General features: G+C 35.0%; 1 protein-coding gene across 1 annotated transcript; it reads left to right on the forward strand.

The window, feature by feature from the left end:
- The first annotated feature begins 31,111 nt into the window (after positions 1-31,111).
- LOC121330899 (adhesion G protein-coupled receptor L4-like) lies at positions 31,112-60,596 on the forward strand. The gene is made up of 16 exons (XM_041277835.1): positions 31,112-31,636; positions 31,826-31,972; positions 40,249-40,398; positions 41,323-41,472; positions 44,202-44,272; positions 47,180-47,359; positions 48,427-48,610; positions 49,691-49,807; positions 49,975-50,180; positions 50,538-50,714; positions 51,157-51,360; positions 51,764-51,984; positions 52,079-52,145; positions 54,882-54,973; positions 56,631-56,799; positions 59,097-60,596. Exons 1-16 carry the CDS (start codon positions 31,591-31,593, stop codon positions 59,157-59,159), a joined length of 2,244 nt encoding a protein of 747 aa, XP_041133769.1. The 5' UTR covers positions 31,112-31,590; the 3' UTR covers positions 59,160-60,596.
- Positions 60,597-60,948: the final 352 nt, after the last annotated feature.

Below are 60,948 nucleotides of genomic sequence, written 5' to 3' on the forward strand. Positions count from 1 at the left end.
AGCCCTGTTGACTGTTTGCCACAGTAAAAGCATAGCAAAGTGTAATAAAGCCTAGTGAACGCATGGCAAAGCGTAAGTAAATAGACACATTTACTGCTGTAAACTTTTGTAAAGGAAAGTTTTAGAAATATTGAAAAAAGCTATTAACCGTAATCCTGGTGCCCTTGTATTACCTTATCATCTTTATTGAGTATAATTATCTTGAGACTTATTCCGAATTACAAACAGTAGCTTCCCATGTGACAGCATTCTTGTCATTGAGATAAAAGAGAAATAAACATTAACAAAACAAACAAAAAAACTACCCAGCAACTGTTATTCTGCACATGCATAGATGCCACATTGTTCAGCCAGTTAGTTTTAATACATGAATGTTTCTCTCTGAAAGGCCTAGACTAGTGTCAAATCCTATTCCATCTACTCAGAGCTCCTGAACAGGAAATCTCTTGGGTTTCTACCTAGGGATGTGTGAAAAAAAAAAAAATACCAACCTGTATCAAAAATCGGTTGAGGAGTGAGATTATAGGATGCGTTTGAACGATATCAAACTGAAGTTCATACAATTGTATTGTGTAAATGTCATATCCCTGTAGATCAGTACTACCTATAGACATGCGTTGACAATTCTAGTTTTTTTCTGAGTAATTAAAGTTTCTTGAAAACCAAGAGCAGTGATGATGATATAACTATATGTAAGTACATAATTGTATCAGAAAGCGGTCAGGGTTATATCATACAAAAAGGTTACACATTAAGTACATTGTAACTATGCATAATAACAATGCAATTATGTGCAAGTACACATTTATTTACTAAGTAAAATACACAGTAATTAGAGACACTTTTTTGTGTTGGTTTTGGTAATCTTTCAACTTCTTTGATAGGTACAATTTTTGTTTTTCAAGAGATAGCTCATTGTGTGGATGTTTTGACATTTTATTTTATGTTCAATTTTGCACAATTCAGAATGCTGCCAGTGGAACTTGTGAGTACGTACAATGTGTTGTGTTTGTTTTCTTAGTATTTTACAATGATTTTACAATGATTTTAGGCAGTCAAAGCTTAAAAATCATGCTGGATTCCAGAATAGACAGGTTCCAGATTGTAAAGGGCATCACACATTCATTAATAGGGATTTGGTTGAGAAACAAACATCATGCTGACTTATACAAAATGCCAGTTTGTAGAGAGACTGGATTAGTACTTATATGAATGTTATCCCGGTTTTCAAAAGGGTTATGAAGCATTATGAGTTTTACAGTATTATGTAGTCTTTATGAAAGAGTTATGAATGCTACATAGTGTTCAATTCAAATAAAGTGTTACCGACATTTATCAGTGGTGTGGCACACGTTAAAAATGGCTAAATAATGAATTTTTGATTTAAAACAGATAAAGCCAGGAAAAACAGAATAATTTGGGTTTGTTTCGGCTGCATTCCATTTAGATATTAACCTTTTTGGATAGATATAAATCAGAGAAATGTTTAACTTCCAGAGCTCTTAAAAAGTAACCACTCAATTACTGCATTTATTTTTAAACAAAATTTATAGCTGCAAGTCAGTTGTGGTACCTTATTTTTTCCAGTCTTATAGCTGCCATATGGAACAGGTTTCATTGTCAGTTGTATATTATTTCCAGTGCTTCAAAGTACTAGACCTAGCCCAGATCCATTTTTCATTCAACCTAAACAAGCTGTCAAATTAGCTAGTCCTTGCATCAGCTCCACAAGGCGTAATTGTACCACATATTCTGGAATTGCTTTTAAAGCTCAAATATGTAGGCTAGATACAATGTCTTCTTGGTATTGGACCCATGCCATTACGATCAAATGCATTCATTTGATACAGTATTTGTTTGAAGATCATATGCTAAAGAATCTTAGGAAAATCAAAACTAATCAAAAGTATAGACCTGCTTTATTAATTGCATTATGGTGTGACTATGTTAAATCAACTCAAGTCTGTTTAAAATGACATATACTGTATTGGCTCTGGAAAAAAAAAAAAAAAAAAAACTGAAATTACATTCTGAGCCATGTTTTATTCATGCTGAAAGAAATGATTAGTCAATGCAATATAGAAAATGAGCAATGTGTATTGTGTGTATTCAAACCAACTTTACCGAACTGGGCCCAAGGAGAAAAGGGGTGATATTTTCTTGGTGGCTCATTGCTGTACAGGGGATAATACACTTGTAACTCTTATACAACTGATTTCATAATGTGTGTGTGTGGGTAGAAATGTTCTGCAAGTATATTTTTCATAGTAAATCCTCCAAGGAACACTGGCCCACATACTAGAATTATATGCAGTAGGACCTCTTTTACATAAGGCATGTAGCCCTCTGCCCTGAAGGCAACCTGTAAGTCCTCATTATAACACTGAACCTAGAATGTAAACTACTGCTGGTTACAACATAATCACATGTTTTTACTCCAGTACTCACCAGACCTGATACAGTACATGGTACAGGACAGTGTTACCTAATTAAACCTCAGCAGTATATAAAAACACAATTTATACATTTTATATTTATATTTACCACTGCTAGTTACCAGGAGTAGTAACGTTCTGGGGATCTGTATGGCCGCATATAAAAAATACAATACAATAGAGATTTATGGAGTGACTTCCGTGAAAAATCTCAAAGCACTGTACATAAATTAAAACATGCCTTGTCAAACAAATAGATCTTTAATCTTGATTTAAATATTGACACAGATGCAGAGCCCCTTATACGTTTCAGCAGAGATCTCCATAAATAGGGAGCACGGTACCTGAATACCCTACTTCCCACTGTTTCGGGATGGTCAATAGCCCTGCAGAGGAAGAGTGTAGAGAACAGGCTGGAACATGTCTGGAAGGATGAAGGGTCTTATAGGTCAACATCAAAATCTTAAACTCAATCCTAACTGTACAATATGATTTTTGAGTTCACAGTGAAGATCTGTTCTTTCTAATTTAATTTAAGAATTAAATGTATTGGAATCATATGACCAGTTTAAATAATTTCATTCCAGATTGACTGATAAACAGTACTGTCTCAATTTTACCATGGTTCTACTATGCTTTTCACACAGTTTACTCTGGTTTGTCATTTTTTTTTTTTTTTTTTTTTTTAATGAATTATCATACTTTTCTCTCTCTCCAAGGTAAACTTACTATGGTAAACTTATAGAAGTATGGTGAGTGGCCATATTTACCGGCACAGGATTACGGTGTATACTTTGTAAAAGCAACACCTGAAAAAAAGGGAAGATAAATCAATAAGTTTACCAAAAATGTACTAAAAATAACAAAAAAGGTCAACTTAAGAAAATGTAAATTTTCAAGCAAGCCTTCAATGTAAATTTAAAAATATCCCTGATAAAGGGAAATGGAATCCCACCATGTGGGATCTTAAAAACCGGAAAGCCCTAGCTGTCACCAATATCCCTTTAATCCCATTGTATTAGTTATACTATAACGGCAGTATAGCAACAACAACTGTATGGTGCTATTTTATTTAACAACACATACTGCCAGCTTTGAATTAGTAAACAAGCACTTAAATAGTAAGTACAATGCAACTGTATACACCTACCAAGAGTATCTTAACAGTCCAAATGATTCCATATAAATGCTTGAGGTTTTCATTTATCTATTGTTTTATTTTGCATTTCATAATGGAGGGCCGTGTTCCCAAAATCCAGTACACTGTAGGTTTTAAATGGTTATGGTCATTTAGAGTGCTAAAGGGTTACGAGTCACAAACAAAATGTGTTATTATAACTCGGGGACAATTGAAGGAGAAGTGCCAGTGCATTTCAGGATGTCTGTAATAAAGGAAAAAAAAAAGGCAAAAAACACATTTTGAATATATTGTGACTAACCAGAGTTGGATAGTTGTAGTTGGATCCTCTGGGAGATGTACTTGTGAGAGAGACAGAGATTGACGTGGTTCAGGCGCCTGTTTTATTTACACTTCTGCATTTGAGCTGCCGCAAGGGTACCAGCAGTGGCCGCACCGGCACGGTATCCTTTCACACAATTCAGACTTTTATCGTAATAGACAAAACAAAAGCTCTCTTCTCTTACACAGCCAGGAGGCTTTGAATAAACTTCATGAACACATTGTGAACAAGTTACTGGACAAATAGCACGATCAGCATTAACACATGCAGGCTATTAGATATTTTAAACTTTTTTGATTGTTTGTTAATTATGCTAATACATTTTAGGACCTAATTTAAATACTGAAACACGAACCTTCACTGAAATCCTAATACGTTTTTTTTTTTTTTTTTTTTTTAAGTTACCAGTACTTTTATTCCGTAACATGTTTTACCTGCAAACCATTTTTCACTTTTGTGGACGAAGTACCTGAACTGATCAACAGCTCCACGCAGGTAGAAGATTGTTTTTTGTATTGAGGTATTATTTAGGCTTTTGGAGATAACCACACAGCAACATTGTCAACCACTGGGAAACTGAAGCTTGAAGGCTACCAAACCACAGACACAATTCTGAGCAAACTACATTACTTGTGGAACATTGAGGAAAATGTTTGTATTCACAAGCAACAGAAACTAGTGCTGCATAAAAAAAATAATAATAATAATAATAATAATAATAATAATAATAATAATAAAAAAAAAACATAAACACTTTAAATGCTAATGTAAGGTATTCATTTCTAATAGCAATAGAACCCTCAAAAGAGGACTTTACCATCTGGTAAGGCCCTTCTCTTTATGAAAAATGGCACGAGTTGGGCCTTACCAGACGGTTCTATTGCTTAACTAGTATCACTGTCCTGTGCGAAAATTCAGTACAAAGTGTCAACACTCACAAATTCTCACGAAGCTAGCTCAGGAGCTTCAAAGGATTGTCCAGAATACCAACTGGCATAAAAAGTTTGTTGAGCTGTGCCCTTAAGCTGGCTGACTCTAAACTTCCTTGCATTCACACACAACTAGTGCAGCAAGGCACCAACAGATGACCTATTAAACCTAGCCTCAGACTAGAAATCATATGAGTCAGTGCCTGTTCTTTACCTGTTACAGATGTCCCAGCTGTCTGATATATTTTAAGAATGGTTGAAATGCAGGATTGAATAGTATTCCTACGAGGGCTAACAGTACAGGTATTATTAGGATTAGGTATATTGAAAACATTTTATTTATTATAACCTTATTGAAAATGTAATTGTACCAGCAGTAGGCTGGTAAGTATATTTAGTGTTTGTACTCTTAGTTCTGCTTCTGATTAAATAATAGTGAAGCATAAAAATACAGGCAGTCTTGTTTTTTGTCAGCTGGATTAATAATGATTCAGTTGGTGCTAAGTATTGCAGCAGTTACATATTTCATTTTACATTATCATCTGGCTGCTCACATTTTACTACGTTTTACTTGCACATGAAGTGATGTGCAATCCTCATGCCTAAATACAAATATACATTTTAAACACTTGTGTTACAGCTGGGGTCTACCCGGTTCTGGGTGCCAGAGGGTGCCTTGCACCTGACTGAGGAGAACTACTTATTCCCTCAGCAGACAGGACCGAGGACATCATTCCATGGAGGGGCCTATCAGCAGCTCTGACATAAAATGCTCAGTGAATACTTACCTAAGGCAGGCATATCCCAAAAGTATTGGTTAGTGGTCATCTTCGAATTGAACGGGAACTGCCCTTTTCCCTTCCATAGCTGTGTTTTTGTGGGATGTTCAGTTTAGCAGTTTTTGTCAAGTGTGAAGTTATTGTTTCAGTGAGTGCTCCAACTAAAGTTGCCAGAGGTTGAGCAGGTCGTAATATGCAATAGATAAAATGCCATAAAAGAATGGTAAATGGAACTGGTTGAAGCTCCTACAATGCACAGCAGAACAGCTGTTTAAATGTACAGCACTGAGAGGACTCACCCATGGATCTGCTCATTGTTACTGTTTGTTTTGACTGAAGCCTGCAGTCATTTTACTTGAAGGGACAATCAAAGTACATGATATGAAACACAGAAACACAGCTTGGCAGGATCCCCTTGCTACTGATTATTTTCTCTAGAGCAAATCAAATTTTTTCTAAAAAGAAAGTTAAAACTACTTTTGAGCCCAAAGTGCTGACTGTTTTTTGATTAATTTATGTTTTAAGAAATTATACAATTTCCAATCATTCTTTAGGATTCCTTGGTGTCTGAGTCCAACAATAAAGCTATGGAGAATATGTTTCCTAAGCAATTTCCTATTATGATTATCAAATAACTGGTTTTACTATACGTCACCAAATTCCACAGAACACAACCCTATATAACTAAAAGGAAGTTATTTGTTAGAGACATTAATCACTGAAGAGCACAATAGAGAACCTGGCTTCCTGTAACCAGGGGATACTGTAATTGACCCTTTCTGAGAAGAGGGGAATATTGTTCCTTGGGTGGAGACCAGATGAGCTGATTATAAATAACCTTTACAAAGCAGTAAGATGAAACACTTTGAGAGGCAAGATCAGGTTGTGCAGTCCAAACAGCCTCACTTGATTGTCCAGGGTCTAGGAAGCAAGCTCTGCCCTGGTTTCCGACATGTTTAAATAGGTCACTTTGCAGAGCAAAATACAACGGCTGAAAGGCTAACATGAACATATTCCAAGGATTATGAAGGCCCAACAGGGACAATTTGTTTTGGGTGGTTCTGATACTCAGAGGAGTGTTAATAGCACGCCAGCCCTCTCATTGCAATTAGGATTGCATAATAATTTGTACAAAAGTTGTCATAATGATCTTCAGGAGGGCCAAAGGCATCCAGTCTTTGCTATGAAAAGCACTAACCATGCACATTTTAACATCTTCTGGTCTTCCGTACACTGGAAAATAATGAGAAGTTCCTTCTTGGCTTGTCATTGTGAGCTGAAGGTAGTAAAGTATAGGGGAGAATAATGGTTGGTGCATTATAATAAGTCCCTTATTAGAGCTGAAGCAAGTTCCTACAGTAATAGATACATATAACACTTTGCCGATTTTTTTTATAAAAAGTAACTTGAGAACACTCCAGTCGGTCCATTCCTATAAGGATATATATATAGATATATATATATATATATATATATATATATATATATATATAGATATATATATATATCAGTCTACTAGAAATCTCTTTACAGAAATCAGAAAGAAAAAAAAAAAAAGAGGTTTCACGTATACCGACCTCGCCAACACGGTGTGTGCCAAGTTATTAATATCCATCATGCTTCACCTGGCTCCATAACATCACATTGCTAAACACATTAGCAAGTGATGACTACCGGCAGTGCAAATCTGAGGGAAAATATGCAAAAAACTGCAGAAATTTTAAGTAGATATCTGCAGAGCATCTTCTGTTTTTAGTGTTTGTAATAATGGCTTCTGAAAATGCAACTCAAGTAAACATAATCATATCAAACAATGAGTGGGCTAAGTATTTAAAATTTATTATATCAAGCATTTTTGTCAGTAAATTTTTAGAAACTGTCAAACAAAAAACATCACATTGCATCACATCAAACTTTTTATTGGGCTACATTTTCAAAGCCTTAACTCCTACTTTTTGAAGGAGGCAAAACATCTGTTAATTTAACTAAACTAGAATCGAACAACCAAGTTATAAATTTCAGGTCACTTTAGCAGTCTGTTTATGATAACGATATAGAATCTCAGGGCCTGTGAATTCTGCGATTTCTGTTATCTGCAGATTTAGACTGTCTCTAGTCATGACTAATATTAACATGTCCCAGGATGTGCAGCACATATGTAGTGTAATCTGGATTGGCTATGCAAGCATGTTCTTGAAAACTGTGTGTGTGTGTGTGTGTGTGTATATATGTGTGTGTGTGTGTGTGTATTTTCTGAAACGTAATTTTATTTTAGCCAATGATGTAGGATTCATGGGTGCAGCAATGTCCAAAAAAAGGCCACTGCTAATATATATTGAATGGTATAATTTAAATATATAAAGTACAGTATATTTTCAGAGATATCGCATACATTTCATATAAAGTAGAAATACATTTTTATTTCTAAATTATTTAAAATTAAAGTTATGACTATATTGTATGATAGCTGATAAAGGGACAGATCTATCAAGGTTTTTACATTAAAATGCAATGTGTACTATTTGTGAAAGAAAACACATTATATAGCTGGTCACTAGCACATTATGGAGATTGAGTCATTTGTTTTCCAAGACTAGCTGTCTTTACTTAAACAATATGTATGTTACAGTGAAAGTGAATGTATGAAATTTAACTCTGTTGTACACCATCATTAGTGATTCTATAATATCACTACTAGTGATTGTCAGGGTCCTCTAATGTTAATTTCAGTCAAGTATAAGTTTCTGTAATTACACCTACCTTCATTATATCGTCACTCGTTATACTTCGGATTTGGATATATCGTGGTGCTGGAGTTGGCGTTCCATTTTCACTGTCTAACTGCGCATGCCTTAGCTGCAATATACATAGCACTTAGAATTGCTGTTTGTTTTATTTAGTACTGCACATAACAAACAATATACAAAACAATAAAAAATAAAGCATGAATATCATACTGTTATCATATACACACGTATTGCACAATAACACAAAGCAAATTAAATATCTACTTGCTGAAACGTTTTTATTTTAGCCAATGAGGTGTTCATGGGTGGCAGCAATGCACTAGCAAAGACCACAAGCCAGTGACATGAGCTCCCTGCAACAAACCTCCTATATTGGTGTGACAGGGTCTTCCTCGAGTCACGCGTGTGGGTAGCCACTGTTCAAGCATACAGAGAGACATAGGTTGGTGTTGAAATGCCGGCACAGGCGCCCAGGATTTATTAACAACAAACAGAAAACGAAAGTAAAATAAAGGCGGTCATGTGACGTTACCAGCGATGGTAACGCACAGAGGACAAATACAGTAAACCGTACAAAAAGTGCAAAATAAAACACAATACCCCAAACTATAACTCAAAAAGGTGCCGTGAAAACGGCAGGCCTTGCAGCAGCCCCGAGCTATCTCCCGCAGATGTTTTTAAACTGACGGACACTCGGTCGAGACCCTCCCACCTGCTGATTGAGGACCAGCACAGCCAATCACTTGCTGCCCTTCCCTCAATCAAGCATAGCAGGCAGCAAGTCTCAATCGAGCGACCGTCTGTAAACAATAATACAATCAAACTAATCAAGTTCCAAAACGTCACAAAATAAACCCATTCCCACATATAAACCACACCAACACTAATTTACTACTGTGCAGGGCAATCGCACTGCCACAGTTGGGAATTAATTCTTTCAATGCAGCGGGTTTGTGCATTTGAGAAAGGAGAGGAAGACTCATGAAATTAATTGGAGACTGAAGTTGATGAGAAGCAATTAACCTCCACTGTACAAATTAAAACGGTGTGCTGCTTTGAATAAGAAAAATGAGAAAAAGCGGGTTGAGTAGACAATTTATACTGGACCCTGACACCCCTGATAAAACGAGGGAGTGGTTGTACAGTATTTGTTAGCCTGTTTGTTTTTCTATGGGTCTCTCGCTACATCACAGCACTTGATAGCAGATTTATATTGGACCCCGACACCCGCGATATATCGAGTAGGTGGTGTATCTTTATAACCCTTTGCCCACAGGTTGTTTTGGATTTCGAAATGATCACCCAGACCTTTCCATTGTGTACAGGAATCACACAAACAGGTAAGTAAAATAATGATTTATTTATTACAGGAAATTTAGACAAGTTATTTTGAGACATTTTGCAAACTCCCTACCTTGCATGTTATCTCCATATAAAACCTATTCTAAAAAACTCCTAAAACTGTGCACCAAGTAAAACCTTCCATAAAGTATTTTAACAGGCTACTTGTGACTTCATGGAGCTATTAGTTTTAACATTGTTCCACTCCACACAATATATTATCATATCACAGTCCTGAACAATGTAAGTAGCAGTTTGGTGAAAAGATAGTTCCATAATAGTTAACTGGGCCTCAAAAGGCCTAGTACTTAACCCAAGTCGTCAAATACTGTCCCAGTAGAAATGCCAACCTGGAAAAGTAAAGTTGAATTTTACCAAGAACCTCCTAATCCGTTGGTTTGTCTGGTGTAAGCGTAGTATTTAGCAGTTGTGTGCAGGGAGCTGGCTGTCTGTCCCTTGGCAGGTGCCTGCTTGCTGTTCTGCGGCGTCGGTCATGGTGGGGGGTACCTTTATTTTAAAGTAACTGAAAGCCTGTAAACCTTTAAACAGGAAGTTTCACATACAAGCAGCTAGTGAGAGACATACGTAAAATCACATGCTCAAAACGAAGTCATAAATGTGGAAAAAATGATAATACATCAAAGGTAAGCGCGAAACTTCGATATTATAATGATATTCATACATTTGCGTACGAAAGTAGTTTGAAGCGAACAGTCGTAACTAAACTACCACAGCAAGGATGAAACTAAGTTAATGCATCGCAGGTAGGTCTACGAAGTCACAAAAACCTACAAAAAGTCAAGATATGAACGAAAAATCAATGATACATAGCGCCCATAGACTGTAGTATTCAATTATTTATTAAACAATATTAACAAACATATGGGGAACAATTTAATCTTAAAACAAATGATAAAGTAATAAACTATAGATGCACGAAAAAGTCCATAGAATAGAAAGAAAAAGCAAAAATTATAATATAGTTCCAAAAAATAGTATGCAGTTTAAACTATAAAGGCATGTAAAATCTTTATAGAATTTATAAACGTAAAAAGGCATCTGCGCATTCGCTACCAATGATTCTATACAATCCCTAGTGAGTGTATGAAATGTTTTAGTCTCTTTTAACACATTCACTAACAGCTTCCAGTGGTTCTATTCAATCCCTAGTGAATGTATAAAAATGTTTGAGTTTTCTCAATATTTCACACATCCTCTAGCAATTTTATACAATCACTGATTTCACACTTTCACTGTAGCATATATATGAAATTATATTTTGGAGTAAAAAAACTGTCACATTTTTTAAATCCCAGCATTGAATTTAAACGATTGTAATCAAAACTTTTGAACTGGCAGGTGAGGAAGAAAGCAGACAGGTTAACCAAGGCATTCTGGAAAAGGAACCCTAACACAGAGTGGCAGTGAATAAGGAGTCATACAATATGTGCATTATAATTAAGGCTTGATTTGTGCATTTAGTTATACACTAATACCTGTGGTTATATCCCTATGCATACGTGCACAAGTCAAAAAGGATCTGTTGGCTCATTATTTACCGCTATTCTCCTGAGTTAAGACTGATACATTATTAACGAGACTATCATTATAATTCATCCGGTTTTGATGGTGGTATTTTACTTAATTCGCCCGAGTGGTATTTGATTTTCAGTTCTTCCATCTGATACATTGGCTCTCAAGGCTGCATAGTTTTTGCATATGAACAACCAGGCTGGTTGCAGAATATTGTTACAATTATATATGCCCAAAGAACAGTTCACAGCAAGAACAATATTCATACTTTTAGCTGTTTGTTCTCAGGCATGTAATGCAGTGGTGCTTGTGAAACATTATAGAAAGCATAATTTGTGAGCAAGCTTTGATGCCACTAGGGTATATTATTATCCAGGACTCTCATTCAAGGAAAATTGAAGGAGTGGGAGTGCTTTTTTATCCTTGATGTAAAGACTTTGAGGCAGCTTTGCATTTAATCCTTTTGCTAAATTATTAAAATCCTCTGAGTTTATGAGCCAAAGTGTAAGATAGTGTGGTGAAGTGACTGATGTATTGCAGGAAGCAGACAGGAGTAGAAAGTTAAATGCAGATGGAATATTTACTTTCAGGCCCAAAATAAATAAACAAAACAAACAGTTCAACAAATAAACAAAAGGAAAAAAAAACTTTTTGAGATGTTACAGTAATAAAATAATGACTTGGATTGCATTATTGAGAAGTTTGGTGATAAAACGAGTGATCAGGAGAGGATTTATCAGTATGCATGTCTATAAAGAGGTATGTGCAAAATACAACGAACAAGGGGTGGGGCTTGGCTGGAGATACAGTACTGAGCGTCCTTTGGTGATTCAGTGCCTTTTAAACCTGTTTTACTCTGAAAAAAAAAAGCGCATGTAAAATAAACAGAGCACATGAAAATAAATTGTACCTGACGCGCCTGACAAACGCTGAATAAATGGACCGCTAAGGTCCGGTTAAGGGAAACTCCGCTGCATACCTTGTAGCATAGTCACAGACACCCAGAATAAAATGATTGCCTGCTCTACTGTGTTCCAAAGGACCCACTATGTCCATGGCTATACACGAAAAAGGGATATCTATCTCAGGTAGGAGTATAGGGGTATAAGAGGGGCTTGCATACCTTTATACATGTTTTTCTTCTTTTCTCCCCAGTTTAGCAAGCTTACTTGTTTATTTGAACCTGACTCACCGCTGCCACCCCTGCACTAACTCAGGAGGGATGAAGGTGGACAGTTTTGCCTCCCCCATCTCCTCCCCTTGTTGGGACTCGATCCTAGACATTTCCTGACTTGACTCCGCCATGCACTCAGCTGCCTCTGTCCTTTTTTCTCAGGCTCTCTTGGGCAGCATTTTGTTCTGCTTCTGGACTGCAATGCCCCCTGCTGGCCACTGAATCCCACTACTGCCACCAAATGTAAGATGGTGTGGTCAAGTGACTGATGTATTGCAAGAAGAAGACAGGAGAAGCAAATGAAATGCAGGTGGATTTTTTTTTTTTTTGGACAGAAAATAAATATTCCATCCATCTGTGTTAAGGTGTTTTGACTATACAGTACGTTTGGGAGCAGCTGTTTGTATTACATTACATAAGCCTATGTAGCCCTTGAATTCATTGTCACTACAAACATAGCTATAAACGTACAACTGATTTTTTTTTCCTTTAGCTCTATGCAGTTGTTTTAATGTTTAGCTATATAGTAACATCTATCTGAGCTGCAAATGGAGCCAGATTTTCTATACTTTCCTTTACTAACTTCTATACTGCATTAAAGATACCAAATTACTTTCCCAACAGGTCTTTGCATTGGTCTCCTGTGGAATTACAAATGTGTGCCTGTTGAGATAGTCGTCTGAAATATGTTATATAGATATATTACATCTTTTAAACATATTTCAGACCACTATCACTGTGCTCCTGCACAGGTTGGGGAACTCTAGCATAAAGTTGTCTATTCTGGAGCAGTTCCAATGTGCAAGCGATTGATAGTCAGCAGTCTTTGAGCTCCAATAAAGAAAACCCATTAGTATTCCTGCATCAGTTATTCATTTCACATTATATCGAATACAATTTGTATGTAATACTCCATATTGTTTCAAATTCCTTCTTTCTCTGAACCCCAAGACTCTCCAATATGTACACTTTTCATAAATGAAGCTGATGCCTGGAAAAATAGTTGTCAACTCTAACAAATATACAGTTTCATCTGTGACCTGCAGATCCTTGGATGTTACTCTGGGGTTCTTTGTGACTTCCCTGATGTATTTTCAGGTTTGTTCTTGGAGAGATTTTGGTAGGATGACCACTCCTGGGTATAGTGACTGTGGTCTTGAACTTTCCCCATTTATAGACTGTCTGACAGTGTATTGGTGGAGCCTCAAATCCTCAGAAATGGTTTTGTAACCCTTTCTAGACTGATGAGCATCAATAACTGTTTTTCTGAGGTCCTCAGAGATTTCTTTTGATCGTGGCATGACGTGTTTCCACACACCTGTGTGGTGAAGACCAAACTCACAAAGTTTCTGATCTTTATATAGGGTGGGACCTCCCAAACTCACCCCTGAAGATCTACCTAATTATTTAAACACCTGATTCTAATGATCCTCTTAACTGAGCTGATAAAACCAGGGGATGACTTACTTTTTCACATACCCTGAATCTTAATTACTCATTGTTTGTCTAATTCATAAATCTTTTCTTTCAAAAGACATGAAATTGGTTAATATAAACACTATGGGATATTTTTAAAAAAAGGCTATTGAAAGGCTATCATGGTAAAACTATAGAATTTCCATAATTATCATTGGGGTTCACAAAACTTTTCTCTGCACTGTGTGTGTATATATATATATATATATATATATATATATATATATATATATATATATATATATATATATGCAGACGGCACTGGTCAAGTACAAAACATTCCCAAGGAACTGTAACTAAGCTTCTTGGTTAATTCAGGTATACAAAACTTTTGAATAAAAAGACAAAATACATGCAAAATTTGAATGAGAAATGCATGCAAAATGTATGCGTTGTGACATCTGGAAGTAACTAATCATAGCAGGAGCATTTGTAAATAATAGTCCTCCCAACTTATGGTACACATTTCAAACAGAACGTTTCACATTCTTGCCCGGGTTTAACTCAATTGATGTATCCCTTCATTGAACATAAACATGTTAATCTTTATTTTTATTAAAGAGCATTGCATGAATGGAATAATTTAAATCAGTACTTGTTCTCCCCAGGAATGTTTTCCCCCACTAGAGAGAGTGAGAAGCATAATCACTTCCATGGATTTGTTTCTTTATATGTGACTGATTCGTTGTACTTATACATATAATTCAACCATTTAATTCAATTGTGATGCTTGTGCATTTTGCCTGGAATTTACCTGGGTATAAGTACATGTTTAGAAGTATAATTACATGGTTGTGTGTATTTGGGTTTGTGCTATTGAGCAATTGTTTTATAAATAAATTACTATTTATGCTAATTGGGCAACATGTATTTGTTAATTATATGTGCACAATTTCTACTCAATTTATAATGCCAAATTATGGTCCCTCACTGCAGTAACTCCCAACGACAGTCAATCGCCTCTTTACACACAGGTTACCACACCCTGGAGGACAAAGGCAAGCCACCTCACAGGGCTCCTGATGAGTAGGGGCAATCCTTCACATTGGACACTCGTTAACATCATTGTTTTAGTGCTGTTAGAGTCTTGGTTCTTTATAATCTGCTTTGGTAGAAACAATTGGGATTGAATTCAAATCACATTCAACTCAATCTCAGTGGCAGATGGAAAAAATGCAATACTTAATTGACTTTTAAAACTGCAGTCCACAGTGATGATCTATAGCTCTCCATTCACTTTGTGGAAAATGTATGTATTTTAAACAACTTTTTTTTTTTTTTTTTTTTTGTATGGAAATGATTAATGATACAGTCCTTTGAAATAAAGTTAGCAGTATGCAACACATCGCATAGTGTTTATCAGTAGACTTCTGGTATCCATGCTGCAGTTAAGCTGTTTTATTCCTTATGAAATTTATCTTGCCAGAGAGTGCACAAAGTGGTTTCAAGCTGGTACATTTGATTTAATGCTGTTCTATTTTTCAGTTGGTAGGGGTAGCCTACTTTGTGCCACGTAACAGAGTGTTCTTTTTATTAATTTCAATCCACAGTCTATAGAATACATTAGTAAGACTACATGGCCTCACTCTGTAATACTCATTTGCAGGTATAATACTAGGTGCAGGCTGGAGAATTCTAAATGTCACATTATATTTGTATAATTGTATGACACTTTTACTAAACCGGGACAGTTTGCCGCAACTGTAGTGAGTAATGGCTACATCTTTGAAGGCAGGCCATTGTACTTGCAAGTCAAAAGTGTTAGCGCAATTAGTACTAATTAAACCTCATTAGTCATAAAAAAGGGGTCAGTTTAATTAACCTACAGGGTAAGGTGTAGGTTTTATAATTAAACCAGGTTCAAGCCTATATATTTTCAAGAAGTCTGTTCAGTAAGTGGTTATGATAGTACTGCTACCTTAATATGAACAATGTCAATAACCACTTATCAGTAATGTGTTTTAATGTCCTGCCATCCTTTATAGAAAATGTAATTGACTGTGGAAAGTAAACCATTCAGTGCAGTTGAGAGAACGATGTGGCATAGGTCACAGGGAGACTGCATGCTTATGAATAACTCTAAGTAAAGGGTGAGTAATTAATTATGTACCCAAACTGTATGTTGTCCTAGAAGAACTAATTGATTTATTTTGTATTCCTTGTTGAAGGAGACAAAACATAATATTTTAGTGTATGTTATTTAAATTTTAAATAATTATTGCCCATATTGTTAAACACTGGCATTTGATTTACAGTTACTATATACAGTTGGGGTTTTTTTTCTGCAAGATATCTTTGCATCCAGTAGGGCGCTAAGGGCTAAAGAAAATGTGTATTTTAGTTAATAATAGGCTACATTTACAATAACTGTTGACCCCTAGAATGGAATGTTATTTTTCTAGAATTTTGATGTCGTGCTATAGTTTTCTAGGTTTTGGAAATGTGTGTTACAAATGTGGAGCGCCTGGAGGGGTTAGGCTGGTGGCAGTTTGGTATGATTAACATCATTCCATGGGTCAAAATGGGTAAAATTCAAGGGAAACACTGAAGAATCATCATCTTACTGAGACAGAAATACACTTCTTTATCTTGTGTAATCCTGTTGGTAGACAGTTACTTCTTCTCGTGCACAGTAACCTGTTTACTTAGCAGCAGGAGACTAATACTAATATACAATCAGTACCCATCAGGTGGCTATTATATCTTAACACTGTGTACAGGGGTTGGTTTAATTGATCTAATCACTGGCAGATCTCAATAGTAAGCAAATTAAAGCAATAAACTTCAGGTTTTCCCTTTTTTTAAGACGATAAATAATATATTTAAAGTTGTTTTCAGTAAAAAAAATTTAATGTCGCTTTGAAATTGGGAAAGTGCAGTGTGAAACACCTTCACTCTTAACCTCATCATGGATTTCAATCACATTTTTCAGTAAACATATTATTTCACTATAAATCAGTCATGCTAGAGTGTAATTTTCTGATAACAAAGCAAAGATCCAAAGATCCCACAGGACATTTACTTTGAAATGTTTTCTCTTGTTAAGATGAAAACCATGATACAGAATGAAGGCTGACAACCTAATTGGTTTACTGATCATTCAGAATCTTACTGAACCGTCACAAACGTTAAAGAGAAAATATTTTGTGTAGATGACAAAATATAATGAGCTGTCTCATCAAAAAAAGTAAGGATATTCTGTTGTAAGGTATTTGACAGGCCAAAAGAAACTTTCTTTCCAAGGATTTTAACAGTAAAGTCAGCAGGGAAAAACATCACATACTTTCTGCCTTTTCCAATTAGAATTGCTTTAATCAACCAGATAACCACATTTTCCCTTCTTGTTGTTTCTGACAATATTATATAACTATCCCACAATTAAGATATGACACGTGCAATTTTTATTCATGGAAGTTTTAATTATTCAAACTAGCTATTTACGTATTATGAATCAGTTGTTACAATTAACTAAAGTGCTGAACAATTAGAAACCAGTTGCTTATATAAATAATGCACAGCCATTATTAACTGTACAATTCTTGTTTCTATTGCAGCGGTTAATTGTGTTATATGTAAGGCCTGATGAAAATAATTGAGAATATTAATAATCTGTAATTTAGTCCTACAGGTGTCAGTTTAGAATCAACACTGGAGGGTGCTTTTTTAACCAGTAATTTCATAGATACTGTACAGAGGATCTTGCAGGTTCTGAAAAATGCAAGTAGAGCAAGATGCAATATGCATGATATTGATTCGCCCAGTGAAAAAAGGCTCTGTGAACTAATCATCTGAATAGCACGAGGCCTAGCATCCTGTGTTTCAACTGTGTAGAACCTCTGGGTTATAAAAATGCCTTTTTCTAAAACATTAAAATATTAGTTTTTTTCTTTCTGATTTGAATTCCATGTCAAGCAAAAAGGTGTTTAACCTGTGCATCTAATGTCTACACATGTAACTGCTCTAAATGCTAAATACAGATACCAGCAAAACAAATAGGAGCAGCACAATAAAAAACAAAACAAACAAAAAAAAAAAATTTCACTGGGACATAGAGTACAGCACCCTTCAATTTGTTTAGTTTTTTTTTTTCCACAGCTGCCATTCAGCAGTATATAAGGCACAATACTGATTTGACAGTATACATGACAGGTTTCCAGTTGTATCACAGTGCAGTGGTCAAAAAGGGTCCCCTTCCTTAATTTTGTTTCACCTATCCAACTTATCAATGTAGGACAGTACAAATGAAAAGAAGACACCCTTTCTGACTGCTGCACCTCGTTGGTAGGCTCTGTGAAATAATTGCTTTTATTTCAGGCACTAATTACATGAAAATTAAATCATTAGAAAAAAAAACAACAATGGATTCCAATGATCTGGAAAGGAAAACATGTGAGAAGAATTCATAATCAAATGTGTTTTTATAATGGTAGATGGGAAAGGCGTGTCACTTTCTGCACACTTTTCCACTTCTATGTTCCCAAGTCAGAGCCTTTCATTTTCCTATTAGATGAGAGGTTTCCTGACTGACCGAGAACCGCACAGGAAGGAACAATTAGATCAGTTTGTTCTGGAAAACATCACTTCCTGCTGTACTGGTGGCAGCTGTTGTTGAAAACATTAAGATACACAGGTAACTAAAGTACAACAACCTTTTCCACATCCTGATGATGATTAAAAAACATTTGTCTCTACAATCAAATGGCGTAACAGAAAAGCCCAGTGCAGGCATTACAAATGGAAAACTGGTTATGGTTATTTATTTAGCTGGGTATGAGTGTTATGGTCCTTCAACAAAGACTGCTATATTTTTTATGAAAATAAAACCAGGTTTGGTTTGATAAACCTGTTTCAGAGTGTTGAATTAATGTGTTTGACCTAATGCTAAATCAGAGCAAATTGCTAAAATGGGTTGTTGTTGTTTTGTTTGTTTTTTTTTAACTTAAATGTATGCAGTAAGCCTATGTACAAAACTATTGGATGAATAGTACAGTACATTTAGTAAAATGTGCCTTCATATACCCAAGTGAACATAAACAGTTGGTTTCACAGACCCTGTTTGGCACATGTGGGCTACCTCCCCTAAGCTAACATTAGACAGTCTAAGCTTTAGTGCTAATTGTAGTCTGTGAAGCCTGCTCTCAATTTCTGAACCTCTGAGACAAACCTAATAATCAATTACTAAAATGATCCTATCCATTATTAATTAAATCAGCTCTGAACAAAGAACAAATCGACTTATTTTTGCATTCCTGAAAGAATTCTGTGTACCGGTTTTGATTATTTATATTATCCATTAAGTGATTTGTTTATTTACTGCCTATTTTTACAGGAAGGCAAAGCATGCATGTATCTTCATGGCTTCCTTACAGATGTGATCTGTAATATATCCTGTACAACCAAACCACATATTCTAGCATGAAGTTCAAAGTACAGGTGCAGCTTGGTCTTTTGGCAATAAAATCAGGCCTTTTTGCAACGCAATCAGTAATGCCAGTTCTGCTGATGATTAAATTGACCATCTCTCATTGCCACCCATTAATCACCCATTGTTAATGTAAATTATTTTAATGATTTGAACCAATAATGCAATTTTGTAACTTATGCCAGGTTTTCATCCTCCCCATTAAAACTAGCCTGTAAAACTCATCTCATATCAGTATCAAACTGAGTTCCGTTTGCACTGTGCAATCCAGATGTAATAGATTACCTAAATGTATCTTCTTTTTTTGACAGCCGCTGTGTAGGACGTTCATTTGTAATACCCTCCCCCCTAACTGCAAGGACTGGCAGAATACAAATTTAAACTGGGTTTGTCTCAGTCTTATGATTAGGGTGTTGGAACAGTTTTTTTTACAACATATATTGCACTGTATATCTATTTGTATAGGCTTGAACTATATGGCTAGTTTAATATGTCTCTGCGATTCAACATTTCAGTTTTTTGTTTAAGCTGTCTAGGACCTGTAAATGGAGGCTAATTTAAAGGCTAACTATCAGGTCATTTGTTTGGTTCTATCCCTTATGGCTTAAATATTAATAAAAATGAATTGAATGGTTATTTTACAGCATAATCATTGTCTATGCCTGCAGTGGTAAGTGTGGTAATATATAGATATATATAATATATATATATATATATATATATATATATATATATATATATATAATATATATATATATATATATATATATACACACACACAAAGACATTCAGCGTGAATTAATCATACTGCAACATAAACCCTTAAAAGATAAGAGGCCATCCCTGAAAACAAGCATCTTCTCCTTTACATCCACCTGAAAGAAAGATAGACAGATTCATATTTGTGAAGAAATGGGGATTAGCTTGGATGAGGTACCCGAGGTACAAATAAAGCACTGTAATGCATTTACTCATTCACGCTTTCAACTCCCTAATTATTAGATTTGAGGACTCTAGATACTGTAGTCTTGTGAAATTACTCCAACGGATACATATTTTTGTTTTTAACCATGACTGATTCATACTCTCTTTCCATTTCCTCAAAGTAATACCTGGGCATTGTAGGAGTTTGCTATAGTCTGACTGCAATTTTGTTTAACGGTAAAACAAGAAAACTACATAAAATGACCCAAAAGGTTTTCAATTCCTTGCTCAAATTTGGCAGTAAATCAATCGTAATTTAGAAAAGGCTCAAAAAGTTAGTCCTCTTGCTATGTGTTTGAAGAGTATGTAAATTGAACTTGGCTGAAAAAAAAAAAAAAAACATATCTTTGAAATACCAACTTGCCAGTAATAAACCAACCTGTATATTCACATCCACAGCAATTGTAGGTCCTACACCCCGGGTTACAAGGATTATATCATAACTGTTTAAAAATATGTTCTGAAGAAATCAAAGTGACTGAAGGAATAATTGATTAAATGTTGGGAATAAAATAGATTTGCATGAAAAGGTGGGTTGAGAAAGAAAAACAAACCATAACCATTTTTAAAGGAAATGGATAACTGTGGAATGGCTGATGGTTTTACTGCCGATAATGAGGCACGTGCCTAGTGATCTGTACTTTATCTTGATTCTTCTTGAAAGCTGTCTGAATTCCTTCCTTGGTTCCTGTCCAGAAAGCTATAAAGTGTCTCATTTCCTTTCACACCTTCAGCTTCTAAAGAGTTCTTTAAATCTGCTTGCACTCAAAGAATATCAAAGCAAGCAACATAGGATTTAGCTGTGAGATTGCCTTTAACTGGATTGTTATTATTATTATTTTAATGAACACATTATCTAAAGGTTTATCTTTGTTCCTGTGTACAGTTAAGTTAACAAAAAAAAAAAGTATTGCGTGTGCTTTCATCTCCTCACTGTTTAGCTCAATAACATGGGTAGGGTGTGCAGTTGTTGGCACACACATATTTTTTAAACAATTCTGTATTACACAGAAACTAAAATTGCATGTAAGAAAACAAAGCTTCAAGTGACCTCTGCATCCCTGCAACACCATTCAGCTACACATCATCTTTGGATGGGATGAAACAGTTTAATTTATAGATGCAAAAATGAATCGATGATTGATCGGCATGGCTTTTACTAATCAAAGATTTGTTGAGAGATTAAATTGCCTTATTTGGAGCCTCAGCCTCACGTACACATAACTAGCTATATACTTTCCTAGCTCTTTGGTAGATTAAATCAATTCCACTTATATTTGTTTTGTGATGAGAAATGTTGTAATTTAATGAAAAAGAGATGTCTTCTTCTTAAGAATAGAAATATTAGTTCTAAAAAATGTTTCAATTGTTATTCATTGTCTGATATTCTGTTAGAACATTGGTCCCAAACTCTAGCTGGTCTGGCTGATTTCTGTGTCTACAGTTTCAGTTATTTTTTTTCTCCTTAAATGACCTCTGCTTCAGCAAATACAAATAATGGACGATGTTCCAAGCTTTGTACTCACTGTGAAGCGCAACAAAAAAAAAATCTTACAATCTTACAACAGTCCATTTGGGAAAGACATTAACAAATAATGAAAATGAAGGTTGACTATGGCCCTGTAGTACAGTGTCCATTTTAGGACATCCTCAGACCTCGCCCCTCCTCGAGTCAATCGTCACCCCTCCTCGACTCAATCCTCACCCCTCCTTGACTCAATCCTCACTCCTCCTTCAGTCAATCCTCACCCCTCCTCGACCCAATCATCAGACATCAGACCTCACCCCTCCTCGACTCAATCCTCACCCCTCCTCAACTCAAATCGTCAGACATCAGACCTCACCCCTCCTCAACTCAATCCTCACCCTCCTTCAGTCAATCCTCACCCCTCTCGACTCAGTCTTCAGACATGAGACCTCACCTCTCCTCAACTCAATCCTCACCCCCTCCTTGAATCAATCCTCACCCCTCTTTGACTCAATTGTCAAACATCAGACCTCATCCCTCATTGACTCAATCCTCACCCCTCCTCGACTCAATCCTCACCCCTCCTCGACTCAATCATCAGACCGCTTCAAGCCATACTATCCCCTCCCCTTTTTTACTGTTATACTGGAATAGCTGGACAGAAATTTAAAAGTAGTTTTTCTTGCTAGAGAGACCGGCGAGTACTACGATTTTAAAATAAAAATACACAAATTAAATAGGCTTATATTAATATAGCTACACAAACATAAATAAAAAAAAGTGAAAACATGTATTACGTAGTTTCTTTAATGTACTTTCAAATTAATGCATAACACATTTAACTGTACTAACTCACTGTGTCCTATTGACGTACATTTGTGTACCTATATTAATATAACTATATTAAAATTGTGTATTTTTATTTTTTATTCTTTTCAAATTGTAGTACTCACAGTTCTCTGTAGCAAGTAAAATTACTGTTAAATTTCTGTCCAGCTATTCCAGTATAACCATAAAAAAGGGAAGGGGATAGTATGGCTTGAAGAGGTCTGATAATTGAGTCGAGAAGAGATGAGGATTGAGTCAAGGAGGGGTGAGATTGAGTTGAGGAGAGGTGAGATTGAGTTGAGGAGGGGTGAGATTGAGTTGAGGAGAGGTGAGGATTGAGTTGAGGAGGGATGAGGTCTGATGTGAGGATTGAGTTGAGGAGGGGTGAGGTCTGATATGTGAGGATTGAGTCGAGGAGGGGTGAGGATTGAGTCGAGGAGGGGTGATTGAGTCGAGGAGGGGTGAGATTGAGTCGAGGAGGGGTGAGGTCTGATATGTGAGGATTGAGTCGAGGAGGGGTGAGGTCTGATATGTGAGGATTGAGTTGAGGAGGGGTGAGGTTTGATGTGTGAGGATTGAGTCGGAGGTCTGTGGATTGAGTCGAGGAGAGGTGAGGATTGACTCAAGAAGGGGTGATGACTGACTCAAGGAGGGGTGAGATTGAGTCGAGGAGAGGTGAGGTCTGATGTGTGAGGATTGAGTCGAGGAGGGGTGAGATTGAGTCGAGGAGAGGCGAGGTCTGATATGTGAGGATTGAGTCAAGGAGGGGTGAGGATTGAATCAAGGAGAGGTGAGGTCTGATATGTGAGGATTGAGTCGAGGAGGGGTGAGGTCTGATGTGTGAGGACTGAGTCGAGGAGGGGTGAGGACTGAGTCGAGGAGGGGTGAGGTCTGATGTGTGAGGATTGAGTCGAGGATGTCTGCGGATTGAGTCGAGTAGGGGTGAGGATTCACTCAAGAAAGAGTGATAATTGACTCGAGGAGGGGTGAGGTCTGAGGATGTCCTAAAATAGACACCGTACTACGGATTGAATATAACAAGACTTGCCAACAGGATAACTTATATGATCATTCTTTTGTTGTTTGCTTTTCTCAGTTACATCAGTTAATAAACTACTAGTCACATAGATAAACTATGCTCAACTTTACAGACTTTACCAAAGGCCACTTAATCTTGAGGCACCTGAGGCATATTATCTGTACTTACAAATCCAACTTGTGTTGTTTGTGTGTGACCAGAAGCATCTATTCTTAGTAAAGAAATCAATATGTGAACATTTAGGTGACTGCTGCATTGATCAGCTCTCTGCTTTACTGATCAGTCATTAATCAAGCACAACAAACAACATTGAGTATATTTGCCTTCATGCAGAATCAAGATCAGGTAATAATTTCTTAATAGCTTATGTGCTTTAACATACTGTCCATTTTTTACAAAGGTCGTAAATTAGGTTGGGTGAATTTAATAGAGCTAATCCGTAAACTCTTGAAGAGAACATATTTGATAGCATTTCTTGGTGTCAGCATGCATGTGTACTGGATTGGCATCTCAGGTTATTGTTTTAAAAAGAGGTGCTGGAGCTGGGTTATGACCCCATGGCTTACAGATGGATGCCTTTCTTGTCAACTAAAGGGCAGCTCTGTAGTCAAGTGGATAAGGATGAATGACGGCTTATTTTTTAGAATGAACTAATTTTGCTTCCTAAGGTTGAATGAAGCCTGCTGAATAATGTTATGGCTTTATTTTTAAATAATTTTGGGATGATCCCAAGAGGCACATGGAAAAGGCATGCCATGGAATTTCTCTGTACTCTAAGGAATGGGGATTATGTCTGTGTTTGTAATTATATGACTGACATCCATTGTAAATGTAAGCATTCATGTATTTTTCTATACTAGTTCATGAAATATAGAATTATTTTCGGGAAACAGGTGTTAAACTTTTTCAGTTGGCCACTGTATGAAAACACTGGTATTTATTTTGTTTTCTTAATTTGACAGGCCATAGACCAGGATTAACTGAGTATCTCTGATTAGTTCATTTCCTTTCTGAGTGCTTCATTTCAAATATCTCTTCTGTGTTTAGGTCAGCATCAACTTTTAGTATAAAGCGTGCACTTTCCATATTGAAGTGTATCTTTGTATAAATTGTATCAGCTTAATTTTCTTATTTAGATTGTACAAAAATTGAATGCAAGATGTCTTGTGTTACGCAAATCCTTTTAATTGTTTCGAAGCAATATATACATTATTACACTGTATATAGAACTCACCCCTTATCTCTGCATTTGTGGAATGTTGCTATTTTGTATTTGTTTGGAAACATTAGAAGTAATTTAATATACCACCAAATACTGTACGTATACTGTGATATAGTGAGGCAATATAACGAGTCATTAAAATTCAACAAACTACAAAAACAACATGTTAGCAATTAAAATGTCTTGTTTTTCAATACAGCAATGCCACTAGTGTATTTTCTACAGTAAATAATAATAATAATAATAATAATAATAATAATAATAATAATAATAATAATAAACACCTTTATTTTATATAGCGCCTTTAAAAGCAACATCTCAAAGAGCTTTACAAACAAAGAAAACATAAAAAAAAAAAACAGTCATAAAAATGCCTTTCTATAAAAGTAGGTCTTTAACCTAGATTGAAAAGCATTAAGAATGGCAGAATCCCTGATCTCTTTAGGAATGGTGTTCCAAAGTTTTGGGGCATAACAACAAAAAGCCCTGTTGCCCATAGAACGTAGGTGAACAGAGGGAACACATAACAATCCAAGATCAGTTGAGAACAGGTTGCATGAAGGGGTGTAGACTGATAAGAGATCAGATAAATACTGTGGAGCCAAACCATGTAAAGCCTTAAAAGAAAGACATTCAATTTTAACACAAAACCTGACAGGCAACCAGTGCAGGGACTCCGGAGCAGGAGTGATAGGATCCCTTGCACATGACCTTGTCAGGATACGAACTGCTGAGTTTTGAACATGTTGTAATTTGGACAGTGTGCTTTTAGAGACGCCTGCAAGCAGAGCGTTATAATAATCAATCCTCAAAAAATCAGCTACAGAAGCAGAAAGCATAGGTCCTATCAATGTTTCTAAGGTGGAAAAATGATGCCTTAATACTATTCTGCATATGAGGTTCAAAAGTTAATCCAGGATCAAAAATAACTTCCAAATTTCTCATTTTGGATCTGAACTCAGCTTAGTACTATCAAGTTTACAGCATTGGTTTTAAATATGCAGCATAACCTATGTCTTATCACAGTTAAGATGCAGAAATTTTTATGATATCAAATTGTTAATATCAGAAATGCAATCAGCAAACACAGGCAGCAACAACAACATCAGATTTAGTATGTAAACTACATGGATAATGATTTGTCAAAGATGAAGCAGTTTGTTTTCTGCATTTTAGTTACTATGAGTGTCTTGCTGTCAGTAGAGTGTGTGAGACTGGTGCATTTCTGTACTTTTGACTTGGTGCGTAGACAGACTGAGGATTGGCACAAATAAAAATGACTTTTTTTCTCAGTGGTTTTGAAATATCAAAAGGTTATTTTTTGTTGATTAATTTTACAACAAAATAAAATGGCCCAATCTTTGCACAAGTTTGTTTTGCGTGTTGTTAATACATGCACTGCATGCATATTATACTACCTTACTGTGAGTATCAGTTTTCTCCCCTTAGGTATACAGTAGGTTACATTATTTTTAAACCATCTCTAACATGAGTAACAAATATGAAGCATATAAATATTAATGGGATAGCATACAAAAAACAGAAAAAAGCTAGTGCTGCTTTTGCTTATTGAAAGAATGATACATACGAAGCAACAGACATATAACATACAACCTTAAGTAATTATTATTATCAACTTTAAACAGCACTGTGAAAGGGTCTTGCTCATGTCACGTGTGTGGGTAGCCGCTGATTAAATACGCAGAGAGACAGACATGGTCGTTGGTGTTGAAGTTGAAATGCCGGCACAGACTTGCAGGTTTTCTAACACAAACACAAACGAAAGTAAAAAAAGGTGGTCATGAGACATTACCAGCGATGGTAACGCAGAGAGGACTAATACAGCAAACTGTACAAAAATGCAAAATAAAACACAATACAACAAACTTTAAATCAAAGTTGCCGTGAAAACGGCAGGCCTTGCAGCAGCCCCGAACTGTCTCCCGCGGATGTTTTTAAACTGACGGACATTCGGTCAAGACCCGCCCACCTGCTGATTGAGCACCAGCACAGTCAATCACTTGCTGCCCTTCCCCTCAACCAAGCCTAGCAGGCAGCAAGTCTCAATCAAGCGCCTGTCTGTAAACAATAATTCACAAATCAACTCCAAAAACACACAATAAACCCATTCCCACATATAAATCACACCAACACTAATTACCTATGGTGCAGGACAATCCCCCTGCCACAACACATATTTACATAATTCAGTGTAGCATAGAATGTGGAAAAAAACTAAAACAAAATAATATAAAAAATATATTTGACTAAATACAAAGCTAACCTTGCAACCATGTACAACCATGGTATATAGGTAGAAACAGATGTCTTCATTTAAAGCTGAACTAAAATATATCATTTCTCAATGCACCCTGTTTTATCACAGAAAAGTAGAAACAGAAATAGAAAATGATGCATATGGTAACACACATAATAGATTAATACACAGATAAGAATTTCAATATCCCAAATACATAGATGGCACATTTGTTTGGCCTTTCTTTATAGGTAACCCCAGGAATCATATCCAGTCATCAATTATTAGCAGGCAGTCATATCATTTTATAAAGAGAGAACCTCATCCTTTTTTTAACCCAGCTCTAATCCCATAGACCCATAGCAGGCATCTTGTGAACATTAAGCCCATGCCTTGCTTCAGCAGGGTGCATAACTGCTGAGGTTGCTTGTATATTTGTAACACAGCTTGACTACAATGAGCATTACTTAGCAAAGGATGCTCTCCAGGTTGCCCTGAATCTCTTTTTATTTAGTTGCTTTGGATACAATTAAGACCATCATAAAGAATAAGATAAAAGGGAAAGGAACAGAAAATATATAATAATAATAATAATAATAATAATAATAATAATAATAATAATAATAATAATAATAATAATAAAAATAATAATAATAATTGTAAATTTAGGAAACGAGTGACAGAAATTCTTATCCACATTCCAGGGTGTCATTTCTAGTGTTATTATATTAAACACAGGAGAGAATGTGCTGTCACCTCCATAGTGAATGCGGACAGGAATTAAGAAGAGATTACCAGACAGCACAGGCTCAGCTGTATTGTGCACTTCTGCCATATTGAACCACCTCCCACTGACATTCATTATATAGATGTCAAAGAGAATAGAGGTGTATTTTACTTCTGTGACCAAGTACTGGAGACTTTTGTAATGCCTCTGCAATTATAGGCCCTGTCAGTACAAAAAACAATACATACAATGTATATCTAATGCAGTGCACACATTTGCATTTCTTAATGGAAATACAGATTTTGACAAATCCAATCTACCAGCAAATACTTCACAAATAGGGACTACTAGAAATATTAAATATTTTAGAGCAGAGCATTATTAGGATTTGTAGCAAAATACTCCCCCATGAATAGCTCCTTTACCAATAACTGATACGTGGTTACTGCCAAACGTTTCTTAACAGATAAACTGTGTATATTAAAATTTGAATAATTGTTTCATGCAGCTTTGCCCTGTACACAGCTGCCTAGCTTATTTAACTGCGCTGGTAACCTGTTTTTCGAACTATTTTTAATTCTATTCATTGTTTCATTCAGTAACTTGATTAATTCACAATGCTCTCTTGTGTGCTCTGAAAGTAGTTGGCATTATAAAGAGGTAGCGCACTAGTCTCTGCTGGAATAAAGTACCTGGCCTAAGGGTTAACAAAGGCACAGCTCACATCTGATGATGCAGACAGAACAGCGTTTCTCACTCTGGGGTCGGTCGACACCTGGGGCTCCGCAGTTCTACAAATGTTATACAAGATAAAAGATAATATTCCACATATTTACATAAAACTCCAACACAGTTGACTTCATCTTTATCCTTAACATCAATCAAAGTCGTATCGGTAGCCACATAATTTTAACTTCCCCCTTAAGACTCCTATACCACAATCATAATACACCCCTCCATACAGTACATCTCAAAATAGGTGGGATGTGTGAAAATATTTTAAAGGCCAATATATTTTAGATATGTGATGAAATGCACTGACAAAGTTTGGTTGTAACTCATTTAACATGGTTAATTAAAATTGACAGCTCTGTTTATTAGTTAGTGTATCGTTTATGAAAAAAATCTTTGTTTTGTGTTTGGAGCATGGAATATTTTACAGGGGTGCAAATTTGACGCTAAGGCGCTAGATAAAGTGCCAGGGTACCTCATATAGTGCCAGCAACATTAAACTCTGGCTTTTTTTTTTTGGAATGCAATCTGATGAAATTCCTGAAGAATGACTTTAGATCTTACATGACTAACAGAAATCTAAATGGAGCTATGAGTCTTGGAATGGATGGGACATGGCAGAATGTCTTTTTTTACAAAATATTAAGCGAGTAAGCATGATTACAAATATGGGTGTGATTAGATATGGAGTAAGTTTTTTTAAAAATATTTACTGTAACACATATCATGAAAAATATTGAAGAGCGGGGGAATGGGCTTGATTAGGGCAGGGTATGATAATTTAGCACCAGTATGATTTCTGGTGCTAAACTATTGGAGTTGGATCATTAGAATGGCAACACAGGAAGTGATTAGGCATTTTTTGTAAGTAAAAGCATATGATCAGTGTTGGTTTTGCTAATAAGTGCTATGCATTTTATTGCACATGTTAGCAATCCTTTACACCCATAAAAGTATGTTTTAACCAACATGTTACTACAGTTTTCTAAATGGATATCAAGAGTTATAAACATGGTTTACACTTGTGATACTAATATAATATTGTGCATGACGGTGCAGTGATTCTGAAATGTATAAAACAGACTATTCCCTGAATAATATGCAAACTGTAACATTGTTTCAGTTTGTTTTAATTGTATTGCAAATCACAAAAACTGTTTGTTTGAATTAACAAGGTAAAGCCAAGAAAGTCCAGAGTGGCAGAGTCGTTTAAAGCCTTATTGTGTATTTAACAGCTTGAGGTAATGCACTAGATTTATTACAAATTTCTATCAACAGTTACTTTCACTTTCATTTGGTTAAACTTTGTAAAGTCCTTTTGAAAAAAAAAAAAAAAATCATTGTTTTGAAGATAAGACCTTTTGTTCAAAGTTCCTCAAACAAGTGTGTTTTTGAAGATAAGCCTTAGAATAACACACTTTTGGTGATTTTATTTATGTGTTAACATGGAATGGTTTACATGGAAACCAATCCTATTCTTTTTGTAGGAAATAACCATGGGTGTATCTTATATTTTATGCTAACTATGTAAATAACAAAGAGGGTTTAGATAAGGAGCATGGATAAATGCCATACAGCAGGCACACATTATTCAAATTATAGAAAGCAGGCATATGGGCATTCAATACAATGTATGTATGCATAGAATATGATAAAAGTAACAAAAGAAAAGATAAGCTGAAATATATAACATGAAAACATACACAGCAGTGTATGCCAAACATAAATACACACCATGGTAAAGTATGTAATTTAATTAAATGTTGCACAGTTATGGAAGCAAACCAGTATCTGAAAATGTCAGTATTTTATCTTCTGGAGCTGACACAGCCACTACACTACAGTCATACCAATCACTATCTTGATCCACTGGTGTGGGTGGATATGTCAGTTGTATTTCTAGTTTTATCTTAAAACTAGAAATTAATGACTAAGTCAAGTAATATGCCAGGAGAAAACTTTTGTGACTTATTGATTATATAATCCCTGCAATATTCAATTGTACTATATCAAATTTACTGAGGATTTGACTGTAAACAAAAAAAAAAAAAAGGAAAAGTCACACTTTTTAGAATGTTGATATCTATGTGTTTGTCTGACCTTGGTACCTTTTTGAGTTACTGAACAATAGACTTTGGATGAATTCAGAAGCTACCTTTTCCCTTAGACTGAACATCATCTCACTTATAAAAGACATGACATCTGAAAACATGCAGACTTTTTGTACGTCGAAACTCCCCCCAATGAGCACACTGTCCTGTGAGAAGGAAAACTGGAAGATACACTCACTCACTGGTGACTTCCGTTGTCTTTACTGTAGATATTTATTTCAGCTAGGTGCCAGTACAGAGTATAGTCACATGTGTATTTCATTGGAAAGGTTGCAAAGCACAGTCTGTGGAAGTTGTTTTCATCACCACAATGGAGTTATTGAATGATTTTCTTAATGACTGAGCGCTGATGACAGGCAAAAACGCCTAGCATTCAACAAAACAAGCATATGACTAAAATTAACCATGTATCACACTGTAGGTTAAGATCAACATCAGTGAGCAGGCCATTGTCTTCGAGGCATGTGTTTCTCTGCTGAAAATACCAGCAACATCTGGTGAGCTGAAGGAACAGATAGGAACAAAGGACAATGTATAGGTTCACAGGCTTTACAGCAATTCAATTAAGAGTGCAGAAAATAATCGATTCACTTCAGAACATATACTTTGGAACCAACATGTTCTTCAGACAGATTTGATTCTGTTGAACAAACATTGATTACCAGCAAACTTCCATCTCTGTCCAGTATTGATCAGTGACCAACTTTGCTGAAATGTATAGAATGGTTATATAACTGCATCAACAACTGTTTGACTGGCTGCATCTGAGGGGGTGATGTGTCCTGCAGTTTGATATTTGTAAAAAGATGATTAAAGGCAGGATATGGAAGGGTTAGGAACTAAGAAACAGGAAAATGCTTTGAGGAAGTGGACTACGTCACCCAGCAGAGCATTTCTGCTAAAAGTTATCCTTTTCTGTCCCAAGAATGGAGTCTTTACTGAAGTCCTCAATGAAACTAGCAGTTTTAGTGGGTAAGTAAGCTTTTCAATATCATTACTCAGTCTATTTATCTCTTTCTGACCACATAAACTGATACTTTGTTTCACACGTTCGTAACCAGTACCTGCAAAATACATTACATATTTACTAATAATAGTGTCGGTTACTTTAAGTATCTGATGCATCTTTACATATTAATATATGCATTTGTTTTTAACCAGCATGGATGTCCAGTTTGCTGGACCCTTGCAGATTTTCCAACATCTGTGATACTTGCCATACAAATGCAACTTGTAAAACAATTAATGGATCTGATGGCTGTTTCTGCAAAAATGGATTTACAGGTAATGGGAGAACAGTTTGCAAAGGTAAGAACACATCATTTTAAATACATTGCTTGGGTTTACATTTACAATAAGCATTTGTATTATTAGACATAGATATTCAATACAATTGAAATACAATTCAGCTGAGCTTTACAAAAGCCAAAAACATCCAGTAATTGATCATTCTGTTAATACTTTAGTAAGTGGTATATCCAACAGGAATAATATAGACAGTGACATTTCCTACAGTAAAATTAGTTCATTGTAGGGTCATTCTCCAGTTTGATGTGTTGATTTGGTCTATGGATCTGCAATGATAACCATCTAAAATCACTTTAGCCTTGACATACTTAAAGTACTATGGTATTGCCTTTCATTTTTTCTGCATGGTAAACTGTCAGTTATTTGCCTCTGCAACAAATAATCATAAACGTGTTTGTCTTCCATTTATTGAAAAAACAAAGAAAGTAATAGCATTAACCCTCTGCTGTGGGGTCATTATATCCATAGGGACACTTATTAATATATTATTTTTAAGTAAAAACCTCATCCTGCATAAAACATATCATAAACTAAATCAGTTTGGGGTGTGCAAGTATATACCAAAGTGTCGTGAACCAAAGCCATAGGATATCTCTGTTACATATGGTCAACCACAGCAAAGCAACATATGTTAAAAAACTAACTTTTATGTCAGTTTTTAGCAAATGTGATACCTTTTAATAAGAACAGCTGATTATGTACTGATTAAATAAACTAGCTTTTTAAATTTCTGATGGGGAAGTGACCTGCGAGGAACTTTCTTTACCTCAGTTTCTACTTCTCACCTGAACATAACACCCTAGTGGTTTGAAAGCTAATAGGCTGTTATTGCACTTCTTGTAAATGAACCAGCACATATTATCCTGTTTCACAGAAAAAAATAACTGCAATTCTATTTAAAAAAATGTTGGTTGCCTAAAAATATAATAGTTACAGGTTTTTTTTTTTTTTATATAAAAAAAAATGCATTTCATTATCCTCAATGTCAATTAGTCTTTATTTATAAGTCATGAATGGCAGTTTTGAGACTGGTGGGACCTACATATATGGCTAAATTGCATCACCCTATAGAATTCCATCTAATTTGAATGAAACCTGCTGAATAATATTGCATTAACTTTGTAGTTTTCCATATTTTACGAAAAACAAATGGAAAAATGTGAAACATTTTGAAGTCTAACATGAAACATTGTACTACTATTATGGCTTCCGATACTTTTGCTATTATTATTTTACAGTTTCTTTGATTACATGATGTAAAATAAAAGATCTAAAATATGTTCATCTAGTTGTTTTTTTTATTTTATTTTTTTTAAATTATGTCTCAATCTTAAATTCTAGATGATGCAAAACATTTCGCCATAGCTGTAGAGTATAGCATACATTGTATTAAAAACTAACATATCATGCTCTCTTGATCTGGTACCTTGACCTTCTTCAATAGGAAGCAAAGTCTACATCATTGAACCTGAATCCCTGTGGTAAGCCAGCAGTGCAGCTAGAACACTAGACTTCAAGCTTTCTCCACCTTAGCTCTATTAATGTGTTTCTGTCATTCATTTTAGAAACGGAGAAACTGTTTCTGAGTTAAAATAAGAAACATGGTTCTCCCCATACTCAGTGTCAAGGAAACAGAAAGTGCTCCACAAGAGGTTTTCAAACAAACGTTTACCACGCGTGACTGCTGGTAGTAATTGAAGGTGTGTTGATTAACGACAATGATTCGTATTAGGTTATTTGAAAGTTTAAAATGACACAGTCATTTTATTGTTTGCCATGCTTTTACTTGTATTTTGCACAAAGATGTTCAGTTGCCTGGTGGTTTCTTTGTTTGTGCTATAGTTACAGTACATTGATTTTTCCTCACTAGGGTTTCTCACAAGGGTATTTAATAAGCATGCTGTGATCTGCCTGTGATCAAATGCACTGATGTTTCTTATTGATTGGAAAGGATTAAACAAAGAATTGAGGGATGTGAGCTTTTTCTCCAGACCCCTATAGAACTTTTATACTTTAAGGGAAAAGACTGATGTTTTTGAACTGACAGCTGCATCTGCTAAGAGATCCAAAATCTTAAATGTTAGAGTCTGTGTAATACAGCTAGGAATTATGATTTAACAACTAATTACAACTAAAAACTTTTTAACAAAAAGCCAAATGGAAAAAATCACATTCAACTTGCAGCAAGTTTTTTATGTTAAATAAAAATCTCAAGATAGCCCTGGATTAGGAGTTCTGTATTTTCAAATAGGTGACAATCAGCTACATCAGTTTTACAGATTCCATTTGGTGGTTCAAAAGAAGCAGGACGTTTGTGTGCTGAAGGCTGATAAGGAAGTTGATTTTATTTAGAATTGACCCAGGGAAAAAACATCTGACGTTTTGCCCAGTAGGGGTTAAAGACAGCCCAGCGTGTTTGGAAACCTTGTTATTATCTTACCTTGAACTTTTCTGCTAATCAAAATTGTAATCATTTGAAGGAAGGAAGCTGTTGTTGTGCCTGAGAACATGGAAGCTGAACAATCTAGGTGTTATTGTCTAAATGACCACATGCTTGAAGCTTAGGATTCAATATAGAGCGATTAGAAATTGCGACACAGCAATTATATATATATATATATATATATATATATATATATATATATATATATATATATATATATATATATATATGACCCGTTCACAAAGTACTTTAGAGTGCTCTCTACAACCATTCTCAAATACATTACTCCATGAATGTTCATTGAGCATTTTGTTTATATAACAAGTACAATGTATGGAACGTTTGTTTAAACCTAAATTACACAGCTCAATTTGCAGAATGACATATTTTAGATCAAGCTCTGCAGCTGCTTGGTAATGGGGCCTCTTTGGAACGATATGCTTTGTTGGGTCTGCCGTTGGGTTAAAATGAATGAAAGCAGATTCCAAAATGTATATTCACTCTGGAGCATTCGCACCCACCAGACGGCAACCCAATTTGTACTTACTTTCCGTCTAAGGTGTTTCCATATAAGGAGACCTCGTAGATTATTAAAAAGTTATTCAACACCAGAACTCTCAACACTTGTTGTACAGTGTAATATGATTTTATATCATATGTTATAGTTTGTTGCTCTTCCATAATATAAATAACTAAAAAACATTTAGCTTTGCCGGATTAATAATAAAGGCTTATTGGAAAAAAGTTAGAAGTGGAAAATGATTCGATAGACTTATTGAAAGGAAAGAAACAGCTAACTAGTGTGTAATCTTTGTTGTATTTCTGCATCCTGGTATATGGCAATCAAGCAGACACTGGACAATAAAGTCGGCAGTTTATATCAGGGGCTGCATTACAGGGGCTGCATTTACAATCAGGTAAGTTGACTCTTAAAAAATGTGTGTCAGAAAACAGATAAAGAAAGTGTACAAAGTGCGACACAAATGTAAATAGGCTGTGGCACCTATTTATAAAAAAAAAGCTGTTTTAAGGTACTGGTAATAGAAATAGTTTTATTGTGCGTTTATTCATGAACATAATTTTTTGCTGATAGGAACAAAAATGCATAAAGTACAATAACCCTGTTACATCGTGTGTTACTTATATTTATGACTGGTGTAGTTTGTGATGCAATGCATGCTACTAAAGGATATATTCGGACACATTTTAACACAGCTGGGTGCACATGCTAATATATAGTAATGATATAAAGAGTAGACGGAGTTAAAAGGTCACCGAGTGACGTCTTTGAAATAAGGAAGTACTTAAAACAGCAACTGCAATTCTACAATCACAGATAATGTCCAGCAAAATTCTGATACTGAAAAAAAAATATCAAGACAACAGAATTCAGCAATAAAAAAACCTTTAAAAGTCGTTAATTATGTTTTTAACATTTTTCATAAAATTGTTTTAATAACAAAATTGTATATATATATATATATATATATATATATATATATATATATATATATATATATATATATATACACACACACACACACACACACACACACACACACATCCAATTTCTTGCATATGCAAAGAAAATTTATGGCGCACACTAAATATTAATATTAAATCATTTATTTTTTTAATTGTTTCTAAAAAGACATAGCGATCTACCGGTTTTGGCACAAATGTGCCTTCGTCACGATATCACATCAAATTCGCTCAGGAGTTACATGTTAGTACCAATCAAGAAGTCAAAAACTGAACTCCCGACTGCCAAGCAATTTATAGTTTAAAAACTGCTAATTAAAATGATCCAGGAGTGAGAATGTGACCTGTTTTTTTTTTTTTTTTTTTTTTTTTTTAATATAGAGATGATTACATGGTGCTTTATGCATGGTTAATTCACTTACAGTTACATTTTTGCTTCACTATATGTGCATTATAGAGAGGAAGTTATTTTATTTAGTATTTTAGTCAAATGTGTGTTGTTATCTGTCCCGTAGCGTAAAGTTAAGGTGTTAGGAAAACATTTACCGGTTGTGGTCCTGGGGGTTGTCACTTTTTCTTGGAATGACGCTTGAGCGTGATAACGAAATGCAATAACCCTGCCCACAGCCTGCTTTGGCCCTGAATCAGATTCAGATATGTTGCAAGGCTGGAGTTTCACGGTACGGGTCAGCTTGGATAGGGTATCTCGCTAGTGGAAAACCACCCGAGCCGTGAGGGCCTGGAGCCTGGAGCCCCACGGCTCGGATGTGCAGGTGGAAAATTACGAGTTTGTCTAAACACTATTCTTGGTGGAGTTTCCACAAATTGTTTTAAAGTGTAATGCATTCCAATGTTTTATATCATTCTCATCACACCTTCAGCTAGTGTTGAAAAGACAGTCATAAAAATGTATATGTGTTTCTTTAAAACCCATAGTAAACTTTAGACGCATCTGTACTATTCATGTAGGTATATAATTTATGTAGCTCAAAAGTTAAGTCACACAATTGTGTGTGTGTGTGTGTGTGTGTGTGTGTGTGTGTGTGTATATATATTTTCATTTATTCTAATATAGACATTATGGAAATTATATGCAGAAAATAAAGCTCCATTATCATGACATTTAGAACTTAAACGAAACAACACCTCACATGACAACATGAATTAATGAGGTGCATTACTCATTACATACACTTAATGTTCATGAGTTGCCAAAAGTAGACCCGTGAGATTCTTTTGGAATTATTTATGACTTTCAAATCAAACAGATTTATAAAAAGGTACATGGTAAAAAAATCCTACATTATTAATATTAATATAACTAAATTAAATACAATCAATATAGTAGACACCATGAAAACCTGTATAATGCTTCACATATAAAATTGACAGCAAAGGTCTATTAAATGTGCAAAAATACATTTCCTCTCTAATGATCTGGAAATTTGAAGTGGTCAGTTCAGTATATCTGAAACTGTAATGGGGATTGTTTTGTTCATGGTAGACTTTGCTAATGCAACTTGATTCAGGGATTTGTATTATAACTTCTGTATAGCTTTGTACCTTTTGCAAATAATGGGCCCTTATTTAACACCTGTTGGAGGCAAAAAAAATGATTATGCTTCTCATCAGCTAGAAAAACAACTTTATAATGCTTATAATGGCAGAAGAAAAAAGAAAAAGAAAAAAAACAGAACAAGTAGAAAACCTAGTCCTAGCCAAGTGCCTATTGGAAGCCAACTCAACAAACTCAGTCATTAATTCATCACCTCTCACTAATAGTGCAAATTATGTATGTTGGAGGTATTTCATTCATAGGAAAAAATAAACTCTTGGCAATTTAGTAATGCCCAATATACATTAAAAAGATTATTTGTATTAAAAAAAAAAAAAAAAAAAAAAAAAAACTGACACAGTTAATTATTTTATTTTAGTTTACATACCTTAATTGATGCTCAATCCCTATTAGTGCTAATGTCCAAAACCAGTACTAAAGGGCCTGTGAAACCAGTTTTAAGTAACCTAGATTCAGCAAGATTTTTCTTCATGGTGTCTTGTTTTTTTCTCTTCTGGATGGGTGTGTAATTTAAAGCATTATAACTACAATGTCATGTGCTATACAGTATGATGGTACGTTCTTAAACAGCATGGTTCAAATTCAAATAAAAAACCTCCCCTAAAAGGAGATTTTTCAGTTTGTGAAATTCAGCAAAATTGAAATCTTTCCCAGTTTAGGTCGCACTGCAATGAGAATCTATCTCTATTTGTTCAGAAGGGCTATGTCTCAGGACATTACGTAGGTGTGTTTGGTTAAAGATATTCATAAGAGGAGATTGGCGTCAAGTTATTATACATGTGTGGGGGTTGCCAGTGTTGCGGATTGATATATAGGCACTGTGATGTTTTCACAGCTGTACTTTGGAAAAGGGAATACAGTTAACATATGGAATGAATCCTCTGTGAAATCTCCAGTTTAAACATACCAAGCTCTGGCAAGCAGAGCAGCTGAGGATATTTCAGATTTAAGAACCACAGGGGGAATCTGCTGGCAGTTGGCTTTTGCATTGATTTATCATTTGGAAAGTTCTACTTTGAGCCAAATAAAAAAATGCTAAAAAGAAAATGCTAAAAAAAAAAAAAAAAAAAGTTATTTGTCAAATGTTCTTACCTTGTCACCTGCATGACATTCCATACATTCAATCTCAAAATGATCTTCCTGTGTTTTAAGCCAAGGGGGAAAAAAATACAATTACTTCACGTTTCCTGTGGTACTATATTATCGTTTATCGTTTATTAGCTTTAACTGCATATTGGCAAGGGGTTATGGATTCAGGGAAACTAGAAATACTGCACTAGCTGGCATAGGTTTCAGTAGCAGGCGGTATGCTGTTCTGTATAAGGGTCCAGTCTGAAGGCTAGAGGCTAGAGAGGCTAAAAAAAAAAGTTTGGTAAAGGTGTGAAAACCATTTTTTGTTGGTGTGTAGAATTGTTTTGTGTAGCCCGTAAACGGCTTAGCCATCTGATATCAGTCAGCGCTGTAAAAAGGAGTTTAGTCAGCTAGGGTTTGTTGTCATTTCTGATTTCAAACTTGTATTTTCTGTAAATAATAAAACGGCACGAATGTGCCTTAAACCTTCATTTCCTGTCTCTGGGTCTGCTTTTAAAACGTCTACGAGCTTTTAAAAAAGTGAACATCTTTATATATATATATATATATATATATATATATATATATATATATATAGATAGATAGATAGATAGATAGATAGATAGATAGATAATAAAACCCAGGCAATATGGACCATTTGGTTATATAGCACATAATCCATGTTTTTAAAAAAGTAACAGAAATATACCTTGCTACTATTTTGTGTCACTCTAATGTTCAGGTATTTTTTGATTTGATGCTGCATAAAAGAAACCGCAAAATGGAAATGCACAACGTTCTCAGCATCTTAGAACACACACGCTGCCTTCGATCAAATCGGCCCCTGGAAGAGACATGCCTAGTGTTAATGTTGAAAAGACGAAAGTTGTTTCAAAGTTTCTGAAGAGTGTTTTAAAAGAGGAAAACTACACAAAGGAGATCCCCATGGAATCACTTCACGTATTCTATTTTGTTTCTCAGTCATCTGTGGACATTTTCCAATTTCAACTTTAAATAGTTGTGTTACTGTTTTTGATACATGTCTGCATCTGTTTTAAAAAACTGTTATTTGTTCCCATGAAACACTCCTTTTCTAAACTCGATTCTCTTAAGAATTGATTCAAAGCGTGAGAAGACTTACCGTCTTAAGGTCATTTGTTTTGTTCTTTATGAAAAATAATTATTTAACCAAAAGCCCAGTATTTTACTTCACAGTTTTAGCAAAGCTCAGGTACTATCAGGAAAATAATTTCTTAAACTGTAGTCTGTTATTTTATGTGAAAATAATATTTCAATACACAGTATCAATGCAATTTCTCTAATATTCCAAGGTTTCATACTGTTAGTCATTATTGAGCATATTCACTGGACAAGAGCAATGTCAGGTGCGATTTATGTGTGAGTGGTTCATATGGATCTTGCCTGCCGTCCCCCTCTGTCTAGCTCATAGCCGCCTTCAAGGAGACAAAGAGAGCTTCCCCTGCCCACCAAGGGAGATGCAATGGTGTAAATGAAAAAGAAAAAATAGGGTTATTGACTAGGGGTTTAAATAGCAAGCTGATTGAAGATTGGAAGGGTAGGATTGTCTGCTCCTTCCCCTCTGAACCACACTTATTAGAATCTTCATAACTTTTTTGGTTAAGTAAAAAAAAAAAAAAAAAAATGCAAATTTACTTTACATACTGGTTATTATTGTATCAACAGATGATGATGAATGCACAAATGCAACCCAGTTCTGTGGAGAGTTGGCAAACTGCACAAACACTGTTGGGAGTTATTACTGTACATGCATGTCAGGTTACTCATCAACTGGGAGGGAAGACTTTTTACCTAATGATGGCACCCAATGTCGTGGTAATTAAACCTTTTATTATTATTATTATTATTATTATTATTATTATTATTATTATTATTATTATTATTATATTGAAGGCAACTTTGGCAGCAGATACACACAATTAGCAATTCTAATTAAATAAATCGATAAAAATATTAATATAAACATGCTTTCAAAAAGTTTCTTCATACATTAATCACAAGTTCTGATTCAGATTTTGTACACACTTTAATCTTAGCTTGTATTGATTAAGAAAGTTGAAATATGACTCAACGCAAGTGCTAGCTAAGGTCTTAAAATCCATGTTCTTACATCCTATTAGCACTAACAGTAATATAATCACTGATACAATCTTCTGCTATTAGACAAACAACCAAAATGTACTTGTAAATAGGTTGCTACATGTTAACTGGCAATTTACACAAACATGTGTTTACATGGTAGTAAGCTAGCATCTTAGTAGTTAATAAACTAAAAAGGTTTCCCTTAAAATAAAATGTGATCAATTTTGGTTAAGCATTTCTTTGCCTCAGTATGTGTTTGCTTTAAACACAGCCACCCACAAGTGTCCTGTAAATACAAAATAGGAATTCTCTTAGTGAGTTTTAATTAAAGTATTGACATCGCTACATAGAGTTAGTATTTAGAAACGCAATTAGGTCACACATTTGTTTTTGAATGTATGTTTGGGTGGTTAATTGCGCCAGTACAAAACAACAAAACTGCCAGGATTAAATTATCATGGTTTTTGTTATGTTGTACTTTAAATAGATTTAAAAAAAAAAAAAAAAATTAAAAAAAGCGGAGGATAGTGGTGCAATAGTTTAAATTGAATTCTAGAATGAAATTGTTTGTGGAAAATGTTTTTAATAACCTCCATAAACTGATTACTGATGTGAAAAATACTGTAACATATAATGTTTGTGCATTTCTCCTTGCAGATATTGATGAATGTGCGACGTCCAGTCGCTGTGGAGTCTTTGCAGAGTGCTACAACACAAAGGGATCATTTGACTGCTCTTGTAAAAAAGGCTACCTACCATCCACAGGGAAGTTATTCTTTCACCCTACAGACGGTACTATGTGTACAGGTTAGTTGAGAAGAAAATAAAAACATTTGTGTTGTTGAATTTCACTGTATGATGAAGAGGATACAATTTAATAATGTGAATTGAAATAACACCCCAAAGATCTGCAAGCATACCTGAAAACCTTTGCTAATCATTCCTGAATAAGGGATACCTTACTCAGTTATTCAATTTTAATGATGGCTCTGCTATCCTTATAGCAGCCTTCTAAATAATAAAATTGCTATTAAGTGTGTGCAGTAATCTAATGATAACACTACACAACATTCCAACAAACACCTTCGTCACAGTTGTTGGTTGGTTTGTTATTTGGTTCTTACTTAATACGACTAAAAGTGTCAGGGTGCCATAATTAAAATCCAATCTTAGTTAGACAGGCAGTTGCACTACATTTTTCATTACAGTTATCCTTTATTAAAATAAATTGACATTGACCTACATACATGGCATGCTATTCATGCATCACCATAGACTGCTCTGTTGCTAATAAAATTCATGTTTTACGTAGGTTATAGAGTGTGATACAATGTTCTCCAAGTGAGCTATCTTTAATCTGAGAGCAATGCCATCTGGCACAAATTTGCTTGAAATTAGGAATCTCCCTGTATCAGTTACGGTCAACTACCATTAATTAGAAAATGGAGGTTTAGACTCCCAAATGTCCTTTTTTAATAATTGCCTTTTTGAATTTCCCTGTAATGAGAGTACATGCCAGAATGGACCTGGAATGCAGTCAATTACAAATGCATCCATCAGCATCCATGCTCCATGTATTTGTCATCCCACAAGGATTCACACAACCATCCATTTTCACATTTGGTGTGACATTTTTAGAGTATACAGTTATTCTAATGTAAAGTTCTAATGTATTCTAATGTATAAGTAATATTCAGATGAGCTAAAATCTCAGTTGGGAGATAACAGTATTGCTTTAAAAAATAACCTGGGGCCAGAGTGGCGCATCCAGTAAAGGCGCTCCACGTGGATTGCAGGATGTGCCCTATAGCCTGGAGATCACAGACTATGTCGTTGCTGACCATGAGGTTCCTAGGGAGCGGCGCACGATTAGCTGAGCGTCACCCGGGTAGGGAGGGCTTAGGTCAGCAGGGGAATCCACGGTTCACCGAACACCAATGGGTCTGCAGTGGAGCCATTCAGATCTGTGTTGTCCTCCGGCACTATAGGACTGGTGGCTTCACTGTGGATCCGCAGTGCAAAAAATGACAGATTGGCAGGAACACGTTTCAGAGGGTCGCCGGATGGTTGCAGCGGTGAACTGGGATAAAAATAATAATTGAGCATTCCAAATTGGGGAGCAAACCAGGGTAAAAACCATTGGTAACAACTAAATAACTAACTAAATAATTAACTAAATAAATAAATAAGAATAACCTGAAGTTATTTTGCCTGGAACTGAAAGTACGATATTTACATTTTGAAAACCAAGAGAACTGGTAAGTTTATGAATTACATATTGATAAGCCATCTACCCTGAATTAAACCAGGAGTGTTAAACAACATTATAAATCATTGTCTAATATTGATTGTACAATGATTTATGACACATGACTAGCTGTGTTATTAATTATTGTTTTGGAGATTGACAAAACCTGATTTTATAAACAGATCTGATAATACATGGAAAGAACAACAGTATAATGATACGTTATATGACCTCCTTCCTGGTGCACCCTACATATATAAATAAGCTAGGGGCAGCTGTAAAGGCACAAAAGGGGAGATGGAGGGATGTTGATGCCAGCATGAGTGCTGTTGGTTGACTGGAAAAATTGAATTTATACTCAGAGGGAAGTAACATCTCACTGGGAAAGAAAAAAACTGGGGCTGTCTCTACTCTTGAACAATGTTAATCAAGCACCATATAATACATACTGCCCACTGAATCCCCAGCTTAACTGCCTTGTATAAATTCCTGGAACAGAGGCTAGAAATTGTGATAGACCTGATATTATCAGGTCTTGATATGATATACAGTATTAGCAGGTGTTGTAACAAGACCATGGGATCAAAGCAATATCATAATAAATGCCACAGCGACAGTACTGAAGCAGAATGTCTTCAAACATAGAGAAAGCATATCAAACACAAAGCTGCACCTCACACCACTCACATGGTGAATATCACAGCAGTGAGTTTCCCCAAGATAAATGCTGCAGCAGTGACCACACTTGCACGCCCTGGGCCCTATTCACAGACCTTTAACTCATGAATTATTTAAAGAATGTTTTGATCAGTTTGAGCGCATCTAGACTTGACTTTTCAAATGTAGCCTTGGACGGTTTCATGGATATAAAAAAAAACAAACAAACAAAAAAAAACAACAACAAAAGTCAAGTTAAAGCTTTGTGAATTGGGCACGCCATGACTATTGCAACTAAAAGGTGGAAATTACTGAAAATGATAATTGAACCGTATCTCACACTGACAGGGAAAACAATTTAGATTACAAGTAATGATGATTGATATGGAATACTAACTTTTGCCACAGGTGAAACCTCAACCTAGTCAATTGAAAATTAGTAGGGACAGACTTAGGAGAGAGGGTAGAAGACAGGCGAGAGGGCATGTCATGTTTTCTAAAAACAGTATTATCTACAATATGCTTATTGTTCTGATGTGCATTTCAAAAGATTGTTTCTGATACGTATTCTGTATTTGTTGAAAAAAGCTGTCGATAAAAAAAAAAAATGCTATTCTTTATCTTTTTCCAGAAAACCCCAAGAAAAACTGTCATTTGAACAGCACATGTGTATCAGAGATCATTCACAAAACACTTGAGCTTGTAAGTAAAGCAATGTAAATCACTGATATTTTTTATCTAGGGTAGCCACGTGCAATACAATTCTCCAATAAAGTCCATCCCTGACCTATTCAAGCAGGGTATAAGTTGTTAATACTGACCCCTAGTAAATACAGTGTAACAATTCAATTGTTGGGTAATTCTTTTACTGTTATTTGGAAACAAGTTAGTAATTGATGTTACCATGTACAAGTACATATGAAGTAAGATGGTTGAATTTCTGTGCAAATATAGGGTAGAGAAAGCACACGTGGACTATAATGTGCTTATTTATTTATTTATATTTCAATAACATATGGAGTTTGTTTCATGCTTTGTACAAACCCACAAACAACATATTGCACTAAACAAACTCTGAAGGGGTAGCATACAAGTCTCAATAGAAAATCGAGGTGGTTCTTTTCTTTTCAATGCTGGCACTAGTATACTGCATATCTTGTAAGTATAAAGTATGCAGTAATATTACTAATACATATCATGCGTCTACTAAAACATTCTTAAAACTTCATTATACTAACTTGGCCCAGAAATATTATGACATTTGGCGCCCTCTTTTGGTTGTATTGGTGTATTGCACTTAGAGTTGTATTGGAAATATTTGCATACCTTCAATAGTTTCATTTTCATTTTTTTTTTTTTATGCGGGCCTTTAACAGTTCAGGTTTGAAAACTAAAAGTAATATATGCTGGTTTTATCGAGAATGCCATCACGGAGAGTTATGGAAATGAAAACTGCTATGCTGAAAAGTAAAATGATTATGATCTTCTATGTGAACTGTTAGTACAAAGTTACCCTTCCAGGACATATATGCATTATAAAGTATAGCACAGCTATACGATTATACATGCAGTGACTGAAGGGTATAAAAGTGTGCTCCAGTTTTGATAACATTGTTGAGATCAATATTATTCATACTTAACATGACATACCAAACTATTACTCTTTAAATGATTCTATGATGCGGAAAATGTTGGTTCTTCGAAAACGAGAAAGACATCATAAATGATAGACTTAAAATTGCATTGGGTGCTGGTGCTGTGAACAAACTGATAACATGTCAACGTCTTAAAGTTGTTAAATTGTATCTTCTGCAAAACACTCATTTGCAATCATATTGGTAACTGAAGCACAAGTGATGAATTTTCTTTAAACGTGGCTGTCATGCATAGTTCTCTAGACTGACAATGAGGCACATAAATGTAGCCACAAGAGATTTAAAAAGCTCCATCAGGTGTTCAAACGGGAGAAATGATGTTTGAAGTAGACACAGGTTGTGTCGCTTGTTTATCTGGCTGTTTAAGTAATACATGACTAATTAAACAATTTAACCCAAAGAAGAGGTCTTTACTGTTTGGTAATGCCCACCTTGCATACTTGCCAACATTTGGAAACTGTTCAGAGGAACGCTCGTCTCCTGGAGTTGGGCGGGGGGGGGGTTATAAACATAGACACAATGAAGCGTTCTTACCTTTGTATAAGTTAATGATCCGCAGATATGTCAGCCGCACGAAGAGTGAGGTTTTCACCAACTCTACTGTGCAGAATAAATACATGTTTTTCTATGTGTAAATATCGGGACTTTCTTCATATGCATCGGGACGCGAGGCATTTGCTAGGAAACCGGGACTGTCCCGACCATAAAGGGACTGTTGGCATGTATGGTCTTGTGGTATTAAATGCCCCAAGCTGAAGGCCGTTTTGTTTTTCCGTCTGTTTCACTAAGGCATTGCCTTTCCAATTTGGACTATTCCAATGATTGACAATGATAAATATATCTTACATTTAGCTAGTCTGTCCACATAAAGAAACATGACATAAGTATTAATATGTTGATCAAGGTTTGATCAAAAATCCAATTTCTTTTGTAGAAGATATTAATGATATAACACCCTAAAGGTAAAATAAAATATTGTATCATTGGTGTTTACCGATTAACTGCCCACGAAGAAACATATTCACAATCCACCCATACCTTACTATTTCAATTTACTTACAGCTGCAAGGAAAATATTGATCCTTGATAGGTCATTTCTTAATGCTTGGTCATTCCATCAAGTCTGATATAAATCATAGAGTACAGGACAGTGGAACTGTGTACTAGCAAGCTTTGCCGTTCTGGTGTCTTCGCCATTCCCTTGTAACAGGATCAATACCATGTCGACCAAAGTCTTAAATAATTTAATACTATATATATGTATTACAGGAAAACTCAATCTTTAAGATGTTTTCCAGACTGATTACGTTCTCTGTCTCCTTGCTCCTCATAAGGGCTAAAGTTTAAAATTGAGGGTGAACTAAACTGAGTACAACCTTGTTTTATATTGTTATAATATAAAAAGTGTGCTTTATGAATCTTTTTTTTTTTTTTTTTTGTCACCATGGGACCAATTAAACTTAAACTCTTGCTAGAAATAGTTGGAAAACTGTAACCCTTAATCTAGAGGTCTTTCATATTGAAAGCCAGGAGAACGTATTTCAATTGTTTAACTGACTGTTACTTTAATTAAACAAACATGGAATCAGATTAGAGAATCTTCATTGATTTACTGGTAATTGGTTTACTCTGTCAGTAACAAAGGCCATCATTTGACAATTAAACTTGAGATGGTGTCTCACTTGGTTCTCCTAATTATCATGGTTATTCACAGAATATTATGTATAATATTTCATTAATACAATAATGTTGATACAGTAGAAGGTATTGATCCCAAGAGGACCAGCCCATGCTAAAACTATTATTTATAATCTGATAGTCTCTCTAGCTTGCCATTTGTAATGCCTTTTTAGATAGGATAAGAGGAAAACCTCCTCCAGCAGGAAAACTCTTTTACTTTATGTATTCATTGCATGTTCGACTTGCTTAAAGACTTCTATTTTTATGTCTGTAGATCAGCAGCATTAAAGAACCACTGTATCTGCTGGAAGAGATAAGGAAACAGACTTCAGGGGATCTGTCACCTGTTGATATGATTTCTTATGTTGAGGTCCTATCACAGTCAGTGTTGTCATTAAGTGTTATGGATGACACTGTCACTGACAAGGAAGCTCGTACCAATACTACCATAAAAGTAAGCTTTTATAAATGATTGTTTTACAGTGTATTATTATTATTATTATTATTATTATTATTATTATTATTATTAGTATTAGTATTATTATTATACATGGTGAATGGGCATTTCCTCTAAGCGTAGCTGTTTGCAGTCTTATTTTACACGGTTGTGGTGCAGACCTGTGTATAATTAGGTTGATGATAAAACTGTTAACCTCAATTTTTTAAAAAAAATTAATAAAATAAAACCCCTAGCACCAGTGCATGAACACAGTAAATGGCCTGCAGAGTGAAAGTTTTATCCACAGAAGACAGGGAGAAATTTGTGGAAGAGCAGACTAACGCAAGTTAACAATAAGCAACATACATTTAACGAGAAATGACCTCAAACACATGCTCTCTGTGGGATGTTAGGCAGTGTAGGAAGCGGAGGCTTGAGTGACAAGGAAATCATAGAGCCACCGTTCAATATAGTCAAGTGAATTTTCTACTCTGATTCTTAATAATAACACAGGTACGTGTAGATTCCCTAAACTCGAGCGACCCCCCCCCACGTCCATCCAAAAAAGTCCCCTTTTCCACAGTTCGCCGGGTGAAAGAACAGTGTGTATCTGGATCATGCTTCCCTAGGCAATAATGAATGGGATCTGATCAAAATGAGTGGCATATTGTTGGAACAGAAAACCAGCATTGTCCTGGATACACTGCAATCCTTATAAGATACATTCTTTCCCCTGGAAAAGGCTTCAGAGAGATCTGTGATTTAAAAATGTAACTTAAAGAAAGCATTGAACAGCAAGAACATTCTGCAAGAGTGAAAAAAAAAAAAAAAAAAAAAAAAAAAAACATTTGAAATTAAAAACAGTTGGGTGTTATTATTATTATTATTATTATTATTATTATTATTATTATTATTTATTATTATTATTATTATTAAAGTGAAAAGAGGCAGTTATTTAAATTTGCATCACCAAATTGTTTGTTTCTCTTTCAAAACATTATTTATGTGTACAGTATTACTGAGGTTGGTTGATGTTTTGGTTTAAATTAGTTCATTGCATTTCTATATATGTTTTTTTACAGACATTTGTAAGCACTGTAAACAACCTTGTCGAAAAGGATGAACTTGAGGTTTGGAATCAGCTAGATCAGGAAGACAGGAAGAAAAGTGTTACAAAGCTGCTTCACACTGTGGAACAGGCAACTCTGACCATTTCTCAGAACTTCCAGAAGAACACACAGATGGAAGTTTATGCAAGTGACATAGGTAGAGAAACAGCCAGTATATATATATATATATATATATATATATATATATATATATATATATATATATATATATATATATATATATAGATAGATAGATAGATAGATAGATACGTTGCTGTTTCTATTCGGCATGGGAAATCATAAGTCCTAAATAATATATGTAGCTGGGCAAATGCTTTCTCCAGGGGCACATCCAAAAGTAAACATTTTGGCTGTCAGCTTAAGGGTATTGAGTAGTGACAGCAGCAGTAACTGACCTGGTCCTTCCTCCTCCCTCCTTGTGTTTAGCTGTATTTCCCTGGATAGTTTATAATGCTGGAAAATCCTTGGGGGAATCTGTAATCCATCTTAGGTATTATACCTACGTTTTAAATTGCTTTACCTCAGGTAACCCTTGGGCTTATTTTGAAAATATAAAGCCCTATTCACACGCATTATTTAAAGTGCTTTTTAAAAGTCTGTTTTGACATATGCGGTTTGATATTTGTGAAACTTTTCTAGAGGCCAACAACAGAGACAATGTTTATTAATTTTTAACAATTAAATTAATTATGAATTAATAGATTTTGTTTGGTTAATGGTAAGAAGATTTGAAGTGCCCTATATAATCTCACTGACCACTGACAGGAGGGAATTTAAGCAATCGAACCCAAAGAAGAGGACTCTAAATAATATCATCTGTTTTAGTGTTTATCAAAAATGGTGTCTGTTTTATTAGTTTATGAATAAGACCGGGTTATCAACCGATGGGGGTTTGCTCCTATAGCAATTTCACTCCCCTCAACTGGAAATATTCTCTGATTCATTTTGCTGTTTGAATGCTATATTGCATTGTGCCTTTGGGTAATACGTCACTACTGTAGAAACTGTTTAATTCACAAAGAAGTGCTGCAGAATGTGTCAGAGGACAGTGGAAGGACATATTGTAAGTGAAATTACTTTTCTAGTAATTCTGAGTTGATATCAAATCAAAACAACCAGTGACATTTGCAAGAATACCATATACTACACATGAGGCATCAACTGCCAATAGTGTAACAAATACATTTGTTTTACTTGCTTTTTTCTTCTTTTGCAGCTCTTAAACTATACACCTTTGATTCACACCAAATAAATCATGTTCACCCACATGCTTATATAGAAGGGGATGTTATAAGGATTATACCAAAACAAAACAAAACAGTTGGTTCTAATGGTGAGTAGCTGGAACTCTTTTACTTACTGACAATAAAAAGGATGTCAAAGATAAAGCATCTTTATTTATTTGGCAGAGAATACTTGTGGTATGCTGCTAATTACTTTAAAAAAGCTGTATTTAAAAGAAAACACATCTCGTTTTGTTTTTTTTCTTTCTTTTATTAGGTAGTGTTGCTATTGTTTTTCTCCGTTACGATAGCATTGGTTTTCTTCTTAAACCAAATGAAATCTCTGAAGAAATGGATGACTCCCTTGAAAATGAACCAGATGACTTCACTTTAAACTCACAGGTTATAGCAGGAGCTATAAACACAATCCCCCCAAAAATCTGCCAGCTTGACCGAGTAACATTTACTCTTAAACATGTGACGGTAAGAACAGTCAAGCCATAATTATCACTATGAAATAGGTCTGGTTACCTTAAAACAGCATCAGGGTTCTATTTAAAGATCTTGCACTAAAGAATGACTATTAAACCTAAAAACCTAAACATTGTGCTATATGTTCCTTGCACGGTATGCACACTCAATAAATATTGACACATTCTTTACAGTGATTGGTTTCTCAGACACGATTTACATTTTCATTTTGTTATTGTTGTTGCTTTGGAGCATTATTCATTCAGCTAAATAAATGACTGAACAGCAGAACAAAGTTACTGTGTCAAGTGAATGATTAGTTTGAGCAGCAGTAAAGAAAGATACCAAATAAACTTTGTCTTTATACAGCCAGTGAGTCCAGACGTTGAAACAAAGTGTGGTTTTTGGAGGTACTCTATAGACAACATGAAGGGTCATTGGTCCACAGAAGGCTGTGAACGCACTCACTTCAATACTTCCCATACTGGATGCAAGTGTAACCACCTGACACATTTTGCCATTCTTATGTCATCAGGACAGTCTGATGTAAGTATATTTATAATACAAAAAGTAGTTAAAGCTGGTAAAATAATATCCACATAAACATGTCATTAAATAATGATTTAGGATCAGTTGATCCAATTCCTCTTAATGATGTTTTGTATAACTGTAGAGTATTGTTTTATCACAGGATAGCAAGCTCTGGTGTCCCGATGAAAGAGGTTTAAGAAATACTATATAAAACAGTGACCTTATGACAAAACTCAACTTTCTGTATTTATCTGCATATTCGCTTTTTATAATTTACAAAATGTTTACTGGCAAGCTTAAATAAACATCCTTGATATTGCCTATAAATTAGGGTGAATAATTATAATAATGAATCTAAGCCAGAAGCCCATGATCAGACTGTCTGTAATATTATAAAGTCATCAGTATGTATAGTACCAGGATTCTCTTCATACATTACTGTAACTTGTTTTGGCAGTTGAAGGCTCACTACAACATCCTTGCAAGAATCACTCAGCTGGGAATAATACTATCTCTGATCTGTCTGTCTATGTGCATATTTACATTCTGGTTCTTCAGTGAAATTCAGAGCACAAGGACCACAATTCACAAAAATCTATGCTGCAGTCTGTTCTTGGCTGAATTCATCTTTCTGGTTGGAATAAATATGAACAGTAATCAAGTAAGTATTGGTATCATATCACTTTCTATTTACAGTAGATGTATGAAAATTATTATTTATGTACAGAATTCTACTTGAAACATCTGTAAATCCTGACTGAAAATATGATAAATATACTGATAACACTTTGGTTTATGGATCATTAAAATCTTGTCAAGAAGAGACTTCAAACCTTCAAGTCACTATTAGCTTGATAAACACGACAAAAAAGTATCTGTTAAAAAACCACCCTTTAAAAAAACTGCAATTACACAAGTCCCGATGTTTAAAAAATGTATCCTTAGTTTAAAGTGTAATTAAGCTTTTCTTCCCAGAAATACGTAAGAGATGTAATTTTAAAACACTTGCTTGAATAGCATTAATTATCCCAACATTATGTATTGTGTCTTTTTTTATTCTCCAGCTTATCTGTTCCATCATTGCTGGACTGTTGCATTATTTCTTTCTATCTGCTTTTGCCTGGATGTGTATTGAGGGGATCCATCTTTACCTGATTGTCGCTGGGGTTATATACAACAAAGGTTTCCTGCACCAAAACTTTTACATTTTTGGCTATGGGAGTCCTGCGGTGGTTGTTACATTTTCTGCAACCATGGGTTACAAATATTACGGCACCAATAATGTGTAAGTTCAGAAATTAAAAGAAAGTGTTAGAAAGAATAAAAAATAAAACTTATTAAAAAAATGCCTGACTAAAATGCAACAATTTATTTTATAGGTGTTGGCTAAGCACAGAGAACAACTTTATATGGAGTTTTATAGGACCAGCATGCTTAATCATCCTGGTAAGATTCAATAAATTATGCTGTTTTTTTCATTGTATTGCTTTTACTACCTTAGGTAATAAATAAATAAATAAATAAATAGATAAATAAATAAATAAATAAAGGCATGCTTTCTTTTATACAAAAAAGTTTTAGACCAGTAGAATTGTTTTATTCCTTCAAATTTGCTTTACAATAGGGTCTCGAGTCACATTGACCTAAAAATAATAAGCAAAAGCATAATCTTGTGAAGGGCACAAACACAAGGTGTGCATGGTAAGTCACAAAGTGCAGGTTTGCACCCTGGTTGTGTGCTATTTGTTGTTCTTCACTTTGGCTCTGGCACTTCTGCAGGTTAGGGAGGCAAAAACAACAGGGACTCACCTCACTGTGCTGCAGCTGACCCTTCTGACTGGGCAAGCAGACTCCTACAGGGCTGGACTTTGTCCTTTAAGGGAGGGTAGCTCACTGACATCGAGACGTGCTGCATGAACGTTGTCATATTTTAGAATATTCCGTTGATCATTGCTTTGACTATTAAGTTATCCAGCTTTTTACATTAGAAATGTTAAACTGCCTGTACCTATATCATAATTAAGCAATAATACCTAGCACAGATGGCATTAATGGAGATTAAGGATCAAAATTGACAGTATTGAACCCAAGCTGATGTCATGGGCAGCTGATGTGTCTCCAGACAGTTAGCAGAAATTAACGTCTGCTTTGTTCTCAATAGGGCTGCAAGTGTTCTAGTCATTTTACTTAAAATGTACCCTTATGTTTGAGAAGCATAGAAAGATTTTGCCTTTGGTGGGTTTTCTTCACAAACTATTTAGAGAATCTCTGATTCAGGCTGAGATTAATGGAATACAAAAACCTTTAAACTTGAATGAATGCAATGTATTTTTTAGTTTGAAGTATAGTAGTTTCTGTGTATAGGAACACCTCCTAAGAGAACACTTCGGCTAAGAGAACAAACTTGCAGTGAAACAAATTTTTCCCATTGTAAATGCTCCGCCTAAATGAACAGGAACTTTAAAAAACACCTTTTTGGCACCGATACAATACTGTTTTGTAAGCTGATAACTCATCATCATTAAACTTAAATCTTTCCAGAAATTACTTTCGTGTGAGTGCCTTGAGGCACACTGATTGGTTCATTTGCTCATTTTGTATTCTGAACGAGTGCACCTCATCATTACAAAATTATATGTAAACAAGCGACGAAACGTGCCGCTGTTTCTCTTACGTGAAAAAGTTGGAATTTGTCAGAGATCTGGAAAAAACCCTGATACGAGTTGCCGAGCAAAATTTTTCTGATGAGTTGCTTTATTAATGTTAGTTTGTCTGTTACTTTAGTATTATAGTTTGTTAACAAACACTTGCCTATTGCTTTTCTCTTACTTATTCAGTTTATTTCATATGTGGATGCACGTGCGTCATGACAAGTAATACATATTTATTAATTAATTGATTCATATTGTTTCTTGTGGTCAGCTTCATCTTAGAGAACATTTCACCTAAGGGAACACTTCGCTTACTTCCCTAGGGGTGTTCTTAGCCGGAGACTACTGTATTTTTCTTTCAGTTTTACAAACTACAATGTACTTTTGGAACACAAACATTCTGCTTTCAACTCCATTATACTAATGTGTGCATCAAAACAAAATGCATATTGCACATTTGACACTTCCTGTTTTAGCTGTAAATTACTTTTACAATTTAGCATCTGGTTGTTTTTTTGTTTTTTTACAGAATTTATAGGCGTACATATCCATTTTAAAATGGAACACATATGATTTGACTCATAAATCAAACAAAGGGAAATCCATCAAACACGTTTCTGTGATATTTTAGTTTAATTAAAAAAGTTCATCACCCATTATTTCCTGTCAGAAGGAAATGGTGAATAGTTTGGGGAATTAAGATCAGGTACAGTATGCTGTTTCATATATATTTTAAATTAGAAGTGTAGCTCACAAACGGCTATAAAATATCCGTCCCTCATAAGTGATTAATGGGTGTAATATAAAAAAGCTGCATCTCCTTTTGCAGTTCGGTTTCAGTCACAATGGGTAAGACAGTATATATAACATGCCGTATAAGTATGTTGTAATATAACTTACAGTCTCTTAAGTTCATTCAAGTTGTTTGTTTTTCTGACTGATTCTTATTGATTTCACCTGAGTTCAAGAGCTGCTCTTCATTTCTAATGAACTGCCAATGACAGAGTGTATGCAATCAAGGCTAGATGGGTGAAGGTGTCATTATTGAACAACCAATGGCATCTAGTATACAGCTGTATATGGCTAGATCAGACTCATCAAACACAAAGAAAACACAGCATTTAATAACAACAGCCCACAGAACGTCATAAGGAAACTAAAAAGAATGTTTGAAGTGACAGTACTTGCTCTTGTTTTCCACTAACACAGACTTAATTAACAAGTCAGTGAAATGCACTGGAAATATTACTCACAGGTTCTAAACTATTACTATTCAAAAATGAAGAGACCACTAAAGCACAACACACAACTTTATAGTTTTAAAACATCATTCAGAGTGAGAAAAGTAACATATGCTCTTTAACAAATTGCAATTAACTTCACACATAAAAGTAACATCACACATCTTGGTTGATTTATTTAAACATATTCCTGTGATAGACACTGCATCTTTTAGGTTGATAAGGTTTTTTTTTTTTTTTTTTTTCTAGAATATATTTCAAGTTTGAATATTATTCATACAATATTGCAGGTTAATCTGTTGGCGTTTGGAGTGATTATTTACAAAGTATTTCGTCATATGGCTGTGACAAAACCAGAAGTTAGTTGCTATGAAAATATAAGGTAAGTTTAAATAATAAATTTTATAATTTTTGTGAAAAATAATTAAAATTCCCAGTTTGGCTCGACTGCAACTAAATAAAGTCAACTACACATGAAAGTAATGTAATTTAAAACCCTGAGAAATAATTTAGCAGTGAAGGGATCTAGATTCCTGTCTAATATATGAATTTTCATAAGCTTGGTGGGTTATATATTTGGAAAAAAAATGTTTTAAATGTGCTGCAGTGGCATTATTACTGTTTATATTACTGTGAAACATTGAACTATTAATTTATGACATTTTTGTGAACTACTGTTAAAAAACAGAAAAGCCAGACTTTCATTTATAAAGAAACAGACTTAAATCAGTCTATAAATAACACAGTTAAATCACTGTGAATAGGGTTTGCAGTATACAGTATATATGTTTTGGATTGCAATTTATTCTATAGACAACTTAAAGAGCAAATTGCTTTAAATGTAAATGTATTTATTTATTTACATTACATGGATATTTTACAGGGCTTGTAATCATTCAATGTGGTTCTGTTTTTTCAATATTAGGTTATAAGCATTTTTCTTTGGAACAACATAATCTAGAACCAGTCAAAATGCTTTGAAACACCATACAATTGTAAGGGAAATATAGAAATTAAAAAAGCCATTGAAGTGGAGTTTGAAGCTTTAACTGCATTAACTATTATATGAAGTTGTTTAAATATCCAATTTGAGGTCAATGATAATAAATTGGAACCATGTTAAAAAGTGCACTTGTGTAAAGAGACATTTAGACACATCACCGTGTTGCAGGTTCCCATTGTATTGCACACTCGTGTTCTACTACCTGAGGTCAGTGTAATCCCCAATTCACCTCATCTAGTATCTGTGAACTTCTGATGAAAGCTAAGGGCTACTGCGGTTTGAAGGCAATGCCATATACTGTATACATGTAATAATAAACATATTTAACCCTGCTTTTTGTACCAGTCCTGCAGTCACTCTTAATATTACAGTATATCCATATCACTAATATAATTGGAACAAAGCCCTTTGACTGCCGTTGATTGCTGGCATGATAGCCCTCAGGCAGCTGCTCCTTAGGTCTTTATTATGCTTTTGTTTCAAAATTATCTCATAATACAGCATCAGTTTTTATTCCAATAGTTTGTGGACCAGGTATAATTACAGAACATGTTTTTAACTTAACAAGTTGTGTGTAGGGTCTCTTATAGTATAACAGGTTTGGTCTGCTTAAACTGTGCAAAATTATGTATTTCATAATAATAAACACCCTACACATGATGTGCAGTACTGTATTATTTTATAACACAAACAGTGATACTGTAGCCAGGAATTACTATAACACACACACACACACACACACACACACACACACACACACACACACACACACACACACATATACATATATATATTGAAATGATCCTAAGGTTCTGGGCACAGGATGTCTTCTGTACACAGGATAAGATGTACAGGAATTCTGGCTAATCTTCACGTCAGTTAGTTGATTTGTCATACCTGACTAATAAAAAAATTAAAATGAAATAAGCTATGCTTTATCAGTGCAGTACAGAGGAAAATTGGGCTGATAGATTTTATGTTAGTATTTAACTAGCATAAAGGAAAATATTAGAGAATGATGTTTCAAATCTTTCAGGTCCTGTGCACGTGGCGCCCTGGCCCTTCTGTTTCTTCTTGGTGCTACCTGGACGTTTGGCGTCCTGCATGTTGTCCATGACTCAGCGATTACGGCGTATCTCTTCACAATCTCAAATGCATTTCAAGGGATGTTCATCTTTATATTTCTCTGTGTGTTATCCAGAAAGGTAATAGTTTTTTTTTTGCAAAATAAATCACAGTAAAATAATATCTGGAACCTCGAGTTAGTAGGTTAATTCTTCTATTTAGTGTAAAGAGCTTGGTGGTTTACTTTAGTACCGTATATCAGGAACATCTAGGAGGCAGCAGTCATCACCTAGAGTTCAGTGAAATTGGGAACATTTTTAATCCGTTCTTGGTTCGTTGCAATTGGTGCCAACTAGCGTACTAGTTTAGTCTAGTCCTGAAGTACTAACCACAAGATCATCCACAGCTTTTTGTTCATTGCAATTGACCCCTAGTGTTTCTCCCTCTGTTATGTTGTCTATTATTACAAAGGCAGACACACAACTGAAATCAATTCCATTCTCCACAAGCATCTCAATGATATCCTGACCTACTACTGTTGTGTGGTTAGAGATGCAGTGTATCTACTAAGAAAGCAGGAAGTTCCTCTGAATTAGCAGTTGTAGAATGTACAAAACACAGTTGCATTGATCATCAGCATCATCGTCACATACAACACAAACAGAATCGTTCATTTTCCCTTTTAAATATTCTTCGTGTGCTGCATACACTTTAGTGAGATACTCTCGTCTGAGTGTGTGACTGTTAGGCACGGCTCCACAATTTGGGATTTTTTTCATTAAAAAATGTTGTAATATTTAATTGTCCCACTGTTGTGACCTGCTTGTTCAGTTATTGTTTAGCCTTGAACATCAAGTTTGATTTTCTTGTTTTTGTGTACTGCTCTGTCAAGATGTTTGTAAATAGTATGTTTTCTTAGATGATCCAAAGACACATTACAAGTTGAGCAAAACAAAATCCCACCTTTTCTTAGCTCTTAACGCGATCTTCTGTTGAAACAAATTCAGCTTTTTTTGATTTGCTAGCTGTCTGCGTTGCTAATGCTAATCCTACACTGCATCCTAATAAATCAACAATATCTAAACAACCATTTTAAACTTCCCGCCTCTGACTCGCATGTTAAGTCATTATACAGTATGAGAAATTCACCAATCATGAAGCTGGTATTTGTTTGACAAACCAAATGCATGTCAGAGACGACGAATCATGTAACCACTGCTTCTACTTGATAAAAGTACTGTATGTAATGTAAAATAGTGTAAGGAAAATAAAATGCATATTTGGCAGTCAAATACACAATTTCTATGAAATTCGTGATATCGTGAATTTCCAGGGGCCTACATACATTATAAGGCTATTATGATCTGTGCTCAATCTTTATCTAGTTATTACCTCCTCCTCACACAGCTCTCGTAACGTCTGCCTGGTCCAAAATATTCTCTCCTGTGCATCTTCTTCTGATTCTGTGACACCGCCTGGTTTCAATAAGCGGTACTTTTAACACATGGTGGGGCACCTAGTAAAGTTAGCACCCTTAAGTATTCTGGCTTTGTGATGTAATTTACATACATTTCCACACATTAACATTATTCATTATATTGTAATGACATCGGACGTGGTACTTTTTTTCCACTGGCTAGGTTGCCTGCCACTGGTTAGTGAATACAGCAGGTGTACAAAGCACACCGTAAAGGGGCTTACAGCGTGCAAAATATGTTACCGCTGTTTAGAGAATGAGCCCCTGTAGTCTGATATTCTGAGGCAATTTGTTAGTGCCATGGCTAGTATTCACTGCTCCAGAATTAAATGATTAAAACATTCAATATTATGGCTTCCCATTGGACTCTCCTGGACAGTGGGAGGTATTATTTCCCAGTGGTTACAGCTGATCATGTGGAGCCAAGATATCCTGGCTGCTAATCCCACCTGGGACATTGAAAAACAGTGTGGTGTTGAGAAAATCATTGCACCTTATTAAAGCAGACTCTAGCCAACTTTATAACTCGATGAATGCAGTATCCTAATGTGAAACAGATGAGGGGTGTCACTGTGCTATCAAACCCAGGATTAAAAAGATCTTCCTGATAATACTGATCGTTTTTTTCTAATCCTGGTCAATGTGGGCTGTCCTTTTCTATTAATGAATTAGTCAAAGAATCGAAAAGCTCTCCTTTTGGCTCAAAACTCTCAATTTTTATGAAATGTGTGCATATTTCACAACGGATTGTCCCTATGGAATTAATATCACTTTACCACTGAAGAATACACTAGTCAGACCATTAGTTTACTTAACTTCGACGTTTTACCTTAGAATTCTGAGTGAGCTTTTTGAAGTTACAAATGACTGCAGTAGAACATTTTATATATCCAAACACGATCAAACCATTGAAGATTTTCTTTCAAACTGTTTTGTAACAATATTTTTTTTCCTTTACAGATCCAAGAAGAATACTACCGATTGTTTAAAAATGTGCCTTGCTGTTTTGAGTGCCTTAGATAAAAAAAAAAAAAAAAAAAAAAAAAAAAAAAAAAAACTGGAAACTAATGTATATGGAAAAATAGGACATTGTTAAAGGACTCGGACAACAAAATGGATGTTGTAATGCTTAAGGCTGTCAAGGGTGCTGCAAACCCCATTAATTATTCCTCACTATTTCCATTGTATGGTGTAACTGGAAACTTTGCAATCTTTAATATAAGGGGACATACTAGAAATAGGAAACAAAACTAAATATTTTCAGAGACTGATTACTTTTAAAGTTGACATCTATGTCATTCTGTAGCAGAGATTCTATCATAATGATCAGGCAACTATTGTGTTGTTTACTATTAATTTAAATTAAATCTGCAGTGTAACATAACTAGTATTTGAATTAGAGTGTTTGGTTTGTTTTCGGCTTTACTCGCCTTTGAAAATAATTGAAACCACCGTATAGTTTGATATCTGTAAATATGCCTGCTGTTTCATCGCATAATCATTCAGAATTGCAAATTTACATGGCTTTGAATGAAAAGCTAGGCAGTGATTACAGAATAAAAAGAGAGATAGCTTCTGTTCGTCATCAGTTTGTAATAACACTATTATCCCTCCTTGTATACAACTTTTATGTGACAGGTACTAGTACAGTGTATGGATTATATTGTCTATATGTTTAAGAAGTGTTTTCTGTTACATTAAAGCATTTTTTATTCAATTAAGTTTGGCCAGGCTACTCAAGTTATAATGCTCTCTCCTGGAATTTAGCATGGCTAGTCGTCTCACTGTATATTTTCTGCGTGGGTGACTTTAAATTGGTTTCAAGGGTTATAGTACTTACCAAGTAAACATAGCTTTAATGCAACAGAACAGTTTGAAATAACCTCTGTCATGTTTCACAGTGCTGTCCATGCATCCAAGAGATATCTTTTAATTATCCTACTGAGATTGAACATAGCTTCATAAAACTTGGAGTTAAAGGGGCTTTATTTGTATTCTTCGAAGAATTCCGTCTCTGTCTACTCTGAGGATTTCCTGTATCTGGTACCTTCACCAGCCTACGTATCGTTCAATATTATTCACCTGTTGTATCCGCTGCCTTGTGGATCGGTGAAATATACCACAGCATTTTGAGATGTTATTGAATATTAAATACTGTTTTCTGTAGTACAGTTCTTAAAAGTACTTTTTTAATGCCAGTTTTGAATACTGTTTGTCTCAAAGTTATATTATAACATGTAATATAAAATGCTATTATGTACTAAAACTGTATCCTTTCCTCATGGTTATTTCCCCTAAAAGCTGAAACGTCTGCTGTGTCCTACTTCACAGTTTTAAATATAGATAATAGCATGATAACACACAAGTTTCTAAGAGGAAGCATAATACTTTTCAGTGTCTGTGAATATTTCAGCTTAATGATTGTAAGTACTGTCATGTAAATAAAACAAATTGATTGTTAAGTTATTATTTATTTATTTATTTTATCTCTTTGTCAAACAACAAATATAAATAGCTGGAACACAGCCCTGCTGATATATGGCAACCTACTCTGTTCCTGGTAAAACAATTCCGTGTTTTTGGAAATAAAAGATTCTGTATTATAATAAAGGTGGTTATTTAACATAAGAGAGCCCTGACTGAAATAATAGTCTTTGAGGAAAAAACAGAAACAAAACTACTTTTTAAATGTATCAATGAGATTGCAAACTGTATTTTAAAATCCCATTGTAAAACTGTGTTTCTGGTTATATCATTTAATACATAAAAATGATTATTATGACCAGTTTATCTGGGGTTTAAGCTTTGACTG

The sequence above is a fragment of the Polyodon spathula genome, chromosome 18 (genome assembly GCF_017654505.1).
Source record: "Polyodon spathula isolate WHYD16114869_AA chromosome 18, ASM1765450v1, whole genome shotgun sequence".
Lineage (NCBI taxonomy): Eukaryota > Metazoa > Chordata > Actinopteri > Acipenseriformes > Polyodontidae > Polyodon > Polyodon spathula.

Bases quoted from the DNA above. Each gene is read 5' to 3' on its own strand.
- LOC121330899 (XM_041277835.1), top strand. From the start codon at position 31,591: ATGGAGTCTTTACTGAAGTCCTCAATGAAACTAGCAGTTTTAGTGG. The intron at 31,637-31,825 runs GTAAGTAAGCTT...GTTTTTAACCAG, and splicing joins GAAACTAGCAGTTTTAGTGG to CATGGATGTCCAGTTTGCTG. The intron at 41,473-44,201 runs GTTAGTTGAGAA...ATCTTTTTCCAG, and splicing joins AGACGGTACTATGTGTACAG to AAAACCCCAAGAAAAACTGT.